This window comes from Nymphaea colorata, unplaced genomic scaffold (genome assembly GCF_008831285.2).
Source record: "Nymphaea colorata isolate Beijing-Zhang1983 unplaced genomic scaffold, ASM883128v2 scaffold0002, whole genome shotgun sequence".
In the NCBI taxonomy this organism is placed as follows: domain Eukaryota; kingdom Viridiplantae; phylum Streptophyta; class Magnoliopsida; order Nymphaeales; family Nymphaeaceae; genus Nymphaea; species Nymphaea colorata.
Window position 1 is genome coordinate 398,399 of NW_022204508.1, and position 72,089 is coordinate 470,487.

The window sequence follows — 72,089 nt, forward strand, 5'->3', positions numbered from 1 at the left end:
ATCAAACAACGGAGAGAAAAAAAGAGCCGACGAAATGCAAAAGATTCATACTTGAACAAAAAAATATATAGTTACAATCCGTCACCGATTTTAAACACTCAAACATATCGAATAATTGTTACCTTTCCTCCAAGATGGCATCTTAACTCCTGCGGCAGATCAAGTGCAGGACATATGTAAATACTGAAGGCTTCAGCCAACGAAACAGAAAAGGTTCCGTAACATGATAGCACCTCAACCACTTTAGCCTAGGATGGATAACCTTTCCCCAAGATGGTCCCTGAGCTCCTGTGGCAGATGGAGTGCTGGACAAAAGTAAACTACCAACTTTTCAAGCTTCGAGAGGCAGGCGATCTGTTCATTTGCATCCATGGGACATGTTGTTTCTACTGCATCATTTTCATTTTGGTGGGTAGTAATGTCCACCAGAGACTTCAGATTGGGGAAGTATTGAAGCTTTAGGTATCTCAGTTTTGGGAGGCATTGCCAGTGGCCTCCCAAGCTGATGTCCTCATAGAAATAGTTTAGGTACAATGTCTCCAGTTGGGAGAGACCCCACAAGCACTGAGGCACCCTTCCCAATTTGACCTCAACAACATTCGTGTCTCTCAAAGACAGAGACTTGAGGGAGGGTAGAAATGTTGATACCTCGGATGGCAATGGTGATGGCAGCAGTACTGCTGAGTCTGGATCCAACCTTAACTCAATGAGGTTAGGCAGTTGCTCAAGGAATTTCCATCACAATCTTGCACGTAGGCAACAACACACTGACAGACTTTGAAGCTGAGTCACTTGACCATCATGCCCCGCCAGCTCCAATAGAGCATCAAGCAAGCCTTTTGTCTGCATCCTTGGACAATTCACAAAATTCGCCTCTCTTAACCTTGGCATAGAAGTCATTGTTGTTTCCCCTAATCCATCTGCTGGCCACCCTTCCCAGTTGAGCAAACCTTCCACCATCAACTCCTCAAGTAAAGGAACGTTAACCAAAGCCTTCAAGCTATTAGGTCCGTACACCTTCTACGACTTGAGAGGAGGCATGTCATGACGTAATTACTCTAGACTGTCACAAAATTCTACCTCCAATGACTCCAAGGCAGGCATGTCAGCTAGAGTCTTCAGCCTATCACATTTCCGCACCATCAATGACTTGAGAGCAGCCATGTCATGTAAATGCTCTATACAATCACAATATCTCACCTCCAATGACTCCAAGGCAGGCATGTTAACAAGAGCCTTTAGGCCATCACATGCCCACACCATCAACGACTTGAGAGCAGGCCTGTGATCAGGCAATTGCTCTAGGCTGTCACAAAGTGCCACGTCCAACCACTTGAGAGCGGGCATGTGATGAGGAAATTGCTCTAGGCTGCAGCATTCCTCCACCTTCAACGGCTCAAAGGCCAGGCGTGCTATCTATTTCACATAGTGCTGGGCAATTGATGACATTTAGTACTTTCAACGAGGTAATGCTTATTAGTTTTTCCCATAAATGGCATCTTTCCAGCTTTAGTGAATGTAGCTTGGTATACTCAGTATTCAAATGCCAAACTGGCATCTTTCCTATATAATCACCTATCTCCAAGCACTCCAGCCCAAGTGGAGGTTCCAATGCCTCCAGTGCACCACTCTGTTCGTCATTACTCTGTTCAGAAACACCTCCAGTAATTCCAAAGTAGAATTCCAAACTAATTATGCCATGCTTCTCCTTAAGCAATTGTGCATTTCTTGCACAATCAATAGCTTTTCTTGTCCCCCCAACCCTTGTATTGACAATTCCCCCTGTAGTTTGTTCAAGACTTTTAGTTCCCTAATGTCACAAATCTATGCAAGGTCCGTAAATTGGTAAGCTTCCCCAAGCCTTCCGCTATAAATTTCAATTCCCATGTCCAGTTCAGCCCAAGAAACCTCAAGTTGCAGAGTTCACCCATTTCCTTGGGAAACTCTTCAATTTTGCTATAATTTAAATCCAATGTTTGCAAGTTACAAAGTCTGCAGATTGAACTGGGCAACCGTCTCACTTAGAATTGCTTAGATCGAGATATTTTACAAGTGAAAGGTATTCAATGGACTTTAGCAGCTCATCCATTTCGCATCCCCTCAATGACAACACCCTCAACCACTTGAAATTGGTCAAGTGTTCAATATAAACCTGCAAGTAAGAATTGGAATCAGCCAACAATGTGAACAAGTGATGAGGATACATTGCCACTTTTCTTGCCTAGATTCCCTGCCTCGTGAGGTGTTCTTCCTTGATTTATCACTCCAAATCTAATGGGTATAGTTGCCTTTTTGTTTGATTTGTCATGATCTTCATGATTTTCTTCATTCGTTGAGCTGGCATGATGTTCACGATTTCCTTCATCCAGTGAGCAGCAGTAACGATCTGCAGCTTGTGCGTTAACATGCCCCTTCAATCTCGAGCGTAGACTGTAGCAAAGTCCGAGATTGTGACCCAATGTTGTCAATCGATGATGGGGCAATGGCTTTGTAAACATATCAGCAAGCTGATGAGCGGACGAAATAAATTGAGTAACTAACGATCCAAGAGCCACTTTTTGCCGTACAAAATGAAAATCAAGCTCAATATGCTTCATCCGGGAGTGATGGGCCATTTTCATGGTGGATTGCAAAGCAGAAAGATTGTCACATAAAAGCAAGGGAGGTTGAGAGGGAAACAGTCCAAGATCTCTAAGAATGAACATGATCCAAGTTAGTTCTGCTGCTGTTGTTGCAAGAGCACGATATTCTACTTCACAAGAAGATCGCACAACACTTTGTTGTATTTTAGATGCCCAGGAAATACAATTGGGGCCCAAAAAGGTGCAGTAGCCTGTGGTAGAGCGACGAATGGAGGGGCAGCCGGCCCAATCTGCATTAGAATAAGCTCGAACTGATAATTTGTTGGGCTTAAAGAATTGCATCCCAAGAGAGATAGTACCTTGAATATAGCGAAGAATGCGTTTCAGCAACTAGAAAGGTCGCAGGGAGGGAACGTGCATAAACTATGACACATAATCAACAGCATAAGTGATGTCTGGTCGTGTAAACATAAGATATTGCAGAGTGCCAACAAGACTACGATACAATGTAGCATTGGGATATGCTTCTTCTTCTGCAGTGTTGTTTCTGGAAACATTAGTAACCATTGGGGTAACAGTTGATCTGCACGATTGCATCTGAGCGCATTCTACAATTTCCATAGCATAGCATTGCTGGTTGAGGAATAGTCCAGAAGCAGTGCATTGAACTTGAATGCCTAAGAAATAATGTAAGTCCTCAAGATCATTCATAGCAAATGTACGTGATACTTCCTTTTGAAAGGATGCAAGAAAAGTTGGACTGCTACCAGTGAGAATGATATCATCCACATATAATAGAAGTATAATTATAGTTGACTATTGCAGTTGAACAAATAATGATGGATCTGCATAGCTGGCTTGAAAATTGTGAGAAAATAAGAATTGAGCAAACAGATCATACCAAGCTCGAGGGGCATGTTTGAGGCCATATAGCTCACAATTTAAGTTGCAAACAAGGTGTGGAAATCGATCATCTTTGAAACATGGAGGCTGCTCAATGAATACAGTTTCAGTCAAATAGCCATTCAAGAATGCATTTTTGACATCAAGTTGTTTAAGTGGCCAGGTATTCATAAGAGCAACAGAGAGAACGATCAGAATAGCCGCTGGTTTAACAACTGGTGAAAAGGTTTCAAGGAAATCCACACCTTCAACTTGAGTGTAACCCTGTGCTACCAGCCTTGCCTTAAGTCTATCAACGTGGCCATCACTATTCAATTTGGTTTTGTAAACCCATTGGCTGCCAATAATATGCATGGAGGGATTGCGAGGTACCAAGGTCCATGTGCCATTTGCAATCAATGCTGCCATTTCATCCTCCATAGCTTGCCTCCAACCAGGATGTTTAACAGCAATGGAAAAATGTCTTGGTTGGGTGGGAGCATGGGTAGTTAATATGTATTTGGGATTGGGTTTAACAATACCATTTTGAGAATGCATGACCATAGGATGAGACAGTCTAGTAGAGGTATTAGGTAAGGCATTAGATGAGATTGGAGAGGGTGAGCTAGGCGGCGATGACGAGTGAGGAGCTGGCGACCTAAGCGGTGATGGTGAGCGAAAACTGGTGACTCTGGTGGTGATATAGGTAAGGGAGGCATGACTGGTTGTTGTAGAGAAGAAGCAAGAAAGGGAGGTTCTGTTTCACAATTGTGAAGTCTCGCAAGATCAGGGGAGTTCACTTCGGTGAGAGCAGGTTGGTAAATTACTATGAAATAGTAAAGTTAGTCCAAGTTCAGTAACTGACCTGTGTTTCCACTCCACCAACCCATTCTGTTCAGGAGTTTTTGGGCAAGCCTTGAGATATTTGATTCAACATTCTCTTAAATAAGAGAGAAAAACAGCGCTCTTAAATTCACCACCTTCATCACTTTGAAAATTTTTTACAGATCTTCCGAATTGCGTTGTCACCATCTTATGAAATTCCATAAACTTTGTAAAAAATTCATACTTAGATTTTAAAGGATAGATCCAGGGGTATCGAGAGTGGTGATCAACAAAGACAGCATAATATCAAAATTTTTGACAAGAATCAACCGGTGCTGGTCCCCAAAAATCACAATGAATTTTTTCAAAGGGTTCATAATATTCATCATCTAATGGAAGAAAAGGAAAACGTGTTGCTTTTCCCAATTGACAACTTTGACAAATAGAAAACATAGACTTTTTTGCTGTCAAATTTATTCTACCCTTGGACGATAAAAAATCAATGATCTTAGCTGATGGATGCCTGAGGTGACTATGCCAAATTTCGGACGTTGCTGTTATTAAACGATCAGAAAAGAATACTGCCTTCAGTCTGGTCTCGAGCACGTATAAGTCTTCCTCTCTAGCTCCCTTGGCAATCGTCTGATTAGTTTCCTTGTCCTTAATAAAAAACAAATCAGATGTAAGCTCAAATACATAGGGCATATAAGATGTCAGCTGACTTACAGAAATAAGATTTTTCTTTATCGCAGGAACAACCAGCACATTATCAAGAGGGAGAGTTGTATTTCCAAGATCAATATTAGTAGAGCCGATATGAGTTGTATTTAATGAGATGTTTCAGTTTACCTGGATCATCTGCAACATGAGAAGTTGTGCCAGTGTCTGGATACCAGCCTGCATTATTAGGATCGTCAACTTGAACAATGGAAAAAAATTTTGGAAGATCTTTGGGCTGATACGCCTGATTGAATCTGTGGTAGCATTTGAATGCCGTGTCATTACTCAAGCCGCAAATTTGACACACTGCTTTGACTGAAGATTGAGTGGTATTTCGTCCGGCATTGGCTGGAGTGTTGGTGGGACGAGATTGAGAAGCGGGTGGAAATCCACGTCCTCGCGAGTTGAAGCAAGAGTTACTATTTTTTCTGTTATAGTGATCACATCCTCTGTAATTGTGAGAGTAAGAGGGTTGAACTTGAACTTGCTGGCTTATGAACCAGCATTAGGATTAAGTTGGAACCCATGGAGGTTTTTCACGTTGTCGTAGCTTTCAAGCAGTGAAACAACATCAATATATGCAGGAATAGGAGGTCGAAGTATCGATGTCATAAACAATTCATAACCTGATCCAAGCCCATTTATGAGCCAACAAACTTTGTCTTGATCCAACAGAGGTTTCCCAATGGCTGCCAACTCATCACATATGGTTTTGAAACCTGTTATATACTCAGTAACATTTTTATCTTGCTTTTGAAAAGTCTGCAATTTTCTGTTTAACAGAAATTCTCAGTCTTTTGATTCTCTAGCAAAGACCATCATAAGAGCATTCCAGACTTCAGCCGAGCTTGGGAGTCCAACCACAAGACCTAGCACTTCTTCTGAGAGTGATCCAGTGATCCATCCTCAAGAAGTCGGTCTGTTTTTTTCTAGGCAAAGAATTCTGGATTTGGGACAGAACCCGCCTCACCATTTTCAACAATTTCAATGGTAGAGGTCAGTTTGGAGATTTGTCCATCAATAAAACCCATCATGTCTTGGCCTTCAATCAGCCCAAGCATTTTGGTTTTCCAAAGCAAGTAATTCTTGTGAGAGAGTTTGATAGAGATAAAATTTGCAACATTAACCGTTGAAGGATATGGATACTTAGCTGCCATGAAGGACGAAGAGGATGCACCGGAAGCCATGGAGAAATCCTTAATCCTCACGGAACTATGCTCTGATACCATGAAAGGAAAAATGCAAGACTCAAATTTTAAGTGGTTTGCATTAACTAGAATCCTACATCCTCTGTCTCTCACACCAAGAAAAATGATGGATATGAGGTTCCCTTGATGAGAAAATTTATACATGTTTCTTGGAGGGATTGTTGCAGATTTGTTTAAAATTCAAACAATCCTTCCTTAAATTTCTAATTTCTATAATCATTTCTTTCTCCTTTGATGAGGATATGTTGCCACTTTTCTTGCCTAGATTCCCTGCCTCGTGAGGTGTTCTTCCTTGATTTATCACTCCAAATCTAACGGGTATAGTTGCCTTTTTGTTTGATTTGTCATGATCTTCATGATTTTCTTCATTCATCGAGCTCGCATGATCTTCACGATTTCCTTCATCCGGTGAGCAGCTGTAACGGTCTGCAGCTTGTGCATTTACACAACAGCCATGGTCATTTAAGTGAATGGAATAGGTTGGTCATCATCACTGGGTAAAGCAAAAATCTGCTTTGTTTGTTCTATGCAACAGCCACGGCATTAATTGTGACTATTAAAAATGATTGATACCCCTAACAGCCATGGTGTTTACCTTGCCTTAACCCCAGTAGGCAGGAATGCTATAACCACAGGTCCCTGAAGGGCAGTGCATGCACCCTCCCTGAAGTCAAAAGGGTGTACCAACTGCATCCGTTTCAGATCTGCATCTTTCTGTTTAGTTGCAGTTCCTTTCTCTTCTTGAGATAAATCTTTTATCTTTTCATGTATTTGCAGTAAGAAAGATACCCAAGTTAAAAAAGAGAAAATGTAGGTGGGAAGATTTACTTTGGGTGAAAAAGGTGCTTATTTACTTTGTTCATAATTGTAAAAGACTTTTTAATGTTCCCACCTGAGGTATGCACACCAACTGAGTGACCACTTTTTCCAATTTTGTAGGTAGAATTGGGCATGTGGCACATGGGAAATTAACTGTTGTTAAGCTGATATCTGGTGTGCAGTGATATGAGTCCTTCAGAGCTAAACATTTGTGTGTCCACTTATTCCGGATGACCAAATTTGAATATCAATCAAGAATTGTATGTTGTACCTTTAATTAGGTCTACTACTCTTGGTCAAGAAAGTGATTGCTAATGGATGGACAGCCATTTGACCCCAATGCTAGTTACTATTTCTCATATTTTATATATTTATATGTGTGTAATAAAGTGGCACAACATGTATAAGTTGAGAACACAATCGGAATGTGGTTCAATCACATAACGGATTCAACCAACTAACAGTAATGAGTAATAACGTTTGTTACTCCTAAAGAAATGTTTTCTCTTGACTCCCAAGCAAGAGAGTGCTTTCTGTTTCAAAAAAGTTGTGGTACCAGCTAATTGAACGTAGGAATGAAGATGATGCACAACAGTATATTCCAAACGTCAACAACTTCAAAATTAGTGCGGGGAATGATGTGAAGGACTTGTTTTCAGCTAGAAATAGAAAGTGAAATTCTACCATCTATTATTGTCTTGGGTTTTAAACCTTCTTGTGCCATTAATGTTGAATATAGAATAAGTTTAAGATACATAGAGTGGGGAAAAAGTTGAGGGGTGTCATGTCAACATGAAAAGTGCTTGGCAAAAAGTAACATGGCAGCCATGTGCAAAAGCAAGGTGCAGGGTCCTTGTCATCCAGCCAGAACTTCTAGGTGGTTAGGGTCTCTGAGACAATGTTTCTTTGCTGAAGGAATCTCATTCCTAATGGGTGGACTCCTTTTTGGTCTCTCAACTGTTTCCTTTTTTTCTCTCGCTCTGTCTCTCTCTCTTTTTCAATCTCTCTTTTTCTCTCACACACACATACAAAGATGCATGCATGCATGCATTGACACATACGGAGTAAAGTAAAGAAAATGAATTAGGAAATGTCAGATGGAATTTTGAAGTTTGAAGAAATAGATATAAAGTACTGTGTTTGCTGCTTCACGCCATGCATTTGTTGTTAAGCTAAGCAAACTTGCTCCATAAATTGCACAGACAGGCAAAAGATGGAAATTAGGCAATGTTCCAGCAATAAAAGGAAGCTATGTAACCAAAACAGTTGAAGTCACCATATGGAATGAACACACACACACACACACACACACACACACACAGAGAGAGAGAGAGAGAGAGAGAGAGAGAGAGAGAGAGAGAGAGAGAGAGAGAGAGAGAGAGAGAGAGAGAGAGAGAAAGGGGCTTCTTCTTCAATGAATGAGCAGTGCACTCTTTTAGTGCTTAAAGCCAGCATCCAATTAAGCAGTCCAGTGTCATTGTTATGCACCTTGCAGCCATTCTTCTGGGTCTATTGTAAATAAAATTATTCTCTTATCACTGTCTTTTTGACTGCTGGATGCTTTGGATTAAATTCATTTCATAACTGTCTTTTTTTTTTTTTTTTTTTGCTTTAGTTTGTATGAATACCCTTTGTCTATCGTAAAGAAAATGATGTTCTGGTCACTTTGTCTCTTTACTGGTGGATATTATGGATTAAATTCATATCACAACTACCTTTTTTTTGCTTTATTTTATACGAATACCCTTGGTCTATCCTCATGAAAATGACGCTCTTGTCACCATGTTTTCTTTACTGATTGATGGTTTGGATTAAATTCATTTCACAACTGTATTTTTTGCTTTAGTTAATATGAATACCCTGAGGAGGCTGAAGCCCCTTCCTTTTTTCCTCTAATCTGGTTCTGGGTGGAGAGCAGAGTACATGTCAACTAAAGTGTCATGCATCCATCTTTTGCAGTCCCTAGCAGTAGCACCCAGAATAAATGAACTAACAGTGAACTTTTGTTGTCTTGTCAGTCCGGGCAACTATGCTACACCGCTTGGGGCTTTCTCTATATGTGGGGACAGAATGAATTGCAAATGGTCAATTTTGTATAGGATTATTACAAACAGACTTCAAATGTGATTTAGCTACTATACCTTGAGGAATCAAATTTAAATTTGACTAATGAGGTTCCATTGGAAGAAGAAAAAGAAGAAATATTCTAGCTATAAACTACATATTAGATAAATAAGAGACCATAAGGACTCACCGATCTCTCAAGAATTTGATTTACATTTTCATATAATACCCATCATGTACATTATATTCTCACCACGGCCATAATTTCTCCTATAACACTATGACATATTTTTGAAATTATTGGTATTTTTATGTTTGAACCAAAATTTGTAATTTCATAAAAAAAATGAATCACTGTCTAAAAAAAGGATGGACCACTATCAATTTGTTCTTGATTCCCTGATTGGGATTTCAAGAGGAAAATAAAATACGAGGGATCTAAAGATGGTAGGCTAAGCTACACACAAGTGGACAAAAATGAAAAGAAAAAAATTGAATTTGTCAACATCCGTATGAACCACAATATCTAATTGACACCATTTTCACTGGTTGGAACTCCATTTATTAATTGTTTTGTCTTCAACTTAATACCATTCGTATTCTATTAGCTTGTATACCCCTGCATGAGTGCACTTAGCCTATAATGTTTATTTTTCTTAATTGCCGATACTTGTACTTTTTTTGTAGAAGAAAACACTAAATTTGATCAAGATAAACTTCTGTCATGTACATATGAATCCTTCTTAATAAATGGTGGGGAGCCTACCTCCCAGCATCCTTCATTGGATCAAGATAAACTTCTGGGAGTGAAAGTCTGACCTTTTATGCACCTATCAGAAAGCATCCAAAGCTGAAGCTTTTCTCTCTTCTTTTGCTCCAATTTCTACAACTGCTTTCATTATATGTCGGCAAGCAGATTGCAGATGTGGTCAAGATCTACTGTTTTTTTAATATCTATAGATCTATATATATATATATATATATATATATATATATATAGAGAGAGAGAGAGAGAGTATATATATATATATAGGGGGAGAGAGAGAGAGAGAGAGAGCCGCAGAGGTACTTAATGAACTGTACATTTCACCACTTTCTGAAAACAAGAGTTTGATTGGAAGAATGATTTTTTTCTTTTGGGGATATTGTTGGATTTGCTTCTTGTGTCACTTGTTTTAGACCCTCAACTGAAGCCTTCTATGCATGAAATCAAGAACGCCCACTTGAAAGGAAATAGCTGAAAAGACTAGTAACAACTGCTAGCCCAGGCTATGTAATTGGTCTGAGCCAACCTTGCATGGTTAGTTCCACTTGATCATGCTCTGTTCCTATTGTTAGAATGACCTTTCACATCCCGTTCTGAGCTCATTGTTCTGTCAAACAGAGCATGTTGAATGACAACAGCTGAACTGCATTAGTATGAGCCCCAGACATCCTGATCATAAGTCTAAATATGAAACACTTTGTAATGGTCATCATGGGGACATCATCAACTTTGTCTCTTCACAATAGACCAGCCTTGAGTTTGGCAAGGTTGATGGCATTCCCTCCTGGCACGAACAAGTTGTACTTCTAGTCAATGGTCAGGTCATGAAACTTGGATGGGCTAAACAAAATTTTGGATTTTGAAAAAAAAAAATCATGCATCCAAACTTTTTACATAATACAATTATAAATCCCACAAACGTGAGAAAGAGGAAGTGTAGATGATGTAGAAGTTTGGGGTTCAGGAATTTTTATGGATTTATTTAGCACCAATCATGGACCTTGCCAGCCTGTAGAGCACTTCCTTTGTCTTCCTTCTCCTTCCATTTTCAGATTTAAGCAGTGGTGGACCCAAATTTGTTTGGCCTTCCTTCGCCTTCCTCTCCTTCCATTTTCAGATTTCTAGTTGTCTTCCTCTGCTAGCTCTTTCTTCTACCAAGAAAAAAAGAACAGGGGAGATGACAACAGTAATCGACACCCTTGTGCAAACTCCTATTTCTATTCTGTTGGGGCTGTAGCCAGCTTGCTGTAAGAAAAGGTGGATCTCATCTTGAATGCCGAAGATGATCTCGAGGTTCTCTAGGAGAAGTTCAGATGCTTTCAGAAGGCCCTCAAAGTCACAGATCACAAGCCCTTTTTCAGCAATGGGGACAACAGAGATCTGGATGGACAGCTGAAGGATGTTTTCAATGATGCCCAGGACATCATGGAACGATACCAAACCACAATTGCACTTTGCAAAAGGGACAAGGTAAGGAAGCCCTGGACCACTCTGTGCTCTTGCTTTAAGGAACATGTATCTGCATCTTACCAACTTGGGAATGAAATTAAAAAGATCAACCAATGGCTTAATGAAATGGAACAACATAAGAAAATGGTGGATTTGCACAACACAACACCAAAAGTTAAGAGTGAGGTTCCTATTGGTGGTGAACATGACAATTCTGGAGAGATAACCCATCTCATAGGTACTGCACAACCACCCACGGGTAGGGCAGATGATAAAGAGAAAGTAAAAGAACTCTCGTTTGATGGCTTCAAACAGAGTAGTGTGCTCGGAAAAGATGGTGTTTCTATTGTATCCATTGTAGGTCAAGGTGGCATTGGGAAAACAACTCTTGCAAAAATGGTTTTTGTAGAAACACACACCAAGATGGAGAGAAAGAGAAGGAACACACAATATATAGAGAGGTGAGGAGAAGCCGCCTAGGGTACCGACCCCACCTCGGTACCCGCGCCCCATAGAACCGGGTCCAGATATGGACCCGGTTCCCACAACAACATATTCTAACACTCCCCCTCAAGCTTGGCATACATGTCAAACATGCCAAGCTTGCTAACATTCTTTTCGAATGAAGAAGTACAAAGCCCTTTAGTTAGGACGTCTGCAACTTGATCTTCAGACTTCATATATGGCAGAATCAGCTCATTTGAGTCAATGCGTTCCCGGATAAAGTGACAGTCAATCTCCACATGTTTGGTCCTGTCATGTAGAACTGGATTATTGGCAAGATTAATCGCAGACTTGTTGTCACAGTACATCTTCATTTTATCTTCCAGTTCCACACCAATATCAGTCAAAAGGATCTTCAGCCATAGCATCTCTGTAACTCCCATTGCAACAGCCCTGTACTCAGCCTCAGCACTAGACCTCGAACACACTTCTTGCCTCTTGATTCTCCAAACAACTAGGTTACCTCCAAGAAAGATACAATACCCTGTAGTGGACCTCCTTGTGTCAGTGCAACCTGCCCAATCTGCATCTGAGTAGCCCTCAATAGTAAGTTTGTCTTGTCGAGTATACAGTAGTCCTTTTCCTGGGTCATTCTTTAGATATCCCAACACTCTTTCTGCACTCTTCCAGTGACAATCCGTGGGAGCATGCATAAATTGACTTAGCACATTTACCGCATACGTGATATCAGGGCGAGTTAGAGTAAGATAGATAAGCTTACCTACTAGCCTCTGATATCGCCCTTTTCCTTCCTCATCCAGAATAGAGCCTGTCTTGATACTTATCTTAGTCCCCGATTCCATAGGAGTAAGATAGGGCCTACAACCAAGTTTACCTGTCTCCTTTAGTAAGTCAAGAGTGTACTTCCTTTGATTCATAACCAGCCCTGTCTCTGATCGAGCAATCTCTATCCCCAGAAAGTATCTCAGTTTACCCAGATCCTTGAGGTCGAATTCTTTAGCTAATCTCTCCTTCATCTTCCTGTTTTCTTCCTGATCACTGCCAGTGACAATCATATCATCAACGTAGACAAGGAGAAGACTCACCAGACCATCTCTCTGCTTTATGAATAGGGTATGATCTCCATTTCCTTGCTTGTACCCAGTAGACTTCATAACGATCCTTAGTCTCTCAAACCAAGCTCTAGGCGACTGCTTCAAGCCATACAAAGCTTTCTTGAGGTGACAACATTTTCCCTCTTGAACATACCCGGGAGGCATGCTCATATAGACTTCTTCCTCCAGATGGCCGTTCAAGAATGCATTTTTAACATCAAGCTGGTCCATGCGCCACTTCCTGTGCACAACAAGAGCAAGAATAACCCTCACGGTCTTCAACTTTGCAACAGGGGCAAAGGTCTCAAGATAGTCAATCCCATACTTCTGGCTGAACCCCTTTGCAACCAGACGAGCTTTATATCGATCTACAGTGCCATCAGGTTTATACTTCACGTTGTACACCCACTTAGAGCCAACTAAGTGTGTCCCTTTAGGGATATCAACCACTTCCCATGTTTTGTTCTTAGCTAACGCACCCATCTCCTCCGTCATAGCATGTAACCACTTGGGATCATCCTTAGCATCATCCACCGACCTGGGAATAACAACTTTGGATAAGGTTGTGATAAAACATTTGTAATTTGTACTGAGCTTAGCATAAGAAACAAATCTCTGAATAGGGTGAGAAGTACATGACCTGGTGCCTTTGCGCAAAGCAATGGGGAGCTCTCCATTCGATGGACTTGGGTCATCCAGGGAGATCACAGGATTGGGATTGGTTCTATCCTCATCACCAACATCTTCCACTGTAGCTTTCTCCTTTCTGACATAAACCTGGCCAAACAAGTGATCCCTGGCAACAGTGGGCTAAGCATCCACCGTGACCCCTTCCATATAACTGCCCTTCTCATTACTGACCGTGACCGTGTCAATCACACTGGGACTAACCTTGTAGTCCAAAAACTCCATAAACTGAATCAGCTGATTAGAGGAATACTCTTCCCCTTTGTTCCCAATACACTCCCCCTGAAGAGGATTCACCGGAAAATACGACTCATGTTCATGAAATGTGACATCCCTCGAAACATACACTTTGGAAGTAGTGGGATCCACACATTTGTACCCCTTTTGAGTGGAAGAGTACCCCAAGAAAACCCCTTTAATAGACCGGGGATCAAGTTTTTTGAGAGTAGGGCTATGATTATGCACAAAACAACTGCACCCAAAGACACGAGGAGTAAGAGGCCACGGATTCTGAGTGGGCCACAGGGTAGAATAAGGAGACTGACCATCCAACACCCTAGTAGGCATACGGTTAATGAGGTGTGCACTAGTGAGAAGTGCATCACCCCAATACCGCTTCGGGACATGGCGTTGGAACATAATGGCCCGGGTAACATTCAAAAGATGACGATTTTTACGTTCAGCTATACCATTTTGAGGAGGGGTATAACTACAAGAGGTTTCATGAACAATACCCTTGCCTTTCAAGAAATCATCAAGGGATTGAGAGACATATTCCCTAGCATTATCCGTACGGAAAGCTTGAACAGTTGTATGGAATTGAGTCTCAACAAAGGCAACAAAGTTTTTCACAACTACTGGAACCTGACTACGGTCTCGCAATAAGTACACGAACATACATCTAGAGTAATCATCAATAAGCGTCAAAAAATAGTGACAACCACCACACGTGGGTACTCTAGAAGGACCCCAAACATCGGAATGAACTAAGGCAAACGGATGAGTGGTTTTATTCAATGAGATAGGGTACGAAGCCCTGACATGTTTAGCCAATTGACACACTTCACAAGCGAATGAGTCAATGGAGACAGAAGCAAACAAATGAGGAAACAACTTCTTTATTAACTGAAATGGGAGATGTCCAAGACGCTCGTGCCATCGCAGAACAGTAGATCTATCATTCACACCAGACAACTGACCACTCGTGGCAGAAATCAATGCTGAAGCAACTTGCACCGGCAATCTGTAGAGCCCATCAGTAACCGAACCAATCCCAATCTTCTTCCCCATCACCAAGTCCTGTAGGGAACAGTGATCAGCAGAGAAAATCAGATTACAGTTTAATTCTTTAGTAATACTGCTGACAGAGAGTAAGTTCACAGGAATATTTGGAACATGCAAGGCATTGTGGAGACGGTATTTGTTCAACAGGGACAAGCTCCCTTTCCCAGCCACAGAGATAGAAGACCCATCTGCCATAGACACGCGTTGCTTGCCAGAGTAAAGTTGATATTCTTGAAAGAGTTTAGAGTCCCCTGTCATGTGGTGAGTGGCTCCACTATCAACAATCCAATCACCAAGAGAAGGGTTACCTTGATCAGTCGAGGCAACGAGGGCTTGGGCTAGCTGAGCCCCTTCAGACGTGGAGGACTCCTCAGGGGTAGTAGATAGGCGGCTGATGTACGCCTGTAGCTCCTTGAGTTGAGCAGGGGACAGCTTGGACTTTGCACCACTAGAAGAATTGCTCTGACTGGAATCAGACACAGAAGGGCTACGCTTGCCAGAGGGAGGACGACCTCTGACCAGTCTCTTCTCGGGATGAAGATCCCAACAGAAATCCACCGAATGCCCCAACTTGTTGCAATGAGTGCAATGCCGGGCAGGACGCTGCCCAGTCCCAGAGGCACGGCTGACAAAGGCAGAAGGGCCATGACCGGTGTCAAGATGCATCACCTGGCGACGTTGTTCTTCAGACTCAACTCGGGCATATACTTCCTCTATCCCCGGAATTTCATCACCATTAAGAATCTGGCTACGAATAGACTCAAATTCATCCCGCAGGCCTCCCAGAAACAAAAACGTACGGTCCATCCATTCCTTTTCCCAGTAGAGGGAATGATCTGAACCGCACTTCCACTCATCAGTCACATGATAATCTAGCTCCTCCCATTTGGTCTTCAGGGCAGCATAGAAGGCAGCAACAGACAAATCACCCTGTGTTAGAGAGTAAATACTGCGTTTAATCTGATAGGTGCGCAGATGTCTCTTCTTGCGACCATACATCTTCGCAAGCACAGTCCACATATCAAAAGAGGTCGGCTTCCGCAGAATGAGGGGCTGGATATCGGGGGACACGGAGCTGATAATCCATACCTTCACTTGGCTGTCCTCCAACGCCCACGTTGCCCAATGAGGATCAGATTTCATGGGCACATGTTTGTCGCCAGTGATGTAAGAGAGACGCCCACGTCTAGTAATCCCAATCTCGAGAGCGGCAGACCAAGATAGGTAATTGTCCTTGGTCAGACGGATGGAGGTGACCTGGATCGGCACGTGCTCAGTCTTGGAAGCGCTGCCCGCGTCAAGAACAACATCTTTTTGAGTCCCCATCGCGTCTGCCATCACAAACACGCACACAGCAACAAGAGGCACAGCGGCGAGAACTAGGCAAAGGCGACGGGAATGAGGCAGCGGCTACGGAAGGCAGGCGGCGACGTTCTTGGGCGGCGCTGGGAACGATGGACGGTGACTGCGATGGGCAACGGTGGCGCGGGACGGCGGCGGTGCTGAAGTGGGCAACGGCAGTGATGGACAGCGGCAACGCAGCAGAGAACAACCGCGCCGGACGATGGCGGTGCCGCTGGCAGTGCTGGACGGTGGCGGCGCAGCTGGTAGTGCTGGACGGTGGCGGCACAGCAGAGAGCGACGGCACAGCAGCGGCAGAGAAAAAACCCGAAGGAAACTGCAGCGGCAAAAAAAAACGGCGGAAACACGACTATCACACCAACGATCTCTCACGCGTTGGCTCTGATACCATGTAGAAACACACACCAAGATGGAGAGAAAGAGAAGGAACACACAATATACGTGGAAAACCTCAAAGAGAGGTGAAAAACCATGGAGAAGCTCTAACCTAGGTGCACAACCGCAACCCTAGGAGAGAGAAAATGTTATTCCACTTAATTCAACACTTACACATAAGTGACAATATATAGAGGGAGAGAGGAGAAGCCGCCTAGGGTACCGACCCCACCTCGGTACCCGTGCCCCATAGAACCGGGTCCAGATATGGACCCGGTTCCCACAACAACATATTCTAACAGTTTTTAATGAAGCCAAAGAACAGTTTGCGAACCGCAGGTGGTGGGTTTGTGTTTCAGAGAAGCCAAATCGTATGGGTTTGATGAAAAAGATATGCAATGAATCGGTCAGAGAACTTAAGGGTACCACTTCCTTGAGTGATTTGTGCACACGATTACGGAGGGTGGTGTGGAGACTTAGCAGCTATCCTGTTGGAGGTGCCAAGGAAGCAAGATTTGATCACCAATAGGAAGTCTAGCGAGAAAATTCATAAATTACCACAAATGTCTTTCGATGAAAGTTGAAGCTTGTTTCTGTGTGTGGCAAAGAAACAAGAACGTGAATTAGAGAGTCACCATTTGAAACGTATTGGGGAGAAAATAGTGGTGAAATGTGGTGGGTTGCCACTTGTTCTTCAAACAGTAGGATCCTTAATAGGTACAAAAATGATGACGAAAGGTGACTGGGAAACCAATGAGAAGACTGAGATCTGGGAATGGAAGATGCCTGCCTCAACATCATCATCCTCTGAAATATGTGGTAGCATTCTTCCTGGTCTCATGCTGAGCTACGATGACTTGGCACATTATCGGAGAGTTGTTTTGTATATTGCTTCATTTATCCAAAGGATCATGAGATAAAAATGGATAGATTGGTCATGCAATGGATGGCACATGGATTGATTGACCAAAAGAAAGCCATTGATGTGGAAGTGACTGCTAACCAATGGATGATGATTGAAGAAACTGAATATAAGGATCTCAAATTACATGACATTTTGCATGACCTTGTCTTATATATAGGTGGAAAGGAATATAGTCATGCCTCTGCTACTGAGCACACCCACCATCTTTCATTACTTGGTGTACACGATGTAGAGGCACACAAGCATAATACCTTGGACAGCAAATAAGGTCTGCACATTGTTGGCTGATTCCAATTCTTACTTGCAGGTCTATATTGAACGCTTGACCAATTTCAAGTGGAAACAATGAAAAAATAGAGTATAAATAGAAACATACCCAAATTGTCTCTATTATCCATGCAAAATTAGTCATTGTTGACGTTTGCTCAGAAGGTTTGTCGAAACACCACCCATCGTGTCACACTACTATCTATAGAGTCATTCGACAAGAGCTTTTCGAACATTACATCTTTATCATCCTCCCTGCCTGTGGGTGGGTGTACACCCATGTGATTGGTCGTCACTCGGTTGTCATGTTCACGAACAGGACCCTCAACACCAATATCTCTTCCAAACATATCTGCCATCATCTTATTGTTTTCTTTTATTTTATCAAGCTTTTGGTTGATAGGTTTAATGTCATTTGCAAGTTTGTTGGAAGCAAATACAAGTTCCTTAAAGCAAGAGCACAGAGTATTCCAGGGCTTCCTTACCTTGTTCCATGAAGTTATAGATACTTGTCCCTTTTGCAAAGTGAAATTGTGGTTTGGTATCCTTCGATGATGTCCTGGGCATCATAGAAAACATCCTTTAGCTCTCCCTCTAAATCTCTGTTGCACTCATTGCCGAAAAAGGGCTTGTGATCTGTGACTTTGAGGGCCTTCTCAAAGTATTACAGCTTCTGCTGGAGCACCTCTAGATTGTCTTTGGCTTTCTAGATGAGGTCCACCTTTTCTTTCAACAAGCTGGTCTCATCCCCCAACAGAATAGAAATGGATGTTTGCACAAGGGTGTCAATTACTGTTGTCATCTCCTCTGTTTTTTTCTTGGTAGAAGAAAGTGCTAGCAGAGGAAGAGAACTATAAATCTGAAAATGGAAGGAGAGGAAGACAAAGGAAGGCCAAACAAATTTAGGCCCACCACTGCTTAAATCTGAAAATGGAAGGAGAAGGAAGATGACGGAAGTGCTCTATAGGCTGGCAAGGTCCATGATTGGTGCTAAATAAATTTAGAAAAATTCCAGAACCACAGACTTATACATCACCTACGCCCAGTCATGTTTGGTGATCTGACCATTGACTAGAAGTACAACTTGTTCATGAATGGTATTAAACTAAAGACAAAAAAAATTCCTAAGTCGAGTCGTAACTAGTGAAAATGGTGCCAGATATATGTTGCCCATTGTGGCACGTATATCTATTCCTAACCGTGAATATTGTATTTGAAGTTTTTGACAAAGTCAACTTTTATCTTTTCATTTTGTCATTCCATTGACCACTTGTGTGTGCCTGAGCCTACCATCTTTATATGCCTCTTTTCTTTTCCTCTTAAAATCCCAATCGAGGAATCAATGACAAATCGATAGTGGCCCCTCCCTTTTTTCCATGACAGTCATTCATTTTTTTAAGAAATTATTTGTCTTAAATATTTAATGTTGTCTCAGTATTAATTATTTTTTTCACTTTAAAACATTAAAAAAGTCAAACACCAATAATTTAGAAAATATGTCATAGTTTTATAGGAAAATTATCGCTATGGTGAGAATATAATGTATATGATGGGTATTATTGAATGTCTCAAATGAGAGCACAATCAAATTGTTGAGAGATCAGTGAGCCATTATGGTCTCTTATTTGTCTAATATATAGCCTATAGCTAGAATACTTTTTATTTCTCTTCTTTCAACAGAACCTGATTAGTTAAATTTTGCATTTAATGTATGTTTCAAATAATCCTATACAAAATTGACCATTTGCAATTCATTCTGTTCCCACATACAAGAAAGCCTCAAGCGGTGTAGTGTAGTTGATCGGACTCACGGGCCAATGAAAGTTCACCGTTAGTTCATTTATTATAGGTGCTACTGCTGGGGACTACAAAAATGGATGCATGCCACTTTAGTTGCCAGGTGTATTGCTCTCCACCGAGAATAGGGTTAGAGGAAAAGAAGAAGTAGCTTCAGCCTCTTCAGGGTATTCATATAAACTAAAGCAAAAAGCAAAGTTGTGAAATGAATGCAATCAAAACCATCCTTCAGTGAAGGAAACACGATGACAAAACCATCCATCAGTGAAGGAAATACAATGACAAATGCATCATTTTCATTAGGATAGACCAAGGGTATTCGTATTAACTAAAGCAAAAAAAGGACAGTTGTCATATGAATTTAATCCATAGTATCCACCAGTAAAAAAGACAAAGTGATGAGAACATCATTTTCTTTACAATAGACAAAGGGTATACATACAAACTAAAGCAAAAAAAGACAGTTATAAAATGAATGTAATCCAAAGCATCCAGCAGTAAAAAAGACAGTGATAAGAGAATAATTTTATTTGCGATAGACCAAACATTATTAATTACATATTTTCAGGTTTATTTTCCTTATTAAGAACAATTCTCATTAACTAGGGAAACCTTCCAAGATACATGTAAATATTTTATGCGTCCAATGACATTTGTGGATCAGATATTCTACAGGCATAATTAAAAATCAAGCCGCCAACTGGGGATCTTCTATGGCACACCACAAAGTAACTACACAAAGGTAACATTTTAACGGAACTTTCCGCTGCGTTAGAAAAGGCCACACATTTTTCATGGCCAGATTATAAAAAAAGGTGACGACTTTTACAGCATGAGCTTCTTGTTTTCTGTGACACAATTTTACTTCTCACGGTACCAAGTGATGTGATTCTTGTAGCATCTCCATTTCTATTTTGTGTGGCTAAAAGGAAAGACTTCAAAGCTCGTTTTTTTAATTGGTAAAAACTATAGAACAAAGGGCATAAAGCTCTTTCTAACACTCAGCTGTAGGTAGATGTGTGGCCCCTGCCAAGCCCCCTGCCTCATAGTTTTTCTTTGCAGGAAGCAAACTATAGTTTCAAAATTCTAACAGGACCAGAAATATATTTTTTTGAAAATTTCTCTTATGTAGAATAAACTAAAATATTTAACATTTATAAATAATTTTTTCTCGAATCCAAGAAAGGGACATGGCCCCTGCCAAGCCCCTACCTCCAGTACCCCTGACTGATCTCTCTCTCTCCCTCTCTCTCTCATTTTGTTGGTCAAAGCCTTTGGTCCCCATGACCCAGGGTTGCTTTCTAAGAACAAAAAATGAAAACCAAGATCCAACCCCTTAATGGCTGCTCAGTGAAACCCATTCTTTATTTTTTCATTGAATAACGAGCCGTGCAATTAAATCTATTGAAATCATATGCAAGATAGGTTGAAAACTCACCTGCATCCATGGGAGGATTGAGGCTAGCATGAGCTGGGTTGTGCCTATGACAGGGCAGAACAGGGGAGTAGGTGACACCAAGCAAATGATGCCTTGGGTAGGGGACGTCTTGAGCTGGGGTCGCCTTGGGCAGGGGACTGTCTTGAGGTGGGATGCCTTGGCAAGAGTTCAGCTAACACTACAAAAAACCAAAGCAATACTGACAGCCCAAAAAGTCGGTGAAAATAGAATGCATGTCAGTAAAGGTTTTACCAACATTTTGTTCTTTTGTTGACAAAGGGAGTGTCAGTAAAAATAATCATCGATACAGATACACTGGATGGAAGCATCAGTGTAAGGTATCATAGTGCGACCTCAACGTAGGTAAACATTGGCTATTACCAACGTCCTCCCGTGTCAGTAATGTAATCACCCCAAATTTTCTCAAGCCCAAAATCTAATTCGTAGATCCAAAACCCAAGTTCAAATCCAAATCAAGCATTTTAGACTCATTTGCCCCTCCTTTTGACAAAAAACCTCCTTTTGGAGGATGATTTTGTTTTTTTTGGTGGCAAAACCCATTTGCCCCTCCTTTGAAAAAGAACCTCATTTTAGAGGGTGATTTTGGTCTTTTGGTGGGCAAGACCCATTTGCCCCTCCTTTTAGAGGACGATTTTAGTCTTTTGGATAGATAAAGGCCCAACTCATTTAAAATATATATATATTTTTATAAGCCTAATGGCCAATCATACCCATTTTCAAACCATTTCTTTTTTAAAATAATACAAAATTTTTTGAAATTCGGATGAAAATGGGGTGAAATTCAAAAAAATTCAAATTTAAGGTTTTGCCACCAAAATCTTATTTAAACAGCCCCACTCCCCCCTCTTAGGGAAGAGATGGCATTGGAAGAAACTCTAGAGTATTCTCACTTGAAGACTTAGAGTTTCTCTTGAGTTATTTCTATCTCCGTGTTCCTCTTTCCTTTTCTTCTATTCTCCAACTTGAAGCTTGCTCCTCTTCTAAGGTATTCATATTCAAGCAAGGTAATCATCTTCCCTAAATCATTCTCATTAGAGTCTTATTCTTTCTTCATTTCCTTCTCTTCTTCCTCTCCCCATGGCCAAAGAAGATAGTACTCAATCTCTATTATAGGGACAAGAGGCTATGCTTAAGTGCACCGGGAGCATGGAAAATGATATGATTTTTCATTTTATGATTAACTCATATTTTCTCTCTTGTTGAATATAGCATTTTCCTTTTCTTTCGTCTCTTTTTCATCTCCCCATGGCCAAAGGAGATAGTACTCAATCTCTATTATAGAGACAAGAGGCTATGCTTGAGTGCTCCGGTAGCATGAGAGGATGAGATGATATTTTATTTTATGATGCTCTTTCAAATATTCTTGATGTTGTTATTTTTCTTCATTGTTATTGCTATTTCTATTTCTTGAATATATTTTTGTTGTCTTTTCATTTCATTTTCTCCTTCTATTCTTCATCTCCCATGCAAGAGGAGATAACACTCAATCTCTATTATAGAGACAAGAGGTTATGCTCGAGTGCACTGGGAGCATGTAAAATGAGAGGGAATATCATTTCATAGTTTTTCAATCTATCTCTCTCTATTTTTCTCTCTCTCTATCTCCTCTCTATCTCTCTATGTCTTTCTTTCTCAACCTTTCTCTCCCTCTCTACGTCTTTCTTTCTCTCTTTCCCTCTTCGTCATGCTCTCCCTCTCTCTTTTTCCTTCCTTGAATGTTGTTGATATATTATCCATGCATGATATTCTAATCTTCTATTTACATACCAACGAATGGTGAGAATGGGGGTATGGCTTGGAGCTCTTTATTTTCATATTAATTTTTGATGTTGCGGCTTGTCTAACCAGGGGAAACCATCACAAAAATGTACATGTTAAAATGCATTTGCATGTCATTTTACGCTAGTTTCTTTCCTAATCACCCCATTAGGAACCCTAAAGAGTGCCTCGATGTGTTGCTAGATTTTCTTCCATACCCAACGGTGGAAGACACATATTCCCTTGTAACCAAACCATAAATATTCTATGTTTTTATATAAATCATATTTTGCAAAACATTTTTAAAAGAAATCTCCCTAATGCGGCCTTGGAGACTTAGCTTAGGTTCTTGCATGAGTCCAAGCTCCCTTCCGGCCTATATCAAAATTTGAAGTCGGCTATTTTCAAATCATTCATTGATTTTCATATTCATGAAAACTTATGCGTATATACATGTTATATACGTATGCATGCACATGAATATCTTTCTTTGTTGTTTCTCTTTCTATAATTTAACATACTTTTACAAACTCTCCTATACGTATATAAATATATATATGTACGTGTATTCCATTTTAAAATTTCTCTTTCTCTTTCTAAAATGATCTTCTCTTCTCTACTTGATATAAATATCATTTTCATAAGCTTTCATATATGTATACGAATACATATCTTTCTTTTTCAAAACATGTGATTTTATGATTTTTAAGATATTTTTCTTTCTCTATATCCCTCTTGGGATGTAGTTCTTCATCTTTTCCATTCTTTCAATATCTTACCATTTAAGATTTTAATTTTTCATTTGCAAACTTCATCAAGACCACAAACCAAGTAATGACCCAATATTGGATTCATGCTTGATGGTCTACAACCCCAATACATTTTCAAAAACTTTTCCTTCATATATATGATATTTACAAAAACCAAAATCTTAGATGTATGTTATGGTAGGAATGCATCTTGATGAATGTTATGGTATGAATGAATGATTTTTCCTTTCAATCATATAGAATCAATGCATCCATTCATTTTCACTCACTTAATGTCACGTATGATCACAAGCACCTCTCCAAAAGAACTTAAGCAAGCATGAGATGAAGCTCTAAGTATGTCGTAACCGAATTAAAGCAAAATCTCAAACCTGCTTAATGTCTTGAGAGAACACTAAAATGATTTCAAAATAACTTTTCAAGCTTTCCAATTATATTCACAAGGATTTCCTTATAGTTTTCCCAAAACATTTCACATTCTTAAGCAATTCTTCAAGAACCTTTTCAAAAGTTGAAACATCAAACTTTCAATATTTTTCTACACCGCATATAGAATCAAAGAGATGTTCAAGATAAAACAAACTGCATCAATAATAAACATAGCCATTGGGTTGATTACCCCGGTAAAGGCGCGGGAACGGTTGCCCCTCGTACCGACGGGCGAGTCCCTTTCTTTCGTATTTCAAAACAAAAACTCATTTTTCTGGAGCACTCCAAAACCAACTAAAAATTTTGGGATGCAAACAGATGGCGACCGTGATGGGACCCGTCATCATTTGGCTATGATTATAACTGATGCAATTTCATAAAGTTAAACATCTCATTGCCGATGATAAAGCATGTTCCCTATTTTGGCCTTGACCCCATCGGCGTTTCATTACATTTCTTGGTGATTGTATTTGCTTTCTTGCATATAAGACTAATTGGGGAGGATCAATCATGTTCACCTAGATCTAGGATAAAATACAACCATCCTCAATTCAAGATTTGTTTGAAAACAATACTTGCTCTTCTATTTATTTTAACCACCATCTTAGGCAACATTGCATTAAAGACAACTGATTTTCCATGATTTCTCATATTTCAAAATTTCAAAACCTATTTGTCCCAGTCATCATGTTGCCAGACTTGGTCTTAGGCGGTAGCACAAGACTAAGCCTTACAACTAGACCACACTTTGGGGGGAAAGCCCCTCGTTAGTACCATGATGGTAATTTGTGGTATATCGACGAGTGTCCAAGAAAAAGTGGTTAAACTTTACCCCTAGTTGCCTAATGAAAGATTTTATGCTCGTACTAAGCCTCTTGGCTAAGGTATATTAGCATATCTTATATGAAATAATTATATTTGATCAAACCCAAATCCATTAGGGTCCTATGCTCTTTTTTCAAATATATGCATGATAAAGGTGACTTTTTAAAATGTTGGATGTTTATGATGATTGCATGTGTGTCTTGCATACAATCTCTGATGGAGTTAATAATTTTACATTCCATCTTTTTCCTTTAAATCAATGTTTTTTTAATCTCTTTATAGCCTTCAAATCATGTTCTAACCTTACTACCTAAGCGACATTGATTTTTAAATTCTCTCATTTGGCAAGTCCTTATTTTACTACACCTTATCAATTCTTCATTTATTCATTTGTCTGAGGTCATATTTTTGAACATGATAGCCACCTATTGACTCCATCACCAACTGGCTTGACTTAGGTCATGCATTATTTTGCCCTCATTCATATGCAGCCCAATAACCTTCTAGCTTTAATACACGTATAGTGTTTTTCTCTCCATTTTATTACTTTCATAATTTCATTGGATCTTCAATTATTCTTTGACAAGTCCATTTTTTTTTTACAATTGCTTCAAAATTTATATTTCATCATACTTTGTCAATCCCTCATTTATTCATTGGTCTTCAACATGATAACCAGTTATTGGCTCAATTACCAACTTCGCTTGACTTGGTCATGCATTCTTTTGCCCTTATTTTAACCAATCATTTTTCCAAGTTTCAATAATCATGGTGTGTCTTTCCTCATGTTTTACTACTTCCACAATTTCATTGAATTATCAATTATTTTTTGGCAAATCTACTTTTTTTAGAGTTGCTTCAAAATCTACATTTTATTTCACATTGTTAATCCCATTCTTATTTGTCTGACCTCATATTTTTGAACATGATAGCCAGAATTACCAAATTTGCTTGACTCAAGTCTTACATAATTATTTCGGCTTCAACATCCGTATCTTTCTCCCCAATTTCATTGGGCTATCATTTATTCCAAATTGAATGTCAATCTTTGCTTTACTCGATTATATTTCATCTTCAATCATATCATACGTGGTTTCAATTTATTGGACCATATGAAGCAAACATCATGTATTCATTGTACTCTACACGAGGTCATATCCTTTCAAAGTTAATATTCTTCACAAGTAATAAATTGCTGATAATTCTCTCTATTTTTCTATATTATCAACTTGATATCTTGCTATGAAAATCACTATTTCCAATCATATTTATACAACAAATTCCTTTCATACAAGCTTTGTCCCAATTACGTGTCAAAATTCTTTCATATCCAAGCGCAGACACGTAATATTACCTTTCACCCTCTTATATTATTTTTATGCATTTGAGGCAAATTTCATTATTTTCTCTGCCTCAATCTAACTCTGTGATCAACATGTGCTTGACTCGAGCTATACATTCTTTGTTTCCACACTTATATTTAGCCCAATCATTTTTCAACTTCAATACATATGGAATGTCTTTCTTCGCATTTTACTACTTCCATGATTTTATTGGGCCATCATTTAGTACAAGATTTTTGCTAATGCTCCGATATATTCTAGTTTCAATAGTTGGACATCTAATTTTTAACTTATTTATTCACTTTGGTTCAATCTATATCTTCCTGAGTCAAACCTCATATATTTAAACTCTACTTGAGATTTCATTCTTTCAAAATTGAGATGTTCTGTTTTCCTATATTATCAACTTGATATCTCGCTATGAGAATTATCATCTACCGATCATATTTTTATAACAAATTTTCCTCCTACAAGCTTTGTCTCAATTTCTTCACCTCAGAGACAAAACACAAATTCTTGCATACCAAAGTTCATATATATGTCATTACCTTGCACCTTCATTTCCCTGTTAAGGGAACATATACCTCATTTTTATAATTTTGCTCATACCTTATTTGAGTGCGGCAATTTTCATTACTTTCTTCGCCTCAGTCTCAATCCAAGACATCAACCATTTATCTTCTACGCAACATTCTTTCCTTTATCAATCATGGCATATTGCTAATACTGGGGCATTTTTTTTAATATTTCACGGACATTTCTAAAATTCTTTTGCGACAAATATTTTTCATGAACGATTATCATTGTCCATAGAAAAAGGGATCATATCTCAATCAAATCAACCAGTTGTTAAGCTAAAGATTTGATCAAATGCAATCTGGCCGCTAGGCTCTGAGCTTTCTAAAAGCTAGTTCAACCAGGTCACTAGACAAGAGAATTTTATGGAGCAAGCGCAACTTGGCCATTTGGCTGAGGGCTTTTTCAAAGCAAGCTCAACCCAAACGCTAGTTTTGGGAATTTTAACAAGTTCAAAATCCAGCCTTGGGTGAAAACAAAAATTTCACCAAAAGGCACTCGAGGTGATAGAAAATTTTCTTGTCACAACCAATGAAGGAGCAATAGGGTCTCAGCCATTGCTTCAACAAAGGTTTTCGAGGTTATAAAGGTTATTTTCTGGCATTGCCACTTGTTATTGAGCAACCCCTTTAGGAAAGGGGTAAAACCTGAAACTATGGACAAAAGAGCAACCCAATCCTGCAATGCAAGCCGAAGCAACCCATGCAGGTTAAAGGGTTGAACCTGCAATGCTAGCCGAACCAACCCATGCAGGCAAAGGGGTTAAACCTGCGCTACAAGCTAAAAGCAACCCACACAATTAAAGGGTTCAACTTGTGATTCAAGTCAGGGCAACCCATTCAGGGGGGGTTAAACCTGAATTTGAAATTGGCAAACCCATGCAGGTAAGGGGTGAAACCTGTGATTTAAGCTCACACAACCCATTGAGGTAAGAGGGGATAAGCCTAAAATGTCACTCTGCACTCACTTTGTTTGAAAAATTTGCGGTGCTTATCTTTGTCACTAAGCCCGTCTAGCAACGCCTAGAAACAAAGAGGGGCATCTGTAATCACCCCAAATTTTTTCAAGCCCAAAATCTAATTCGTATATCCAAAACCCAAGTTCAAATACAAATCAAGCATTTCAGACTCATTGCCCCTCCTTTTGACAAAAAACCACTTTTTAAAGGGTGATTTAGGTCTTTTTGTTGGCAAGACCATTTGCCCCTCCTTTTGACAAAGAACCTCCTTTTAGAGGGCGATTTTGGTGGGCAAGACCTATTTCCCCGCCTTTTGACAAAAAAACCTTCCTTTAGAGGGTGAATTTAGTCTTCTTTAGTGGATAAAGACCCAACTTATTTTAAAAAAACATATTTTTATAAGCCTAATGGTCAATCATACCCATTTTCAAGCCAGTTTTTTTTTAAAATAATTCAAAATTCTTTAAAATTCGGATGAAAATGGGGTGAAATTCAAAAAAATTCAAATTTAAGGTTTTGCCACCAAAATCTTCTATAAATAGCCTCCACTCCCCCCCTCTTAGGCAAGAGTTGACCTTGGGAGAAATTCTAGAGTATTCTCACTTGAAGACTTAGAGTTTCTCTTGAGTTATTTCTCTCTCCCTATTCCTCTTTCCATTCTTCTATTATCCAACTTGGAGCTTACTCCTCTTTTAGAGGTATTCATATTCAAGCAAGGCAAGCATCTTCCCTAAATCATTCTCATTAGAGTCTTTTTCTTTCTTCTTCATTTCCTTCTCTTCTTCCTACCCCCATGGCGAAAGTTCTTAGTACTCAATCTCTAATATAGGGACAAGAGGCTATGCTCAAGTGCACCGGGAGCATGAAAAATGATATGTTCTTTCATTTTATGATTAACTCTTATTTTCTCTCTTATTTTTTAAAACATGTGATTTTATTATTTTCAAGATCTTTTTCTTTCTCTATATCCCTCTTGGGATGTAGTCCTTCATCTTTTCCATTCTTTCAATATCTTACTATTTGAAATTTTAATTTTTCATTAGCCGACTTCATCAAGACACAAACTAAGTAATGACCAATATTGGATTCATGCTTGATGGTCTACAAACCCCAATCCATTTTCAAAAACTTTTCCTTTTATATATGATATTTACAAAAAAAATGTTAGATGTATGTTACGGTAGGAATGTCTATATAATGTTATGGTATGAATGAATTATTTTTCCTTTCAATCATATAGGATCAATGCATCCATCCATTTTCACTCACTAATGTCACATATGATCACAAGCACTCTCCAAAAGAACTTAAGCAAGATGAGATGAAGCTTTAACTAGGTGGTAACTGAATTAGAGCAAAATCTCAAACTACTTAATGTTGAAGAGAACACTACAATGATTTCAAATGACTTTTCAAGCTTTCCAATGATATTCACAAGGATTTCTTCTAGTTTTCCCAAAACATTTCATGTTCTCAAGCAACTCTTGAAGAACTTTTCAAAAGTTTGAAACATCAAACTTTCAATATTTTTCTACACCGCATATAGAATCGAAAGATATTCAAGCTAAAACGAAATGCTTCAATAATAAACATAGCCCTTGGGTTGATTACCCCTGGTAATGGCACCGAGAACGGTTGACACTCGTACCGACGGGTGAGTCCTTTTCTTTCTTATTTCAAAACAAAAACTCATTTTTCTTGAGCACTCCAAAACCAACCAAATATTTGGGATGCAAACAGGTAATAACCTATTATTTTCAACATGTAAGTGGCATTCGGTAAAAACTCTACAGGTAGAGAGACAGCCCATCAGTAAATATAACTTTTCACTCATTTAAACAATTTATAGAAAACACTTGGTGGGTGGCTAAAAAGGCTAGGACGATGACATTGAAACATTAAAAAAAAAATTCAAGTGACAACTAATCAGAATAATATTCTATGAATAAGTATATATGTACTTGAATTAGATGTGGTCCAAATTTGACGCCAAAATCTGGCCACAATGTGCTGAAATCCAGTGATAACAAAAATTAGGGTAAAATCAAGGGTTTTGTAATTATTACACATACAATTAATATATCAAATTGAAAGTACTAAGGTAAACAAACATTCTTCCAAAATTTCACATTGGCTAACAATTGAAGCAACTCAAGTGAAGGAAGCCTACGCTGCCTGACAATTAAGCCATTCCAAGAGTACACTACTATGTCTTTTCTGCAGCTGTATAAACAACTCAAATTGTGTTGCTTCCATTAGCTGCTTGCCAGATCCATGCCAAAGCAGTCCTTTGCAACAAGCATCTCTCAGCATCCTGCAGCTTGGCTTAACTCTGACCTTAACTGGTACATCCATAGACATGCCACCGGTGAAACCTCAGTCCTGGCTTGCCACGACAACCATGTAAAGCCTTTCCATGATCCACCAAAGCCAAAGTTTAAAAAAGAGCACTTGCAAAGTGATCTCGGGACAGTCATCATCTTTTGGCTATGAGGGAACCTTTACAAGCAAATGACAAGCACCACAATCTGCCTTCACCTATGCAGGGGTGGAGTCAATGGGGGCCCATAGGGGCCTTGGCCCCCTCAAAAAAAAAAAAATTTACATGTAAACTTTAAAAAATAAAAATTTTAAAAAATAATTTCGGCCCCGTCAAAATTTAAAAACTTTAATTTGGCCCTCCTCATGAAAAATTTGTGGCTCCGGCTCAGCACCTATTCTCATGGCCTTACATGTTGGCAGTTTCGACCACCACCAGCAAGGCATACGATATTGAAGTAGTGGTCAAAGCCTGTATAAGCATCCTTGATGTGTCTTCATGCCTCCCACTAGCCAAGGCAATCACTATTAGCTGACTGGCACGAAGATGTTATTCGGCAACCTCATGATATTGGCAGACCTTCTTCCATGGATTATGCAAGAAGACGTGCACCGTTAGGTCCCAGACAGCACCATACTTGGGACCTGAATGGTGAGAGGCCCACTCATTGGGCCTTGAGAACAAGTCCCATCTTAAGGAGAGTAGGTTGATGCCGTCCTGGGTGACCTGCATCTATCTCTCTACCTTGAACTGGCTGCCACCTGCCACACTTAACAAGAGCCAACATACACATTCAAGGAGGCTATTTCATGGTCCAGATCTTAGTATAGGCCCATGCCCTTCTCAACCTTGCCTGCATCCACTCATTCTAGCATGTCTATCCGCCTCAGAAAGAAGTTAACGAAACAACTCTAGCAGCCAAGAGTGAACCGGCCATGCCAGCCTATTGCACAACTCTTGCAACATGGCTTGGGAGAAAGTTGTGTGCGTTGTGCGCACGGTATGTAGTATAGGAAGGAATGACATTTTGGTAATTTATTGGAAAAATGTCTTTCATTTGCTTTACTTTTTTCTATTTCCACTTTTGTCTTTATAAAAAGTTTTCTTTTTCAGTGTGAACTAAGGGTATTTTAGTCACTAGCCATACTGATGAACGAAAATTCATCCACCAGTGTGGTGCATATAACTAGGCTTGATTTCAAAATGACTTTTCAAGCTTTCCAATGATATTCACAAGGATTTCCTTCTAGTTTTTCCCAAAACATTTCATGTTCTCAAGCAACTCTTGAAGAACCTTTCAAAAGTTTGAAACATCAAACTTTCAATATTTTTCTACACCGCATATAGAATCGAAGAGATATTCAAGCTAAAACGAAATGCTTCAATAATAAACATAGCCCTGGGTTGATTACCCTGGTAAAGGCACCGAGAACGGTTGACACTCGTACCAACGGGTGAGTCCTTTTCTTTCTTATTTCAAAACAAAAAACTCATTTTTCTTGAGCACTCCAAAACCAACCAAAAATTTTGGGATGCAAACAGGTAATAACCTATTATTTTCAACATGTAAGTGGCATTCGGTAAAAACTACAGGTAGAGAGACAGCCCATCAGTAAAATATAACTTTTCACTCATTTAAACAATTTATAGAAAACACTTGGTGGGTGGCTAAAAAGGCTAGGGACAATGACATTGAAACATTAAAAAAAAAAATTCAAGTGACAACTAATCAAAATAATATTCTATGAATAAGTATATGTGTACTTGAATTAGATGTGGTCCAAATTTGACGCCAAAATCTGGCCACAATGTGCTGAAATCCAGCGATAACAAAAATTAGGGTAAAATCAAGGGTTTTGTAATTATTACACATACAATTAATATATCAAATTGAAAGTACTAAGGTCAAACAAAACATTCTTCCAAAATTTCACATGGCTAAGCCAACTCAAGTGAAGGAAGCCTACGCTGCCACAATAAGCATTCCAAGAGTACACTACTATGTCTTTTCTGCAGCTGTATAAACAACTCAAATTGTGTTGCTTCCATTAGCTGCTTGCCAGATCCATGCCAAAGCAGTCCTTTGCAACAAGCATCTCTCAGCATCCTGGCTTAACTCTGACCTTAACTGGTACATCCGTAGACATGCCACCAAACCTCAGTCCTGGCTTGCCACGACAACCATGTAAAGCCTTTCCATGATCCACCAAAGCCGAAGTTTAAAAAAGAGCACTTGCAAAGTGATCTCGGACAGTCATCATCTTTTGGCTATGAGGGAACCATTTACAAGCAAATGACAAGCTCCACAATCTGCCTTCACCTATGCAGGGGCGGAGTCAATGGGGCCCATAGGGGCCCTGGCCCCCCTCAAAAAAAAAAAAAAAATTACATGTAAACTTAAAAAAAATAAAATTTTAAAAAATAATTTCGGCAAAATTTAAAAACTTTAATTCGCCCTCCTCATGAAAAATTTGTGGCTCCGGCTCAGCACCTATCCTCATGGCCTTACATGTTGGCAGTTTCGACCACCACCAGCAAGGCATACGATATTGAAGTAGTGGTCAAAGCCCTATATAAGCATCCTTGATGTGTCTTCACGCCTCCCACTAGCCAAGGCAATCACTATTAGCTGACTGCATGAAGATGTTATTCGCAACCTCATGATATTGGCAGCCTTCTTCATGGATTATGCAAGAAGACGTGCACCGTTAGGTCCCAGACAACCATACTGGGACCTGAATGGTAGAGGCCCACTCAATCCATCTTAAGGGAGTAGGTTGACGCTGGTTGACCTGCATCTATCTCTACCCTTGAACACCTGCCAACTTAACAAGAGCCAACATACACAAAGGAGGCTATTTCATGGTCCAGATCTCAGTATAGGCCCATGCCCTTCTCAACCCTTGCCTGCATCCACTCATTCTAGCATGTCTCCGCCTCAGAAAGAAGTTAACGAAACAACTCTAGCAGCCAAGAGTGAACCGGCCATGCCAGCCAATTGCGCAACTCTTGCAAAAGTTGTGTGCAGCGGTACGTAGTATAGGAAGGAATGACATTTTGGTAATTTATTGAAAAAATCTTTCATTTGCTTACTTTTTTCTATTTAATAAAAAGTTTTCTTTTCAGTGTGAACTTAGTCACTAGCCATACTGATGAACGAAAATTCATCCACCAGTGTGTGCATATAACTAGGCTTGCAATAATCAAAGACTTGGTTGAAATGACTTTGTGTTTCCTAGATTTAATGACTAGATCATTTGCTTAAACTTTGACCACTAAATATAAGGATAGAAGGGAAAAACAAAGCCTAAAGATAGCTAGTCGAATAGAGTGGTTAAAGTCCAGGGGTGGTGCCACCTAGTGGTTGGCCTTCTCTTTTTTGCCATGTTTGGATGGAGGGAAACTTAAGGAAAAGGATGGAAGGGACAAGAAAGAAAGAAAAGAAAAAGAAGGAAAAGGAAAAAATTATTATGAATTGTTTGGAAAAAAGAAATAAAATTTTTAAATAACACCCTTAACACTTGAACTTATTATCTAAGTAAAAATATTTGATTACATGACCCCATTCAATAGTGCTACATGTCTATTTCAAAAAAAAATTATTGTACTTAACTTAATTTTTTATTCAATAAAAAATAAACAAATAAATAATCGATGTACTTAGCTAGAATATTCATGGGTTCTTTCCGATACTTAATTTTTAACATTCCTTAATTTTGGAAAAAAATAATGATCTTTAAATGATGACAAAAACATATTCATGAGGACCTAATTTTACTATAATTCTTAAACTTAGATTATATTTAAAATTACAATAACGTTAAAGTTATACTTAATCCTTTTCAGTTTAGAAAAGTTTGCAAGTCATATTTTTCATATTTGATTTTTTTTCAATGTAATGTTCGTTCATTTCCTTTTTTAAAACCATATAAAAACTATTGAAAAATATGGATTATAAAACACCACCAGAAGACTGCCTGTGTCTTGGCAACCAGCTGCTCACCAGCAGAGCAAGAGTGACAGGATGTGGGTGGGGTGCAGGGGCAGAAAATGTTGGGCATGTGAGTATTTTGAAATGAATTCTCCCCTTTCCATCCAAATCTCTCCATTTGAGAGATTCAAAACAAAGGCAGTTTTCCTATCCTTTCTCTCCCCTTCCTTTCTTTTCTCTCTTTTCTACACACATTTTTTCATGGACCTCCTTCCCTCTCCAATTCCCTCCATCCAAACACCTTTTCCTATTTCATTTCCTTCCTTTTCCACTCATTTCCTTCAACCAAACAGGCTGTTAGTGGCAGACCTACTCTGTTGATCAGAAGCACTAGTGAGTTTACAACCATTTGAACTTGAAGTCGAAATTAGGACCAATTACATTATGCTTTTCCCCAAGCTGTGCTTTTCCAGCTGAAATAACATTTATCATTCTTTCAAAACCTTTTATTAACAAATATCCCTTTATTCTATCCAAGCAATTCAGTTCACCAAAGTTACATTTGTATTTTCGTCATTGTTGCTCACAAGAAGCTTGTTCCAAGAAAAGTGAAAATCCATAACAAAATGTAGTGACAAGTGTCAAGCAACAAAGTATCAAAAGAAAAAAGATGAAAATGACAAAAGAAGAACATTAGCAAAGAAGGCAAAACCAAATAAACAAAAACAAGAAGAGGAGGCGGAAGAGGGGAGAAAGAGAGGGCTAGTCAAAGGCAGAAGTCATCCTGTGGTCAATGCAAAGAGCAAGGTGGATCTACCTTCACAATGCATCCAATTAAAGCAACACTCGTTGCTGTGTTCTTGAAGATACTATTATTGCACTCTTCCCAATAATGCCACCAATAGTTAGATTATTCAAGACCACCAAGTAAGTTGCCAACCACTGCGGAGTGAAGGTGAAGGAGAAAAGAGAAGAAGCTGCAGTAGGGAGAGGGGAGGGTGTGGAGGAGAGAAGGTCAAGTGGTAACAAGCAAGCGACAAAAGAAATGGCAGTCAACAACAAAGTAGTGTCTCGATTCTGCAGCAAAGAGGCAAAGATGACACTAGTTAGCAAGGTGAATCACAAGGCACTAGAGATGGTCTATGGTATTGATATGGCCACCAAGAATGAGTCAAACAAAATCCATAGCATGGGGTGAAGCGTCAAAAGACCAAAGGAAATGATGGGGAGCCATGGAACACCCGAGCCAAAAGTAGAGGCAAAGGTGAATCAGAAAGAAGAAGAAATGAGCCAAGTAGGGGCGTGGTTTGGAGACAAGTGGGTGAAAGTTGGCATAGCAAAGAAAATGTTATTTCAAATGTGTGATGCAGAACTGATAAGTCTAAGGGTGTGCCATGTGTGATGGGTGGGAAGTACAGATCTTGACAAAAAAAGAGAATGGGCTGGTCGGAAGTGGCTAGATGTCATAACTAAGAACCAAGAAAGGCAGTACAAGTACGCATGAGGTCAAGAATGCCAAAACCCCCAAGAGCCAAGGATGAGTAACAACCTTCCGATGCACAAGACAATCCGAGGGGTGCTCACCTCCCCAAAAAAAGTGCTAGAGGAGACGATTGAGACTAGTGAATGTGGCATCAGATGGCTTGTAAAGACCAAGAGCATGGAGTGTGATGGAGGCTAGACATTGCTAGACCAAGGTGATTCTACGGTGAATGAGAGGACGTTAGCCTACCAGTCTTGCTGCAACCAAAGCATGCTTCTGCAAAAAGTGCAGTTGCAGGATCGACATGGAAGAGTGACAGCTGACAATATGATTAATGAAACCCAGAGGCTGAGTCAAAAAGCTGAAGCAACTACCAAACTCTAGCAATCTGCTGCGGGGAGGTAGTGTCAAAGATGATGAAATCGTCTGCATATTGAATGACGGAGAAACAGAAAAAGCTAGGGAGTGGCAACACATCAAAAAAGTTAGAATCTGACGAAGACTTGAAGAGGGTAGCAAAAGCTTCAGCAACAAGGTTAAAGGGAAGCGGAGGAAGGGGACAGCCCTCACGATGCCCATGATGCAATGAGTAGAACTGACCGACAGACTCATTAAAGGAAATGGCCATCTGAGCCCTGACAACTGGTCCAAAGTCGAACTCATGGAGGAGGAAGAAGAGGAAATCTCAGCTGACCGAATGAAAAGCTTTCGCGATATCAATTTTAAGGATAAATGATGGAGAGCGGGAAGAGTAGATGCAATGGACAACCTCATTTGCTAAGAAGACTTGTGATGGAAGACATGACAAGATAGAGACAGGAAGCAAGAAGTCTTGCCATAAGCTTAATAATGAGTGCCAAGGATAGAGATAGGGCAAAGGTCTCAAATACTGGAGGCGTTTGCCCTCTTAGGAATAAGAACACAGACAGCTCTGTTAAATTCCCCAAAGGGGATGGAGTTGGTACCAAACTCTTGAAAGAAGACCATGAAATCAGGATGGTAACAGTGCCACAAGACTCAGAAGAATTCAAGAGGAAACCATTCGATACCAAGCGACTTGCCAGCCTTGAGGGCCCAAACTGCTGCCTTAATATCGTCAAGTTGAAAGGCATGCTCAAGTCTGAGCACAAGTGAGACCGATAAAATGTGAAAAGGAAGCCGGACGAGGATAGCAAAGATCTGCAGTGATAATCACTTAAATTGGTAAGCTTTTCTGAGCCTTTAACTATAAAATTCAGATTCCATATACCTTACGGCATGGAAATATGTATAGTTAGAGTGCACATTTGTCAGGTACGCATGAAAGAAGCTAATTTTAAGCTATTGGCAGTACAGCTTACATATGGAACTAAATCACCACCTCCCCCATCTATTGGAACCAGCCATAAAAAGAAGGTGACCGTTTATTTGACTCAGACAAATGTGTATGTGATGAATTAAGAAGAAAAATATGGGTATACATACATTTGCTTTGGGACAGATCGATTATCGTTGCAGGCTATGAAATAGACCTGTAAAGTACCATTTGATTGCAAGAACAACGGTTCTTAAAACACTTGTCCTTAGAATAAGTGTCCTAAGAACAAAGAGTTCATGTCCATATGAACAAGTTGTAATTCTGTATAGTGTTTAGTGTTTGCTTGCAACGACAGAATTTTCAACATGTGACGTTTTACCATATATATTCTCTCTCTCTCTCTCACTCTTTCTCAAAAGCACATTATAAAACATGTGAACTAATAAACATATTCTTTTTCGATATAAAAAATTCACATACGACAAAGAAAAATATTTTTTTAAAACATATTAAAAATATAAGCCTATTAAAATTCATTTTTTTTTCTCTCTACACACGGTTGACTTAAAATCAACATAAAATGAAAGAAAATACTTAAGAAAATATGTAAAAAAAACATGCAATCCTATAAAATACTCTCTCTCTTGGTCTTTGTCTTTCTATCTCTATAAATACAATTGACCTAAAATTTAGATACAATAAAAGAAAATGCACAATAAAAGATGTAAAAGATACATGAGCCAAAAAAATTACTTATCTGCCATGGTCTGCTTTCAAACTTTAGACCGTTTAAAGTAATACTGGATGGCTTTTTATTTTTTATTTTTTTTCATACAACTTCTGCCATGATTTAACTGCGATCCACTTCAAGATCGGTTGTCAATGTTTCACCAAACTGAAAGCCATTATAGGGAGATCCTATTTGAAATTTTCTAAAAATATTCATGATTGCCAATGAACATGGCTATATGAGAGTGTGTCGTTTGGCTGTCCATCTCATAAACTTACCACGAATTTTTCTTTCTTCTAATTTTACAAAAAATTTTCTAGTATTCTGAATTGAGGATGGGCAGGACCCATGCATGCAAAGCAAAATATTATTGATATGACTGCTGTCCAAGTCTGAACCTCGTAATTCATTATATACCAAAGATGAAAGGCCTCAAATTTATATATTGTTTTGTGCCCGTGCAGAAAAAAGAGACACAAGCCATCAAACTCTTAATTCTCTCTAAATTAAATGCCCCAAGCAGAACGCTCACAAACTTGCATGAACACGGTGCCATTAATTGAATTGAGAGGTACTTAGATGCACTTTCCACAAAAGAAGAATGAAACAGGTGATACTACAGTTCATTTTACAATGAAAATTCCCATCATATTCTGCTTTTCTAGACGTCTCCAAATTCTGAATATGCACAATCAATTGTAGTAGATGCAGGAAGTGGAACCAGAAGAGGAAAACTGAGGCATAAGGCCTCTAAAGACTCCCCACATTTGTATGACTTGAAATGAAAAACAAAATTTGTATACATATCAAATTGATCATTTTCAGTATACAATGTCAACCTTTTCAATATACATTGTCAGTGGACATGAGCCGGTGGACAAGATCAAATGGAGATGGTAACGCTCTGTCATGGACATTGGGCAGATTGAAGCCAATGATCCAGGATCATTGTGAAGGTTCACGCAAGAGATAGAGAAGCAAAAATAAATTTGCTTACAAATGCCAAATGTGGACCAGATGAACTAAAATACAAATCAGAATTTCAGCAAACACATCATATGCACAGAAAAGAAAACACCTTCTCAGCATCAAATCATATGCACCAACCACCTCAAGCTTATGAGATACAATGGAATTAAACTAAAAAAATATAAAAAAGGGAAATACGTGCCAATTTAAGTTTTAAATGTCCTTGTTGAAGAACTGATGGATTGAGATCTTGAACCAGATTCAACTTATTGTTTATGTGGAAGAAATGAAGAAGGTGAACACTACTTGTTCCTCGTTATTTTCATTTTCATTTACTGCAGTGGCTAAAACTTGCGCCTCTAGGCTACCCGATACTATTTCCATAACTAAAATAAACAGGTATGGGAATAGCGGATCTCCTTAGGGAAGACCTGGTTTAAGATGCAACCAAGCTCCCTCCCTCCCACTGATGAGATGGTCTGAGGAAACCGACGTGACTAGTACCTTAAATTTGAGAGACCTGGCATTGGCTGAAACCCAAATGCCGCAGGGCCCCGTTCTTTTTGGTCCCCCGACTTAATACTCTGCTGCCATTTAAATGTAGTTTAAAACCCTCACTCACCAGAGAAAGTTGAGTGCGGTACGATGCAAAAGAGAAAAAGGTATTTTTGTAATTCTGAAAAGAAATATTTTTCATTTTTTATTTTTATTTTATTTTATTTGTATCATGTAAACTAAAGATATTTTAATCACAAAATTAGTGCACTAGTATAACACATATAACCAAATTTTCACACTCACACCATCCATTGCCATAATTGCGACCCCTTCCTCATCCTGGACGACCAGGAATTTGTTGTGGGCTGTAAAAAAAAGTGACATTAATTAACACGGATTTCAATTTCATGTACAAATAATCGCGAGAACGACCAATTTATATAAAAGCAATTGTTGTTTGATTGGCGCATGAGCTGTGTTCACGAGAACAATGAATAATTTATCTATTTATTTACTTTTAATGAAATAATACTAATGACACATGGGTGAAATAATATATAACATGTATTATTATATTTTAAATGTTACTCAGTTCATTATTAGTATAATTTTAGGGCTTGTTTGGTTTCAAATCTAGAAATCTTTTCTTGTTTTTCACTTCAGATTCTGTAAAAATGATGCTTTAATGTGTACGTGTATATCCATAAGATCGGTGTTAGTTTACTGTAGATATATCTCTTAATAATGAAATATTGAGCTAGTAAGTGGTCTGGTTTGTGTTCGGATCTACCTTAACAGACCTTGTCCTTGGACAGAATTTTTGAAAGTGCCCTTCCAGATCAAAACATTATTGGTGCGCTGGAAAATATTCAACATTTACATGTAATCAAGTTGGATAATATTATAGTCAGGGGTTCAAGGCTTGCTCTTTGTTGCGGGTTCGGTCATATGACTAAATTATGCGCCAGGTGTGAGTTTGATTATGACAGCCATTCAGTTTTCTTTACCCAACTTGACTAAAAATTTGTTTCCTGGATACAGAAATATTGAGATTTTAATTTGCTGACGCATTTTCTTCCCTAACTTTATATATAACAACAATTTAGTTTCGCTGTTGTATGTTTTAAGGTAGATCAAAGGGTTCAGCCAAGATGACTAAATCATTTCAAATGCTCTCCTGCTTGTCTCACGTTTGCTGAAAACAGTTGCAAACTATTGACTCTTTCACATTCTCTATACTTGGTGATGGAAAACATGACAAAAAAAAATTGCTAGAACCAAATCAAACAAGGGGAGAGAGAGAGCGAAAGGAGCCGATGAAATGCAAATTTGCATATTTAAAGAATAGATTAGTTACAATCTGTCACCGATTTTAAAAGCTACATGCATTTCAAACAATTTAAAATGAATAAAAAATGTTCAGCAGCATGATAGAGCAGATGATGGAGTGCAGGATATCATCTCCTATCGTCTAACCTTTCCCTAAGATAGTCCTTTAAATGCTGCAGCAGATGGAGTGCAAGACATGATCAGTTGCTTTGCATCCGTAGGACATGTTCCTGCTGCATCATTTTGTTGGGAAGTAACATCATTGACGTCCATTAGAGACTTGAGATTTGGGAAGTCTTTAAGAGATAACCGTCTCAGTTTCCAGAGGCATTGCCAGTGGCCTCCCAAACTGATGTCCTCAGTAAAACCTTGTAGGTGCAATTCCTCCAGTTGGGAGAGAGCCCACACCCATTTAGGCACCCTTCCCCATTTGAGCTCTTCAACCCTCGAGTCTATCAAAGTCAGATCCTTGAGGAAGGGTAGAAATGTTGATAGCTGATCTGGTGGCAATGACAGCGTTGATTCCATAGCTGCCCCATCCAAGAGCATCAGATTGAGGTTGGGCAGGTGCTGAAGCAATTTCTACTCCAATCTTGCATTTGGGCAATTCAACACTGTCAGGGCATGGAGCCGAGTCGCTTGACCGTCATGCCCCGGCAGCTCGGATAGAGCATAAATCAATTCTTGTGTCTGCATCTTTGGACTGTTCTAAAATTCCACCTCTCTTAAGCATGGCATAAAAGTTACTGTTGCTAATTCCCTTGATCCAGCTGCTGGCCATCCTTCCCAGTTGGGCAATTTCCATGCTCTCAGATCGTAAAGTGAAGGAAGGTGAACATCAGCTACTTGCTCTAACCTCTCACAATATTTCACCTCCAACCACTCCAAGGCACGCATGTTAGCGAGAGTCTTGAACTTATAACATCCATACACATCCAACCACTTGAGAGCAGGCATGCCATGTGATAATTGCTCGAGGCTGCCACATCCTTCCACCTGCAACCAGTCCAAGTTGGGCAAGTCACCAATCGTGTTGAGTCCATCATAGCTCCAAATTTTTAAGGACTTTAGCATAGGCATGCTCGGCAATTCGCACAGTGTAGGGCAGGTGTTGACCTCCAACTTCTCCAATGAATATGATTTAATTCCTATCACTGTTGCCCACAATGGGCAACATTGGAGCCGTAATGTCTGCAGCTCCACATAGTTGGTGTCCAAATACCACACAGGCCTTTCACCTTTATAATCACAAATTGCCAAGCTCTCTATGCCATGTGGAGATTCCAAAGCCTCCAGCAAACCCTTCTGTTCCGAAGCACTGCCCACTATGTCATTTTTTCCCACCTTGAAATCTAATTCCACACCAATTAGCTCGTGATTCTCCTTAAGATGTGTGCCTTTTGCATCAATTACTTTCACCCTTTCCCCTTCCAAACGTTCTATTGACAAGTACCCCTTTAGTTTGTTCAAGTCTTTCAGTTCCCTAATATTTCATCCCCTTATGTCCCCTTTGCCATCACATACAAGAAACCTTTTTAAGGTCCATAAATTGGTAAGCTTCCCCAAGCCTTCGGCTATAAAAAGTTTCCCAAACCTTCGGCTATAAAATTCAAACATGTTGCATGTTCAAGCCCAAGATACCTCTAGTTGCAGAGTTCTTCCATTTCGTTGGGCAGCTATTCAATTTCACTATGATTTAAATTCAATGTTTGCAGGTTCTAGAGTCTACCGATTGAATTGGGCAACTGTCTCACATCAGAAAAGCTTAGATCAAGATATTTTAGAAGTGAAAGGTTTTGAATGGGAGTTTGGTAGCTCATGTATCTGACATTTCATCAAGTCGATTTAATATAAAAAGTCATCCAGCCCTCGGCTTCAATCAAATTGCTGCTTATTTTGTCCTGTCTGTGTCTGCCATTCAAATGAATTTTCCCTTCAGTAGTGGTGTGACCCGTTTCCCTCTTCAATCTGGTGAAATATGTTTATAATAATATGGAACATAGGGAAATACTCAATCACACATTTTTTTACTAAGTTATGCTAAAGAAGAAGTTAAATTATTTAATTTACTAGCAGTTAAATAAATCTGAAGGAAAGAATCCCCAACCCAAGCCTTCTAAATCTCTTAGAGTTCCTCTTTTCAGGTTTGTCAGATTTCGTGTTAATGCTCTTGTTTATCAGATTTTGTAAATTTTGCATATTCAATCTTCAACTCACATTTATTTTGATATTGAATGTGACCAAATGCTGCTGCAAGCAATTTGCTGGACTTTAGAGTCAAATTTGGGCTTGGTCACAAAAGTAAATATTGAATCCATTAAACCATATCCAACATTTGTCATAATGTTAAGATTGGCATAAAGTCACATGAGAGTGTGTGTGTGTGTATATGTATATATACATATATATATATATATATGTATATATTAATCTCTTTCTGTCTATCCTACATTTGCCTCTCTCTCTTTCTGTGTGTCTCCCTCCCCCCCCTCTCTCTTGGCTTGTCTGTCTCTTTTTACAATATAAATAAGGTTGATCTACTATATAACTTTTCTTATGAATAAGGTTGATCTTTGCTGGCTCTCTCTCTCTCTCTCTATACATAAATGCAACATTGATCCATGACTGCTGCTAAATAAATCCAGAAGAAAACCTCAACCCCAATCTTCTACGTCACCTGGATTTCACTGACAATTAGGAAAAAAAAAAGAACATTAGAGGCGAAGTGCGCTCATGCAGGGGTAAGCTAATAAAATAAGAATGATATTAAAGTAAAGATGAAAAACTTCCTAAATCACATCGTAACTAGTGTAACATGGTGCCGGATATATATTTACCACAGTGGCACGTGATCACTTAATACCATTCAGTTATTTAGACCCCGATCTAGTAATCAAGAACATATTGATAGTCTTTTTTCCAGACTGTGATTCATTTTTTAAAATAGAAATTATTTGTTTTAATATTGTCTGCAGTAATTATTTTTCTTGCTTTAAAATATTAAAAAAAACAAATACCAATAACTTGAAAGACTTGTCAGAGTTATAGAAGAAATTACGGCAGTGATGAGAATAATGTGAGAACCCAAATCAGATTGTTGACTATCCTTACGTCTCTTAGTTGTCCAATATGTAGTTTCTAGGTAGAATATTTCCTTCTTGCTTTCTTCTTATTCTTCTCCTTTCAACAGAATCTGATTAGTCAAATTGAAATTTAATTTCGCAAAGTAGAGAAACTAAATAGCATTTCATGTCCGCCTGTGATAATTCTATAAAATTCATGACCATGGCAATTTACTCTACCATCTCCTAGAGAGGAAGCCTGAGCAATACTATACCATAGTTGGTCAGACTGACCGGCCAGTGAAAGTATGAATGTTAGTTCAATTCTTATAGCTGTTATTTCTTTAAATTGCAAAAAATGGATGTGTGTGTTCTCCCCTCCAAATTTTTCCAAAGCAGCATATTTTGACAAATTTACAACAAATTTCAATGAGTTTTAGTCCCAAACACTTTAATTTCCCCTAATTTGGATCATTTCTCCTTCGATTTGATGGTCAATTATTTTTATGACTCATTTGGAACTAAATTTCAGACTTTGAACCCAAGTTCAACCCAAATTTTGACTAATTTTATACTTCAGATCCAAAATCAAGTGTGGATCCAGTCTAAAAACACATGCAATGACCCAAAACAGATCCCTAAATCTAGATTTAGATCCAAATCCCCGCTCCAAAGCTAAAACAGATCGCTAGATCCAAATCTCATCTTCATATCCAAAACAAATCCCTACATCCAAATCCATATCTAAATCCCAGTAACATTTCTGAAACAGATCCCTAGATCCATATCAAAGTTTTCAGATACAAAACAGGCTTTCAGATCAAAACATGGATCCAATATATCTGAATCTTGATCCAAATCCAAATTCTGTATCCATTTTATCCAAATTGAGCCTTTGGATCATATTTAGATCCAGTCTAGATCCAAGAATCCAAAATCTTGACCCAAATAGTTGTCTGAATCCAAACCCTTGGACAAATTCGAAATTTAGATCTCATTCCATGTTCTCATCTCAGTCCATATATAAATCTAATATTCAGATCTGAATCTGAATTTCATATCCAAATCCAAATGTATGACTCTAGATGCATTTTAAGCTTTTGATCTAGATCCAGATCGAAATCTGAGACGTAGGTCAATTTCCAAACCCAGATCCACATTTGAGTTTCAAATTTATTATTTGTATCCATTTCCAACTCCAAAATTATAAATTTGACAAACCCAAATATTTGGGTCTGGTTTTGGATCCAAATTTAAGTTGCAAATCCTTTCTAGGCTCAAGAATCGAAGCATTACGGCCATTTTCCAAAATGTCATTGATTTCTTGTTCAAAATCATCAGAATACCCTTGATTTTTTTAAGATAACTTTAAATTTCCAAAATGCCATTGATTTTCACTAAATATCCTTCATTTTTTCAAATGTACCCTCATTTTCTCAAAAAAAAAACCAAACTGCCCTGTCCCTGTTGTGGAGCCCACTTCTGCGTAGCAAGACGTATTTGGTGCAGCAAGGCACTGTCAGGCCGTACCTAGAACGACAGGATATGCACAGGACCTGGCCAAGCCTAGCTTGGTATGGGTAGGCTAGGTCGCACCAGGCTATACCGGCGGCCAGAACGCAAGCCTGGCTTAACCAGGTATGGCCCCGGCGGCTCAACAGGTCTCGCCTGATTCTGGCCAGGCCAGTCTAGGCCTGTCTGCGGCTAGCCAAGCTACGCCTGCAGCTGGCCATGCTAGGCTTACAGCCGGACAAAACAAGCCATGTGGCTGGCCTGAAGCACATTTTTAGGTCTGTTGTCTGCCGCTCAGCTAGGCCTAGCTTGCTGGGTGCTTGGGAATAGCTTGACCTTGGCACAGTCAAACTCTCGCTCAATTTTTTGAACAATTTTAACCTTATTAGGAAATTATGTAATTTGAAGCCAATAATAACTAATTAATAACTAATTATACTTAAAAAAATACTAAAATGTCATTGTGTCTTTTTCATGTATAAATAATCATTCGTTTCTACCTTCTAATACATCATCAACCCCTTCGAGCCCTCTCTCTTTGTAAATACTTTTTCATTTCTACCTTCTAATATGCCTGACAACCCCTTGAAGTCTTCCCTCTCCTACTCCAAACTTTCTTCTTATCCTCTTTTCACTTTAATATCTCTCTTCAGTGCTTCCTCATTTTCAATCTTGCGTATTTCTTCTTCTTCAATTTTTATAATCGAGGAGCTCATGAAAGGCTCTTGTCTACTTTCTTCAACTCATTGGAGTCCTCATTTGATGACCTTATTTGATAGTGGAAGCAAAGAAGTGATTTATTCTTCGACTTTATCAAGGTATGTTGATATTTTCTATTTTTTTTGACTTTTTGATTTCATGTCAAGCCAATGAATCCATAGAGATGGATTCGGAGAGAGAAGGATTTTTCTTAAAGCTTTGGAAATATGAACAATGCAAGTTTGTCTTTTTAATTCTCTCTTTCTTTATTTTCTTAAAAATCTGTCTTTTCAACTATCTCTTTTTTTGAAACTCTTTTTTTTTTTAAATTCTCTCTCTTTTAAATATCTTTCTCTCTCCCACTCTTTCTTTTAGGTTGCTCTCTCTTTAACCTCTCCAATTTTTACTTTCCTCTTCATTTGCTCTTTCTTTCAATCTCTATCTTTTCCTTTTTTGAACTTCCCTCTCTCACTCTTTTTACTTCTTTCTTTGTTTTTTGTGTTCTCCCTCTTCTTTAACTAATCTCTCATTTTCCCTCTCTTTTTTTTTCTAGTTTTCGTCTCTCTTTTATTAATCTCTCTTGTTAATGTCTCTCTCTTTAAATCTTTCTCTTTTGGAGTGATTACTATACTTTAAGCTCCTTGCTTAAATCCAAAGAAAGGGTGTGATGTAAATGGAGACATGGCTACTGATGAACATTACACATACCATTTTATATTGAGCAAATATTAAGATAAGTTGGACCGATAACCTATTGTACATTAAGAGGTCGTTTGATTGTGTTGGAACACGGCGGAACAGAACAGACACGTTCTGTTTTGACAAAATTGACACAAACGTCGGACAGAGAACAGTAAAGACAGAACAGACAGAGAACAAAGGGTATAAATAGGAGAGACGTTCCTGCGCGTTCCGTCGTTTACCACGGAACAGCACATCGAGGAACGCAGACTCTCCCCGACCCCGAGCTCCTCTTGCCTCGCCCTTTCTCTTTCTTTCCCTCTCTCCTTCTCCTTCGTCTCCGCCCGACCTGCTCATTCTCTTCTGTCTGTCTCCTCCTGAGCTTCCCCTTCTCCTCCATCTCTGCCCCCGTCTCTGCCCCTTCTTCTCTGTCTCCGCCCCGAGCTGCCCCTTCTCTTCGTCTCCACCCGGTCGTTGCCCTAGCCCTTTCTCTTTCTATCCTTCTCCTCCGTCTCCGCCCCCTCGCCCTTTCTCTTTCTCATCCTGAAAATCTATTGCATCTTCACCGGCAGATCCTCCTCACCGTCGCGGTGTGTGCCCTTCCATCTTTTTTTATGTTCTTGAAGATTCCCACACACGTGCAATCCATCAGACTGATATCTTATTGATATTATGGAAATGAAAAAATTGTAAATGGTTTGCCAAATAACATGGTCCCGTGCCTGGCCAAGGGGCAGTAACTACAAGTGGACGGAAGAAGAGAGTAACTACAGTCTACAGGTATGCTCCTGAGCTTTTCCCCTTTCCATTTTGGAAGTAATGCATTTAAACTCGAAATGCTAGTCATATTGTTTGACATTGATGCTACCCCAAATTTGAATGCAGGTGATATGATAGTTGGACCAACCAAAACTCCTTTCATGGACGAGATATCGACAGGCTTGACACAGTATTACCCAATTTTATGTTCTATGCCTAGAACGATCTTGCATGCCAAACGTTTGGCAAAATGTTTGAGAGAGAAATGCCAAACAAATGAATGAATGGCATTTGCTCTTGAAGTCGCTTTGAGGTCAGAGTAGCCTTGAGTTTGTAAGTATGGCATGGGCACAAACAAATGAATGGGATCTTATGTTAATCATGTTATTCTGAAACTGATTTTCAGGTATTTTCTCTTCATTAAGATCGATCAATCTAAATGTGCACATGAATTTAGTTTAGAGATAATGGAAAAGTCATAAAGAATTTGTGAATATGGTTATAACATGCGGCCCACAGGAGCAATGTGAATGGCTTCACAACTGTTCGTGTAGCTTCTTCACCTGCAGAACTTGGGAACCGACACTAGGATCTCCAAACACAAAAACAGAAAAAAAGAATCTTATGTGTTAGGAGCCTTGAAAGTTATGACAAATGTGGACTGTCAAAATTTGAAGCCCATATGGAAACCTCCACGTTATCAATATCAGGTGAGATAGGAACATGGATCATCTGTATTATCTCTAGCCTCTAGGCCATTTGAAGAACTCTCTCTCTCTCTCTCTCTCATCAAAATCTGAAACCAGTCTGGTCTATCTTGGGCCCAACCTGACTCGCATGCCATATGTACAACTGTGTTTATGTGCTCCGAAGTTACAGTAACATTGAAATTTAGACATGGCGGCAGAAACATTTAAAAACCAATAAGGTTTGACAACATTGCCACATGACTGAGACATCATATACTACAAGTTTAATGCACACAATTGTCGGAGTTATGCAGTTCATCTGAGTTTGACGAATCTCTACAGTACTACATGAGTCTGTGATCTTAGCTGCTAGAGAAGAATGCGTAACCTATCGCCTATACACAATGCCCAATAACAAGAGAAAGAGCGAGAGAGGAAACAGACAGCCTTGGTTGCTTACCATTTGTCGTCATGAAGGCGGAGCCTTTTCTGCGGTGCTTTATTGAAGAACATAAGAGCAAGAAAAAAAAAGAAGGAAATTGTAATGTGGCCTACTCTTGTATCTATTTGTCCCAATCACATATCATAGACGAAATTTCATTTTTATAATGATTATAAAATTTGTGGAGTGTAGTGATTATTTGGTCGTAATTGGAGATATATTATCAAATTTGTTTACCTGAATTCAGGTTTGAATATAATATCATATTGCATCGGAACCATTGACATCCCTCTTAAACCCAAAGTGCTTCACGAGAAAATTTCTCTTAAAACAAATGTCAGACAGGACAGACAGAACAGATAGAACAGACGTATGCGAAACAAACGCTGGACAAGATGAACATTGTGTTCTGTTCCTAAAATCATCAAACGGTGGACAAGAAACACCATTATTCATGAGGACAGGAGAGTAGTGTAATGGACAGGACGTCCTGTCCGTTCTGTCCCAGTAGACAGCAATCAAACAACCTCTAAGAGGCCCTATGCGCCCAAATTCAAATATGGAGAAGATATTTGAATCTTGTGGAATGCATCAGGGATCCACTCCCACCAAAAAAAAAATACTGATGGCTAGAAGGAAACCATCAGTAAAAATTCGGTTGACGAGTTAACGACGGTGACAATGAAGAGCATCATGTTGATTGATGACATGTCCATAGGCGTCTGTAAAGACTAGATATTTACCAACTATTATGGGAACCATCAGTATTGAAATGAGTATCACTAACGTCCAATGAGAACCATCACGGCTTATTGAATCACTAATGTTCGATTCCACTGTCACTAATGGTGGGTCTTCCCTTAAATGTGTAGACAACCCATTGTTTACTGAGTTATCTTGAGCACATCAATAAATATACAACTTTTACGAACGGCGTATAAATGCCATCAGTATTTATCTAGGTGACATTGTTTCTTCTGTCAGCGTATGTTTAAAAGCTTGCTCACAGTTTCTCATGATATATCTTCCTTTATGACTGATGGTTTTTTGTCTTCCATCAATGAACACTTATCCTTTTTTTTTCTGTTGCAATCAGGGGTGAATCCAAGGGAGAGCCCACAGCAAAAAAAAAAAAAAAAAAAAAACATGTAAATTTTAGAAAATTTCGCTTGTCCTATATAAAAATTTTGGAAAAGTCAAAATTTAGAAACTTTACTTCAACCCCCTTCATGAAAAAATTTTTGGTTCCATGCCTGGTTGCAATCCCCATTCGATTTTCCTCTGTTTGTCGTCCACAGCTTCCCCCACATCTGTGTTGCTTGCCACTAACAACCATTGAACCTACCTTTAATCAGCCACGGTAGACCACCATTGAATACTAAGTGTGAAACCTTCACAATTTCCTACTGGAAGCAGAAGCAAGAATCAACTCGAAGCACAAAATGCAGCATTAAGAAAACAAGTCAATACTATACAAGAAAAACTAGTTGTACTTGAGGAAAAATGTGCACCATATGATGAAGTTAAATTAAAGTGTCTGAGCTCGAGACTACTTGTGTTGAGGTCCCCAAGGTAGACACTAAATGTACAAAGGTAGATATGCTCGTAGACAGTGTAAATCAAATTATAGCTTCACTTGTGGGATCATTCGGTTAAGTTTCAAATATATTTTATATTAAAATCATGCATACCATTTCTCGTAACATATTTTACTTGTTCTATGCAACTTTGCCGCCTGATTTATGCCATTGATAAGTATAGATGAAATTTGAAGTCTAGATTATTGGACTTTGTTTCATGTTTTGAATATTATTACCAATACCATTGGAATATCTAAGATGGGCTACATGTATCAAAAAGTTTGTTAGACTTATTCATACATATGTACTTGTTATTAAGGATAATATCCATTCATTTGTCTGTATAATACATTGATTGCATTTTGTTCTGTTATTGATATCGTGCAAGGTTTTTTTGTATTCCCATTTTTCAGGTTGTACATGATATAGTATAATATAAAACATATTACAACCTTTTACTGACAGGTATCTCACATCAGTAAAAGTGCAATCTAGCGTCCATAAAATAGCTATTACTGACAGGAAGCAATTGACAATATTAAATATTAATTTTTTCTGGTGGGTATTTCCGTTAGTAAAAAGTGCACTGACGGTAGCCAGTCATTACTATATATGGTATACTGTAGGGATGGCTGCGGGCATGTCAGTAAATCCTCAGCAATACAAGATGGCCACGATTTTCAGTGTAAGTGCACAAATGACTGACTGATGTAAGCAAGCGTCGCTACCCCATGCAATACACTAACAGCAACAGCCATTAGTATAATTTGACATCTACTAACGGTCTAGTGGACCCCATCATTGAAATATTTAGTAGCACAATCTACACTCATGGATCCTGACATCCATCAATAAAAGTATTAATGGTGGTCTAGACATTTTTAACTGACGTTTTTTTAAATGTCAATATTGTTTTCTTTTTGATGATCCAAGCCTTAGGATGCCAATAAATTGGATTTGGACCATATGTATCATTTTATAATGTCCAGTTACCGATCAGTAGGCTCCCATGTTTTATTAAGAATGGGATGAAATTGGAAACAATAAATGTCCGATTTATTGGATATGGTCCACGTATTTCAAAACGAATTCAAATGTGACAACATTTCAATCTAACTTTTATATTCATAATCTGAATTTTATATGAATTTGACTTTTTAATTAGCATTCTATATACAAATCCAGCTTCTAAATAAACAACTAATCATTTCAAACCACAGTAGATGATATTTTAAGAATCGACTTCCAAAATACATGGATATCGGATAGACATTTGTTTAAAATTGAACATAAATTTAAATCAAAACGAATATTGACTGACTCAAAAACTCAAGCTCGAGCTCAACTTGACGTTACGACATCGAGCTCAAACCCAACTTATTTAGCTTGCTTATGCTAAACATGTACTGTTTCTGTTAACTTGTTTAGTTAGTACTCGTTTAACATGATGTCCCCATGATTGGGCTTAGGATCAGGATGTCTGGCACTCATACAAATCTAGTTCAGCAGTTTTTTTTCAACAGACTCTGTTTGACAGAACCATGAGCTCAGTACTAAGTGTGAAAGGTCTCTCTAACAATAGCAACAAATTAAGATCAAGTGGCACTAGCCAGGCAAGGTTGGTTCAGGCCAATTACATGGCCAGGCTAGGTTTTCTTGCTAGTTGTTCTAGCAATTTGCTTTCATGTTGGCTTTCTTGATTTCATACACATAAAGCTGCAGTTGAGGGTTTAAAAGAAGAAATCCAACATTTTTCGCACAGTGGTAAAAAGGTACAGTTCATTAAGTACCTCGGTTGTTGCTGTGGCTTATATATATATATATATATACACACATACATACAGGCATACATATATATATATATATATATATATATATCTGTGTGTGTGTGTGTGTGTGTCTGTATAACAGTAGAACTCGACCGCATTTGCAATCTGCTTGCCGACAGAAGGACAGCAAGTTGTAGAAATGAAAGGAAAATAAGAGAGGAAAGCTTCAGCTTTAGAAGCTTTTTTGATAAGTGTGTGAAGGGTGTGGAATAGTTGGGTGTGATTTTAACCCAGATGTTTATCTTGATCAAATTTAAGTGTTTTTTCTTTTTGACAAAAATAAAGTTTATGCAATGCACGGGATTGTTTGCCAATTATATATTGTGGTCCATACCGCTGTCTACAAACTACAAAGTCTATTTTTTTCTTTTCATTTTTGCTTGGATCTTGATGGCTGGGGCAAGCCAGGCTTGTTATACATTCACTTGCTGTCACTGAATTTTGGCCATATTATAATCAAGTAAATTGCTGAGAAACAGGTGATCCAGCAGGGCCTGCTTCCTCATAAAACAACCGATGCCAAAAGCCTCATATGGACATGTTGGTGTCATTTCTTAGAATCTTACACTTTGCAAAAAGTTTTATAATGTCAATGCTTTCATATACCATCTGAGTTAAAAAACACACTATAAAATGCATGAATTATAAATTATTCAACTATAAGCGGTTTCTAATTTTTTTTCAAACATCTCATATAATTTTGAAGAAATGTGTATAGTGCTAGCAAGTGCATCTTCTTAAAAGTTAAGAATGTAGGCGCATTTTCAGATGTGGGTTTGTGTTTTAAATTTATGAAGATCATTAAATGCATATAATGCTAAATGTGAAAACCTTTGAAGCCGCTCAAATAATGGCACTGGATTTATCATATCAGCTAATAATCAGGGCTTTGTGCATCAATTGATGGATTGAAAACAAAATAATATTTAAAATTGTTTTTAAAAATTTTCTTAAAGGAAAAAGGTAAATTTTAGTATCTGTACAGATTCAAGCCAAAAAAGGACATTGCCTTCTATTTGGCCCAAATAGCATCAGATTTATCATTTATACATGGTACCTGCTGGTATTCACATAATTGATCTTTGTTTCAATTACAAAAAAAAAATCAAATCATAGAGTTGGTCATCATTTGAGGAATTTAAAAGACTAGACAAGACTCATTGATGCATAAAGGTATGCCATTCAGTTCAACAACACTTCAAAAAAAAAAAAAAAAAAAAAAAAAAAAAAAAAAAAAAAAAAAAAAATTACCATTGTCATGATCAAACAATCAATGTTTATTTTTCTTTAATCTGCCAATGGATACAAAGTCAGTCGATTGGTCAACTTGGGTATAATCAGCAATATGGGCTTGTGCATCAGATGGAGAAAAAAAAAAATAAAATTGTTTTAAAAATTTCTTAAAGGAAAAAGGTAAATTTTAGTATCTGTACAGATTCAAGCCAAAAAAGGACATTGCCTTCTATTTGGCCCAAATAGCATCAGATTTATCATTTATACATGGTACCTGCTGGTATTCACATAATTGATCTTTGTTTTCAATTACAAAAAAAAAAATCAAATCATAGAGTTGGTCATCATTTTGAGGAATTTAAAAGAGCTAGACAAGACTCCATTGATGCATAAAAGGTATGCCAGTTCAACAACACTTCAATTTACCGGACCCAAATCAAACAAGAGGGAGAGGGAGAGGGAAAAAGAAGAGGCAATGAATGGAAACACACATATTTAACCAAAATAATTAATTACCATTTGTCACTGATTTTCAGTAACATTATCTATATGTGTCTAGTCTTTCCCCAAGATGGTCTGTTAACTCCTGCGGCAGATGGAGTACTGGACATGAGTGGATTGTCAACAGTTGAAGGTTGGAGAGGCAGGCGATCTGTTGCTGTGCATCGGTGGGACATGTAGTTTCATTTTGTTGTTGTTGGGGAGTAATATTATTGACGTTCACCAGAGACTTCAGATTGGGGAAGTCCCAAAGCGATAGCCCTCTCAGTTTCGGGAGGCATTTCCAGTGGCCTCCCAAGCTAATGTCCTTAGAGAAAGAGCGTAGGTGAAATTCCTCCAGTTGAGAAAAACCCCACACCCACTGGGGCACCCTTCCCCATTTGACCTCCTCATCAACATTATTGCCTCTCAAATACAGACATGTAAGGGAGGGTAGAAATGTGGGTACTTGTGATGGCAATGTCTATGGCAGTAGTACTGCTGATTCTGAATCGAACCCCAACTCAATGAGGTTAGATAGTTGCTCAAGCAATTTCCATCCCAATCTTGCACTTGGGCAATTCTGAATCCAACCCCAACTCCATGAAGTTAGGTAGTTGCTCAAGCAATTTCCATCCCTATCTTGCACTATCAATGAGGTTAGGGAGCTGCTTCAAAATGTTCAGGTCAGACAACCACAACCTCCTTAAAGCTGGTATGTGATCATCAGCTACTTGCTCTACCCTACCACATCCCTTCACCTCCAACGACTCCAATGCAGGCATGTTAGCGAGTCTTCAGCTTTTCACATCTGTTCACATCCAACGACTCAAATGCAGGCAAGTCACCAATCGTGTTGAGCCCATCACACTCCCAAATCTCCAAGGACTTCAGCAAAGGCATGCTCCGTAATTCACACAATGTTGGGCAGTCGCTGACCCCCAATTCTTCCAATGATTTAATTCCTATAACTGTTGCCCATAATGGGCAACTTAGCAGCCATACTGTTTGCAGCTTCCCATAATTCGTGTCTGAATACCACGCAGGCCTATCTCCTGTATAACCCCAAATTTCCAACCTCTCTATGCCATGTGGAGGTTTCAAAGTCTCCAGCAAACCCTTCTGTTCAGAAGCACTACCAACTTTATCATCCTCTCGCACCTCGAAGTCAAATTTCACCTTAATTAGTTCATGCTTCTCCTTAAGCTCTGCTTTCTGTGGATCAATTACTTTCACCCTTCCCCCACCCAAACCTTCTATTGACAATTCCCCCTTTAGTTTATTCAAGTCTTTTATTTCCTTAATATTGCATCCTCTTGTATCCCCCTTGTCATCGCATACCATAAACCTATGCAATGTTCGTAAATTAGTAAGCTTCTCCAAGCCTTCAGCTACAAATTCCAATTTTCTGTATCTTTCAGGCCAAGATACCTCAAGTTGCACACTTCGCCTGTTTCCTTGAGCAACTCTCCAATTCTTCTATTACTTAAATCCAATGTTTGCAGGTTACAGAGTCTCCCGATTGAACTGGGCAACCATCTCACATGAGAATGGCTTAGATCCAAATATTTTAGAAGTGCAAGGTCTTCAATGGACTTTGGCAGCTCATCGATCTGACATTCCCTCAATGACAACATCCTCAACTACTTGAAATTGGCTAAGTCTTTAGTATAAACCAAAGGCAACTCACTTGTCAATATTGTGCGCAACTTATTTGCTGCTCTTGAGGCATTATGCTTTTGAACTTCTGCATTGTCGACACCAAGTAATGACAGATGGTGGGTGTGCTCAGTAGCAGAGGCATGACTATATTTCTTTCCACCTATATATAAGACAAGGTCATGCAAAATGTCATGTAATTTGAGATCCTTATATTCAGTTTCTTCAATCATGAACCGATTTATCAAGTCACTAATCCATTGGTTAGCAGTCACTTCCACATCAATGGCTTTCTTTTGGTCAATCAATCCATGTGCCATCCATTGCATGACCAATCTATCCATTTTTATCTCATGATCCTTTGGATAAATGAAGCAATATACAAAACAACTCTCAGATAATGTGCCAAGTCATCGTAGCTCAGCATGAGACCAGGAAGAATGCTACCACATATTTCAGAGGATGATGATGTTGAGGCAGGCATCTTCCATTCCCAGATCTCAGTCTTCTCATTGGTTTCCCAGTCACCTTTCGTCATCATTTTTGTACCTATTAAGGATCCTACTGTTTGAAGAACAAGTGGCAACCCACCACATTTCACCACTATTTTCTCCCCAATACGTTTCAAATGGTGACTCTCTAATTCACGTTCTTGTTTCTTTGCCACACACAGAAACAAGCTCCAACTTTCATCGCAAGACATTTGTGACAATTTATGAATTTTAGCACCAATCGCTTGGGAGACTTCTACCTTCCTATTGGTGATCAAAATCTTGCTTTCCTTGGCACCTCCCAACAGGATGGCTGCTAAGTCTCCCCACCACCCTCCGTAATCGTGTGCACAAATCACTCAAGGAAGGCCAAACAAATTTGGGTCCACCACTGCTTAAATCTGAAAATGGAAGGAGAAGGAAGACAAAGGAAGTGCTCTACAGGCTGGCAAGGTCCATGATTGGTGCTAAATAAATCCATAAAAATTCCTGAACCCCAAACTTCTACATCATCTACACTTCCTCTTTCTCACGTTTGTGGGATTTATAATTGTATTATGTAAAAAGTTTGGATGCATGATTTTTTTTTTCAAAATCCAAAATTTTGTTTAGCCCATCCAAGTTTCGTGACCTGACCATTGACTAGAAGTACAACTTGTTCGTGCCACGAGGGAATGCCATCAACCTTGCCAAACTCAAGGCTGGTCTATTGTGAAGTGACAAAGTTGATGATGTCCCCATGATGACCATTACAAAGTGTTTCATATTTAGACTTATGATCAGGATGTCTGGGGCTCATACTAATGCAGTTCAGCTGTTGTCATTCAACATGCTCTGTTTGACAGAACAATGAGCTCAGAACGGGATGTGAAAGGTCATTCTAACAATAGCAACAGAGCATGATCAAGTGGAACTAGCCATGCAAGGTTGGCTCAGACCAATTACATAGCCTGGGCTAGCTGTTGTTACTAAGAAGCAAATCCAACAATATCCCCAAAAGAAAAAAATCGTTCTTCCAATCAAACTCTCGTTTTCACAAAGTGGTGAAATGTACAGTTCATTAAGTACCTCTGTGGCTCTCTCTCTCTCTCTCTCTCCCCCTATATATATATATATACTCTCTCTCTCTCTCTATATATATATATATATATATATATAGATCTATAGATATTAAAAAAACAGTAGATCTTGACCACATCTGCAATCTGCTTGCCGACATATAATGAAAGCAGTTGTAGAAATTGGAGCAAAAGAAGAGAGAAAAGCTTCAGCTTTGGATGCTTTCTGATAGGTGCATAAAAGGTCAGACTTTCACTCCCAGAAGTTTATCTTGATCCAATGAAGGATGCTGGGAGGTAGGCTCCCCACCATTTATTAAGAAGGATTCATATGTACACGACAGAAGTTTATCTTGATCAAATTTAGTGTTTTCTTCTACAAAAAAAGTACAAGTATCGGCAATTAAGAAAAATAAACATTATAGGCTAAGTGCACTCATGCAGGTGTATACAAGCTAATAGAATACGAATGGTATTAAGTTGAAGACAAAAAATTAATAAATGGAGTTCCAACCAGTGAAAATGGTGTCAATTACATATTGTGGTTCATACGGATGTTGACAAATTCAATTTTTTTCTTTTCATTTTTGTCCACTTGTGTGTAGCTTAGCCTACCATCTTTAGATCCCTCGTATTTTATTTTCCTCTTGAAATCCCAATCAAGGAATCAAGAACAAATTGATAGTGGTCCCTCCTTTTTTTAGACAGTGATTCATTTTTTTTATGAAATTACAAATTTTGGTTCAAACATAAAAATACCAATAATTTCAAAAATATGTCATAGTGTTATAGGAGAAATTATGGCCGTCGTGAGAATATAATGTACATGATGGGTATTATATGAAAATGTAAATCAAATTCTTGAGAGATCGGTGAGTCCTTATGGTCTCTTATTCATCTAATATGTAGTTTATAGCTAGAATATTTCTTCTTTTTCTTCTTCCAATGGAACCTCATTAGTCAAATTTAAATTTGATTCCTCAAGGTATATAAGCTAAATCGCATTTGAAGTCTGTTTGTAATAATCCTATACAAAATTGACCATTTGCAATTCATTCTGTCCCCACATATAGAGAAAGCCCCAAGCGGTGTAGCATAGTTGCCTGGACTGACAAGACAACAAAAGTTCACTGTTAGTTCATTTATTATGGGTGCTACTGCTAGGGACTGCAAAAGATGGATGCATGACACTTTAGTTGACATGTACTCTGCTCTCCACCCAGAACCAGATTAGAGGAAAAAAGGAAGGGGCTTCAGCCTCCTCAGGCTATTCATATAAACTAAAGCAAAAAATACAGTTGTGAAATGAATTTAATCCAAACCATCAATCAGTAAAGAAAACATGGTGACAAGAGCGTCATTTTCATAAGGATAGACCAAGGGTAATCGTATAAAATAAAGCAAAAAAAAGGTAGTTGTGATATGAATTTAATCCATAATATCCACCAGTAAAGAGACAAAGTGACCAGAACATCATTTTCTTTACGATAGACAAAGGGTATTCATACAAACTAAAGCAAAAAAAAAAAAGAACACAGTTATGAAATGAATTTAATCAAAAGCATCCAGCAGTCAAAAAGACAGTGATAAGAGAATAATTTTATTTACAATAGACCCAGAAGAATGGCTGCAAGGTGCATAACAATGACACTGGACTGCTTAATTGGATGCTGGCTTTAAGCACTAAAAGAGTGCACTGCTCATTCATTGAAGAAGAAGCCCCTTTGACCCTTCTCTCTCTCTCTCTCTCTCTCTCTCTCTGTGTGTGTGTGTGTGTGTGTGTGTTCATTCCATATGGTGACTTCAACTGATTTGGTTACATAGCTTCCTTTTATTGCTGGAACATTGCCTAATTTCCATCTTTTGCCTGTCTGTCCAATTTATGGAGCAAGTTTGCTTAGCTTAACAACAAATGCATGGCGTGAAGCAGCAAACACAGTACTTTATATCTATTTCTTCAAACTTCAAAATTCCATCTGACATTTCCTAATTCATTTTCTTCTACTTTACTCCGTATGTGTCAATGCATGCATGCATGCATCTGTGTGTGTGTGTGAGAGAAAAAGAGAGATTGAAAAAGAGAGAGAGACAGAGCGAGAGAAAAAAAGGAAACAGTTGAGTGACCAAAAAGGAGTCCACCCATTAGGAATGAGATTCCTTCAGCAAAGAAATATTGTCTCAGAGACAACCACCTAGAAGTTCTGGCTGGATGACAAGGACCCTGCACCTTGCTTTTGCACATGGCTGCCATGTTACTTTTTGCCAAGCACTTTTCATGTTGACATGACACCCCTCAACTTTTTCCCCACTCTATGTATCTTAAACTTATTCTATATTCAACATTAATGGCACAAGAAGGTTTAAAACCCAAAACAATAATAGATGGTAGAATTTCACTTTCTATTTCTAACTGAAAACAAGTCCTTCACATCATTCCCCGCACTAATTTTGAAGTTGTTGACGTTTGGAATATACTGTTGTGCATCATCTTCATTCCTATGTTCAGTTAGCTGGTACCACAACTTTTTTGAAGCAGAAAGCACTCTCTTGCTTGGGAGTCAAGAGCAAACATTTCTTTAGGAGTAACAAACGTTATTACTCATTACTGTTAGTTGGTTGAATCCGTTCATGTGATTGAACCACATTCCGATTGTGTTCTCAACTTATACATGTTGTGCCACTCTATTACACACATATAAATATATAAAATATGAGAAATAGTAACTAGCATTGGGGTCAAATGGCTGTCCATCCATTAGCAATCACTTTCTTGACCAAGAGTAGTAGACCTAATTAAAGGTACAACATACAATTCTTGATTGATATTCAAATTTGGTCATCCGGAATAAGTGGACACACAAATGTTTAGCTCTGAAGGACTCATATCACTGCACACCAGATATCAGCTTAACAACAGTTAATTTCCCATGTGCCACATGCCCAATTCTACCTACAAAATTGGAAAAAGTGGTCACTCAGTTTGTGTGCATACCTCAGGTGGGAACATTAAAAAGTCTTTTACAATTATGAACAAAGTAAATAAGCACCTTTTTCACCCAAAGTAAATCTTCCCACCTACATTTTCTCTTTTTTAACTTGGGTATCTTTCTTACTGCAAATACATGAAAAGATAAAAGATTTATCTCAAGAAGAGAAAGGAACTGCAACTAAACAGAAAGATGCAGATCTGAAACGGATGCAGTTGGTACACCCTTTTGACTTCAGGGAGGGTGCATGCACTGCCCTTCAGGGACCTGTGGTTATAGCATTCCTGCCTACTGGGGTTCAGGCAAGGTAAACACCATGGCTGTTAGGGGTATCAATCATTTTTAATAGTCACAATTAATGCCGTGGCTGTTGCATAGAACAAACAAAGCAGATTTTTGCTTTACCCAGTGATGATGACCAACCTATTCCATTCACTTAAATGACCATGGCTGTTGTGTAAATGCACAAGCTGCAGACCGTTACAACTGCTCACCGGATGAAGGAAATCGTGAAGATCATTCGAGCTCAATGAATGAAGAAAATCATGAAGATCATGAAGATCATGACAAATCAAACAAAAAGGCAACTATACCCGTTAGATTTAGAGTGATAAATCAAGGAAGAACACCTCACGAGGCAGGGAATCTAGGCAAGAAAAGTGGCAACATATCCTCATCAAAGGAGAAAGAAATGATTATAGAAATTAGAAATTTAAGGAAGGATTGTTTGAATTTTAAACAAATCTGTAACAATCCCTCCAAGAAACACTTAAAATTTAAGGACGTAGGATTCTTTTTAATCCAAACCACTTAAAATTTGAGTCTTGCATTTTTCCTTTCATGGTATCAGAGCATAGTTCCGTGAGGATTAAGGATTTCTCCATGGCTTCCGGTGCATCCTCTTCGTCCTTCATGGCAGCTAAGTATCCATATCCTTCAACGGTTAATGTTGCAAATTTTATCTCTATCAAACTCTCTCACAAGAATTACTTGCTTTGGAAAACCAAAATGCTTGGGCTGATTGAAGGCCAAGACATGATGGGTTTTATTGATGGACAAATCTCCAAACTGACCTCTACCATTGAAATTGTTGAAAATGGTGAGGCGGGTTGTGTCCCAAATCCAGAATTCTTTGCCTAGAAAAAAACAGGCCGACTTCTTAGAGGGTGGATCACTGGATCACTCTCAGAAGAAGTGCTAGGTCTTGTGGTTGGACTCCCAAGCTCGGCTGAAGTCTGGAATGCTCTTATAATGGTCTTTGCTAGAGAATCAAAAGACTGAGAATTTCTGTTAAACAGAAAATTGCAGACTTTTCAAAAGCAAGATAAAAATGTTACTGAGTATATAACAGGTTTCAAAACCATATGTGATGAGTTGGCAGCCATTGGGAAACCTCTGTTGGATCAAGACAAAGTTTGTTGGCTCATAAATGGGCTTGGATCAGGTTATGAATTGTTTATGACATCGATACTTCGACCTCCTATTCCTGCATATATTGATGTTGTTTCACTGCTTGAAAGCTACGACAACGTGAAAAACCTCCATGGGTTCCAACTTAATCCTAATGCTGCGTTCATAAGCCAGCAAGTTCAAGTTCAACCCTCTTACTCTCACAATTACAGAGGATGTGATCAGTATAACAGAAAAAATAGTAACTCTTGCTTCAACTCGCGAGGACGTGGATTTCCACCCGCTTCTCAATCTCGTCCCACCAACACTCCAGCCAATGCCGGACGAAATACCACTCAATCTTCAGTCAAAGCAGTGTGTCAAATTTGTGGCTTGAGTAATGACACGGCATTCAAATGCTACCACAGATTCAATCAAGCGTATCAGCCCAAAGATCTTCCAAAATTTTTTTCCATTGTTCAAGTTGACGATCCTAATAATGCAGACTGGTATCCAGACACTGGCACAACTTCTCATGTTACAGATGATCCAGGTAAACTGAAACATCTCATTAAATACAACTCTCCCTCTTGATAATGTGCTGGTTGTTCCTGCGATAAAGAAAAATCTTATTTCTGTAAGTCAGCTTACATCTTATATGCCCTATGTATTTGAGCTTACATCTGATTTGTTTTTATTAAGGACAAGGAAACTAATCAGACGATTGCCAAGGGAGCTAGAGGGGAAGACTTATACGTGCTCAAGACCAGACTGAAGGCAGTATTCTTTTCTGATCGTTTAATAACAGCAACGTCCGAAATTTGGCATAGTCACCTCGGGCATCCATCAGCTAAGATCATTGATTTTTTATCGTCCAAGGGTAGAATAAATTTGACAGCAAAAAAGTCTGTGTTTTCTATTTGTCAAAGTTGTCAATTGGGAAAAGCAACACGTTTTCCTTTTCTTCCATTAGATGATGAATATTATGAACCCTTTGAAAAAATTCATTGTGATTTTTGGGGACCAGCACCGGTTGATTCTTGTCAAAAATTTTGATATTATGCTGTCTTTGTTGATCACCACTCTCGATACCCCTGGATCTATCCTTTAAAATCTAAGTCTGAATTTTTTACAAAGTTTATGGAATTTCATAAGATGGTGACAACGTAATTCGGAAGATCTGTAAAAAATTTTCAAAGTGATGAAGGTGGTGAATTTAAGAGCACTGTTTTTCTCTCTTATTTAAGAGAATGTGGAATCAAATATCTCAAGGCTTGCCCAAAAACTCCTGAACAGAATGGGTTGGTGGAGTGGGAACACAGGTCAGTTACTGAACTTGGACTAACTTTACTATTTCATAGTAATTTACCAACCTGCTCTCACCGAAGTGAACTCCCCTGATCTTGCGAGACTTCACAATTGTGAAACAGAACCTCCCTTTCTTGCTTCTTCTCTACAACAACCAGTCATGCCTCCCTTACCTATATCACCACCAGAGTCACCAGTTTTCGCTCACCATCACCGCTTAGGTCGCCAGCTCCTCACTCGTCATCGCCGCCTAGCTCACCCTCTCCAATCTCATCTAATGCCTTACCTAATACCTCTACTAGACTGTCTCATCCTATGGTCATGCATTCTCAAAATGGTATTGTTAAACCCAATCCCAAATACATATTAACTACCCATGCTCCCACCCAACCAAGACATTTTTCCATTGCTGTTAAACATCCTGGTTGGAGGCAAGCTATGGAGGATGAAATGGCAGCATTGGTTGGAGGCAAGCACAGGGTTATACTCAAGTTGAAGGTGTGGATTTCCTTGAAACCTTTTCACCAGTTGTTAAACCAGCGGCTATTCTGATCATTCTCTCTGTTGCTCTTATGAATACCTGGCCACTTAAACAACTTGATTTCAAAAATGCATTCTTGAATGGCTATTTCACTGAAACTGTATTCATTGAGCAGCCTCCATGTTTCAAAGATGATCGATTTCCACACCTTGTTTGCAACTTAAATTGTGCGCTATATGGCCTCAAACATGCCCCTCGAGCTTGGTATGATCTGTTTGCTCAATTCTTATTTTCTCACAATTTTCAAGCCAGCTATGCAGATCCATCATTATTTGTTCAACTGCAATAGTCAACTATAATTATACTTCTATTATATGTGGATGATATCATTCTCACTGGTAGCAGTCCAACTTTTCTTGCATCCTTTCAAAAGGAAGTATCACGTACATTTGCTATGAATGATCTTGAGGACTTACATTATTTCTTAGGCATTCAAGTTCAATGCACTGCTTCTGGACTATTCCTCAACCTGCAATGCTATGCTGTGCTATGGAAATTGTAGAATGTGCTCAGATGCAATCGTGCAGATCAACTGTTACCCCAATGGTTACTAATGTTTCCAGAAACAACACTGCAGAAGAAGAAGCATATCCCAATGCTACATTGTATCGTAGTCTTGTTGGCACTCTGCAATATCTTACGTTTACACGACCAGACATCACTTATGCTGTTGATTATGTGTCATAGTTTATGCACGTTCCCTCCCTGCGACCTTTCTAGTTGCTGAAACGCATTCTTCGCTATATTCAAGGTACTATCTCTCTTGGGATGCAATTCTTTCAGCCCAACAAATTATCAGTTCGAGCTTATTCTAATGCAGATTGGGCCAGCTGCCCCTCCATTCGTCGCTCTACAACAGGCTACTGCACCTTTTGGGGCCCCAATTGTATTTCCTGGGCATCTAAAATACAACAAAGTGTTGTGCGATCTTCTTGTGAAGTAGAATATCGTGCTCTTGCAACAACAACAGCAGAACTAACTTGGATCATGTTCATTCTTATAGATCTTGGATTGTTTCCCTCTCAAACTCCCTTGCTTTTATGTGACAATCCTTTTGCTTTGCAATCCACCATCAAAATGGCCCATCACTCTCGGATGAAGCATATTGAGCTTGATTTTCATTTTGTACGACAAAAAGTGGCTCTTGGATTGTTAGTTACTCAATTTATTTCGTCCTCTCATCAGCCTGCTGATATGTTTACAAAGCCATTGCCCCATCATCGATTGACAACATTGGGTCACAATCTTGGACTTCGCTACAGTCTACGCTTGAGATTGAAGGGGCATGTTAACGCACAAGCTGCAGATCGTTACAGCTGCTCACTGGATGAAGGAAATCGTGAACATCATGCCAGCTCAACGAATGAAGAAAATCATGAAGATCATGACAAATCAAACAAAAAGGCAACTATATCCATTAGATTTGGAGTGATAAATCAAGGAAGAACACCTCACGAGGCAGGGAATCTAGGCAAAAAAAGTGACAATGTATCCTCATCACTTGTTCACATTGTTGGCTGATTGCAATTCTTACTTGCAGGTTTATATTGAACACTTGACCAATTTCAAGTGGTTCAGGGTGTTGTCATTGAGGGGATGCGAAATGGATGAGCTGCTAAAGTCCATTGAATACCTTTCACTTGTAAAATATCTCAATCTAAGCAATTCTAAGTGAGACGGTTTCCCAGTTCAATCTGCAGACTTTGTAACTTGCAAACATTGGATTTAAATTATAGCAAAATTGAAGAGTTGCGCAAGGAAATGGGTGAACTCTGCAACTTGAGGTTTCTTGGGCTGAACTGGACATGGGAATTGAAATTTATAGCGGAAGGCTTGGGGAAGCTTACCAATTTACGGACCCTTGCATAGATTTGTGACATTAGGGAACTAAAAGTCTTGAACAAACTACAGGGGGAATTGTCAATACAAGGGTTGGGGGGGACAAGAAAAGCTATTGATTGTGCAAGAAATGCACAATTGCTTAAGGAGAAGCATGGCATAATTAATTTGGAATTCTACTTTGGAATTACTGGAGGTGTTTCTGAACAGAGTAATGACGAACAGAGTGGTGCACTGGAGGCATTGGAACCTCCAGTGCGGCTGGAGTGCTTGGAGATAGGTGATTATATAGGAAAGATGCCAGTTTGGCATTTGAATACTGAGTATACCAAGCTACATTCACTAAAGCTGGAAAGATGCCATTTATGGGAAAAACTAATAAGCATTACCTCGTTGAAAGTACTAAATGTCATCAATTGCCCAGCACTATGTGAAATAGATAGCACGCCTGCCTTTGAGCCGTTGAAGGTGGAGGAATGCTGCAGCCTAGAGCAATTTCCTCATCACATGCCTGCTCTCAAGTGGTTGGACGTGGCACTTTGTGACAGCCTAGAGCAATTGCCTGATCGTAGGCCTGCTCTCAAGTCGTTGATGGTGTGGGCATGTGATGGCCTAAAGGCTTTTGTTAACATGCCTGCCTTGGAGTCATTGGAGGTGAGTTATTGTGATTGTATAGAGCATTTACATGACATGGCTGCTCTCAAGTCATTGATGGTGCGGAAATGTGATAGGCTGAAGACTCTAGCTGACACGCCTGCCTTGGAGTCATTGGAGGTAGAATTTTGTGACAGCCTAGAGTAATTACGTCATGACATGCCTCCTCTCAAGTCCTAGAAGGTGTACGGACCTAATAGCTTGAAGGCTTTTGTTAACGTTCCTTTACTTGAGGAGTTGATGGTGGAAGGTTTGCTCAACTGGGAAGGGTGGCCAGCAGATGGATTAGGGGAAACAACAATGACTTCTATGCCAAGGTTAAGAGAGGCGAATTTTGTGAATTGTCCAAGGATGTAGACAAAAGGCTTGCTTGATGCTCTATTGGAGCTGGCGGGGCATGATGGTCAAGTGACTCAGCTTCAAAGTCTGTCAGTGTGTTGTTGCCTACGTGCAAGATTGTGATGGAAATTCCTTGAGCAACTGCCTAACCTCGTTGAGTTAAGGTTGGATCCAGACTCAGCAGTACTGCTGCCATCACCATTGCCATCCGAGGTATCAACATTTCTACCCTCCCTCAAGTCTCTGTCTTTGAGCGACACGAATGTTGATGAGGTCAAATTGGGAAGGGTGCCTCAGTGCTTGTGGGGTCTCTCCCAACTGGAGACATTGTACCTAAACTATTTCTATGAGGACATCAGCTTGGGAGGCCACTGGCAATGCCTCCCAAAACTGAGATACCTAGAGCTTCAATACTTCCCCAATCTGAAGTCTCTGGTGGACATTACTACCCACCAAAATGAAAATGATGCAGTAGAAACAACATGTCCCATGGATGCAAATGAACAGATCGCCTGCCTCTCGAAGCTTGAAAAGTTGGTAATTTACTTTTGTCCAGCACTCCATCTGCCACAGGAGCTCAGGGACCATCTTGGGGAAAGGTTATCCATCCTAGGCTAAAGTGGTTGAGGTGCTATCATGTTACGGAACCTTTTCTGTTTCGTTGGCTGAAGCCTTCAGTATTTACATATGCCCTGCACTTGATCTGCCGCAGGAGTTAAGATGCCATCTTGGAGGAAAGGTAACAATTATTCGATATGTTTTAGTGTTTAAAATCGGTGACGGATTGTAACTATATATTTTTTTGTTCAAGTATGAATCTTTTGCATTTCGTCGGCTCTTTTTTTCTCTCCGTTGTTTGATTTAGGTCTTGTACATTTTTTATGTCATGTTTTCCATCTGCAAAAGTAGTGTGAATCTGTAAAAATCAATAGATTGCAACTGCTTTCATTAAACATGACAGAAGTCAATAGGACTTGGTCATGTTGGTGTGGTTTCACTGAGAACATCTGCTTGGGTGGCCACAGGAAATGCCTCCCGGAACTGAGAAAGCCAGTTCTTTTTTACTTCCCCAATCTCAAGTCTTCCGGTGGGTGCAAATAGTACTTATCCTCAACAAAATGATGCAGTAGCAACCACATTTCTCATGGATAAACAGGAACAGATCGCCTTACAATTATTGAAATGTTTTAGTTTGTAAAAAATTGGTGACAGATTGAAACTATTTTGTTTTTTGTTAAACATGAACCTTTTTTGCTTTTTGTTGGCTCTTTTCTTTCCCTCCCTTGCTTTATTTAAGATTTGTAAAATTTTTATGCCACATTTTCCATTTTCTCTTTCACCCACCACACATTTGGTCAATTAGTTCATAGTCGATCCAACCACCAATTAATTTTTATGCATCCTCATAATATTTTTCTTCCTTTTTTTTTCTTGACTGTCACATCATAATAGAATGGACAGTCTTAACTCTTGAGAAGATGCACTAGCCAGCACTATATACATTCCTTCACAATCATTCGCAGCTCATGCATTTTAAAATTTCTTTTTAATTCTAGGTGATATATTGAAGTATTAAAATTTTACATTGTTTGCAATGTGTAAGGTTCTAAGAAATCACACCAACATGTCCATATGAAACTTTTTGGCATCGCTTGTTTTATAAGGAAGCAGGCATTAATGATTGGATGTCTTCTCTCTTGGCACATGTTATGATGATTTTAATACACCAATTCTAGAATTTTAGTCTTGCTCTATCAAACACATAATTTTCAATTTTAAATCCAAAGTTCCAGTCTATCAAAGGGAAACTAGAGTTGGAAGTTTCATTCCAATTCTAGTTGAAGGTGAAATTTTGTTTCTATAACACAAGGTGGTCATACGCCCCCTTAAACTTAGTCCTCTAAGGCTTTCTAGAAGTGTTTATGCATAATTGAAGGTGGTTCCACGAAAAGTTATAGGTGGCTATTCAGTTCCACGAAAACATATGCCACGCAAGGTTGGGGAGAGAATGGAACTGCTTTTACAAAGATACAAATGGAACCATATGTTCTCTTCAATTTGTCACATTGACAATTTGTCCTTGTGAAGAGAGAGAGGGAGAAAAGGGGGGGGGGTGCAGAAACCCCTTGTTTTCATGGTTTTACCATAGAATTTGTTCTTATTGGTGCGCAACTTTCTGATTAAGTGTCAAATTTTAAGTTGTTTGCCCATTTAACTTACAGCACTAAAAATAATATCTTGGTACTACAGGACAATCATACCCAGTTTGTATCTCAAGGAAACCAATTTTCCTTTCAACTCGAGGTAACAAGTTTTGCTTTGGTGTCATACACGAATTGAACGAGTTGACGTGAACAAGTTTTAAAAAAACGGGTTAGGCCATAAATGAGTTAAGCAAGTTAAGGGAGTCGAGCTCGAGCTTGATGTTGTATAATCAAGTCAAGCTCAAGAGGGACAAGCTTGGGCTCGACGCATGTGCAGCCCTACATGGCGAAGCAACGTCGTTGCTACGAGTTTAGGTGTCCCAAAAATTTTTATTAACAATATAACAGATAGCAAAAAACAAGATACCTGAGCTAGAACAAACAAAAAGGAAGAGAGACATAAACCTCAAATACAAAGATAGAAACTACAACTAACCAAAAAGAAGATAGGCAAAAAACCAACCTCACTATACAAATGGATTACAGCCTCATTGCAATCTTGTTGACAGAAAATACATCAGCTACAGAAAGCCATTTTCTGCACAACATTTCACAACATACAGACATTTTCTGCACACCATTTCATCACATATAGATCGACCGCAAAACCTTGTAGTAAGGAGGAAAGATCACCTCTTGATGTTTCCACTTTATACCAGCTATCATATCCTTTAAATCATTGCAGACTCCACATTCAAGACCACTCAGAATCAAATTGGCTGATGCATAATAGAATTTCTTTGTTTTCTTATGTTCCAAAAGAGTACATGTAAGCATAAACACAGCGTATTGCAACCCATTTATTTGAAAGAGCATTTGAACCATTTGAGATTACTTTTTGAATAGAGTTATGCACTTCTAGCCATGACCCCTCCCCCATATATTTTGGAAAAAATATGATACTTATATTTTTAATTTTTTTTAATTTGCGCTATATAAAAATTTTGAAAAATATTGTTCAGTACTTGTATCTTTTTTGCAAATACTTTTCTACCCTTCCTAAAAAAATTGCTGGCCTCGCCCTAGTATCTAGGGTCTTCTATGTTTTATTTCATGTCCATTTCATCTCAAGTTAATGAAATTATGAGTACCCCAATCCTCACACCAAATTTTCACCTTTACTGTAATCCAAACACTTATAATTAAGCAACAAACCTCTTCTCATCCCCAAAAGGCAGCTTTTCCATATCCAAGAGAAATAAGCATTACTTTACAGTGTTCACAAGCTCCCATTCAAGTATTGGTGTCTGACGAAAAGAGTACATAAGGAGTTGGTGACGTCAAGAAGGCCAAGACCACCTTCTTGTATCGGAGCAAGCAGACTTCCAACTAAGTAAGTGATATTTCCTAATATGATGAGAATCCCCCCAAATAAAATGACAATTTCTTCTCTATAAAGTTCGGTACAATAAGTGGAAGTCTAAATGCTCTCACCCAATAACCCGCCACTTGCTGCAGAACATGCTTCTCATATAAGTAAGTGGATGGTCCACCCTTCTACAAAGCTTCTCACATAAGTCAGGGGTGAGAATACCAACAATGGAACCCAAATAAGTTACGCGAAATTTAGACAACTGTCAATGAAATCGGTTTGCAATGACCATTGTGTTGTCAAGAACATTAAAATGAATAAAAAAATGAAATGAATTTATAGTCAGACCTGCTTTGGAATTGAAATCAGGTAAAACTTGGTATAAACAAGAAGTGGATTTTCACAACAGCCCAAAAAAATAAAAGGATGTGATTTGCAGAAAAGAAACGCCCCAGGTTAGAAGTAAATTGAGAAAGTCATTTTAGGGGCTTCCTGCCCTATAAAACTCGCCATTGGAGGTTTCCAGAAGAAACATTCATAGCACAACGATAGTAAACAAAAGTGGAGAGAGAGGGTGTGTTTGTCATCGGCCTCCATGGCAACAAAAAGTGGTTCCCTCCCTTCTTAAAGGTGACAACTAAGGAAGCAGTAGAAACATAAGTAATAATTTTCCTCACCCAATCTTCACAGGATCCAAAAAAAGAAAGACCAAAGTGCAGGAAAGACCATCTCACTTTGCCATTGGCTTTTGGAATATCTAATTTGAGGAGAAAAATTTGCTCTATATGCCCTTATCCAAGCTGTTGACCGCTTCAAGTGCAAGGTGCATGGTTGGTGAATAAATCTACTCGAGAGATCAGATGCCCTTGTTCTGAGCCAATAATTGTGCTAAAACAATCTTCATTCTCTCAGCCGTCAACTTAGCAACTAGTTTATAGATCAAATTGTATAATGATGTTGGTCAAGATTTTTATATCCATAATGACATGAAATTAAAAAACAATATCGTATGTGTTGCATTTACCTACCTTACAAGCTCGTTTTTGATGAAGAAATTTCTCACCACTAGTGCAGCATATTTTGCATCCCAAAATTTCTTTTGGTTCACCAATGGGAATTTGTTTTGCAAAGTGGAAAAGGGTCCACCGGCCATCAGTATGAGGCTTAGTTTTTCTGGTGTGTTGTTCATTCTTGGTGCATTTCCACATTCATTTAAGCATTATTCTGTATGGTAAAGATTTTAAATTGTTTTAGAAATTTTGTATAATGATGTAGGTCAAGGTTTTTGCCTAACTCAGTTACCACATTATTAGGGCTCGATTTTATTTTGCTTAGGTTTTTTAAAGTGGATGTGAGGGTATCCGTGAATCCTATAAATGCATAGTGAATATGCATGTTAAATGAAAAAAAAAGAGTTCTCTATGCTTGAAAAGAAAATTAGATAAGTCATTCATACCACAACATACATATAAAATCGAAAATGGGTATGCTATCAAGTCAAGTGTAGTCTGATAACCATCATGGGTACTGCACCTTAATATTGGCCTTGGTGAAGTTGACAGATTTTGGGTGAAGAAAAATGGGAATATATATATATATATATATATAAAGAGGGAGAGAGAGAAGTCTAAAGGGGAGGGAGATAGAGGAGAGGGGAGAAGAAGGTGGACAAGAACCGGTCCATTTGACCTTATAATGGCATCTCTAATGCCAAGATCAACACTACTCCTCAATACCTTTAGGATAAGACCCTCCAAGAATCAAACTGAGGCCATGGTTATAGCACGCCACCTAACCCGGCTGTAGTCTACACATCACTTGGTAAGGGCAGGGGAGGAGAGAGAGAGAAATCGAAGAGAGAAAGAAAAAAGAAAAAAGAGAAAAAGTGATATTAAAAGAGAAGCAATAAAAGAAAGAAAGAGAGAGAAAAAGATTTTAAAAAAGGGAGAGAGTGAACTGAAGAGAGAGAAAAAAGAGAAAAAGATAATTTTTAGAAAGAGATAGAGAAAGAGAGAGCTAAAACGAGAGAGAGAAATCGAAGAGAGAAACCTGAGAGAGAAATAGAGAAATTAAAAGAGAGATTTTAAGTTCGAAATTCTCTTTCATGGATGGAAACTAGGATTAACAAGTTAGGCCTCCTAGCGCCCTTCTGTGCTGAGCATGGCACGGGCCTCTTGGCGAGAGCACTCTACTAGGCACAAAACGCTCTCTCCCAGTAGCATGCTTATTGCTGCCGAATCTGTCCTTGGGGAGTTAAATGCCACCTCATTGGCTTGAAGTTTATTGAGTCAGTGAGGTGGGTATTTGGTCCTGCCACCCTAGGTAGGCCCCACATGAGTCCCAGCAGCATGGTTAAAATTAAATAAAAAATGAAAATTTATTATTTTTCTAAGGACAAAATGGCCTTTTTGTAAAATGAATTTGGCTCCGGTTTTGACAATTTTCGGTCCGCTTGAATCTGAATCAATTTTTCCCAAACCTGGAAGGGTTTAGGTCGATGTCAAATGCCTGAATTATGGATTGGATTTTTTTTTCTAGTCCAGTTTTAGATTTTATAAAGCGAAATTGAGACCAAAGGTGAGGGGAGTTTGTGCGCGTGCTCGGGGATCCAACTTGAAATATCATGCTGGAGGTTGGTTCTCGGGCTTGGTTTTTTATATTTGGATAAAAAATTTGGTTTGACTATATTTTTGGATCTTGTGTCGGGTTTTTGGATATAGGCTATATTTTTGGATCTAATGCTAAGTTTTCAATCTGAATTTGGCACAATTTTCGATCTAGAGCAGAGATTTGGATTCAGACCTAAGGCTCAATTTTGTATGTGGATCTTAAATTTGGTTCCAGATATGGATCTATGGATCCATTTTTTCTTTAGATCTTGGATTGGATCAAATATGAATCCAAGGCTCTTCAATCTAGACTAGGTGGATCTAGATATGGACGGAGGGCTCTTATGCAATCTAGAGGTGGCAGTTGGATCCAAATATGGGTCTAGGGATCTGATTTTGATTTACAGCTGGGATTTGGATCCAGATATGGGTCTAGGGTCTCTTTTTCAGTCTCTGTATGATTTTTTGGACTGAATCCCTGTCTGAA